Genomic DNA, 72,089 nt, shown 5'->3' on the forward strand with positions numbered 1-72,089 from the left:
CCCTAGGCTCATCTTTTGTCAGTCTCAGTACGATCAAGGTATGAACCCTGTCATTAACTCTGTAGATTGCAAATCAATTTCATCATCATCAGCTTCAGTTTCATCAAAATTGAAAGTTGGATTACCCATTTGGAAACAGGGAAACGGAAGCCATCGTAACAATGGGTTCTTGTAATGGTTTGATTTGCTTAGGTATTTCTGGTGGTGAAATAGGAATTGGTGTGAGATATTTTATTTGTATTCATTGGTCAGTGTCAGTTTGAAATGAATGGGTTTGACATACATGGGTCTGGTTAAGTAGAGGTGATTCGGAAAACGAAGGTTTGTCTGTATGACTTGATAATTGTTTCGTTTACTGAAGTCTTAACTAATAGTTTTTCGTGCTATTTAATACACTTCTATGCATCTTCCAATTTCTGGGAAGAAACTAGTTATCAAGCTTTAACTGTCGTGGGTTGTGCAAATTTGAAAATACATTCATGGCTTTCAGTGATCACCATTTTGTTAGGCCACCAAATGAGCGACATATTCCTGCCACACTTTTAATGTTCTGTGGAGTTAATGTTGTCCCCGAGTTCTGATGCAATCACTGTGTGGCCCAAAACAAAAGCCCCATCAACGTTGGTTTTTGTTTCATCTTCTTCTAGAGAGCATCACCTACTGACAGATCTGGTATAAAGATTGTTTTCAACTATAGCAATAGAGTCTTCAGAATTCAAACAATCTTCAACTTTTGATTCTATTATTAATGCCAATTAGCAGTATTACTAATAATTTTCCTCACATCAGGCTTCACGTTATTGAAATTAGCATCATTTCTTGCACTTCAGATGGCTCAGAGTCAGAATAAACTAGCCGTCTACTTGAAAGTATTAAACACATTCCCTTCATCCAACCAATCAGCAACACATCTTTTATTGGAGAAATTTGGGTTAAGATAAGAGCTGTAGTTCATAGGAGAAGCAAACTGAATAGTTTTTGCCAGAGGACAATAAATGAATCGCTGCTCCAAGTTTTCTAAGGCATTGTTGCACGACCTGCAGTCTTGATTGAAACCTGGGATGAATAGTTTTTTGTTGTTTCTAAATGTTTCAGAAAGTATTTCATCTATAATCTATTCTGCACATCCACTGACATATGTCGTGTTAATAATATCGAATTATGAACTGAACATTGCAGCTAATTCTGAAGATTCAAGTTTTCCATGTTGATTCATAAATCATAAGATGGTTTTCTTTCTCGGGCACACGTTAGACATGATGAATAAATGTACTTTTGTTTATTCATCCAAGTTCATTGTATGCTCGTGGTATTGCTGCATTAGATGCTGAGGACGAGGCGAGCAGTAAACCCCCTAAAGGAGGAATTACCGAAGATTTTAGTGGAGGAAATAAGTGACCTGAATGATGAGACCGAACCGAAGGTGATCGATAAAGATGATGGTTTTAGAGTGGAGGAAGTTAAAGTTGGTAGTGCCGAACAGACTGGTAAGTGTTCTTAGCTTCTTGCCTTCTAGTCTTCTACTGTTTTTTTTTTTTTTTTAATTTGAATGAGTTGTCATAGGAGTTTTTCTTTTTAAATGGTTTGCATTATCATCCATTCTTTTTTGTTTACTACATGGCCTGGCCAAAATTTTGGCTCTCCCGTTGATGCTTTTCTTGAATTGGGTGATTGTTAGTGTCTGTTCCAATTTCATTAGGGTGGATTATAATGCTTTCTTTGTCTCTCAAGTGGCAACATTTCGTCATCACCTGGTTACTTGCTCCTATTCCTTGTAATTCTTGATACCCAGGACTAGGGTTTTCCGTTTCCAGATCTTGGGTTCTATAAATATAAATATCTGAGACATCGATCACTATCACCATCTTTAACTTAATCACCACTGTCACCAATTGGGTTTTCCTGTAAAAGAAAAAAAGTTATCCCAATTTCACAGTATTTGCCTAGTGTGGACTATGATCATGCGTTATTCTTGCATAACCTGCGGATACCCGTATGGGCAATTACAACCCTATAATTGTTTGGCCATGATATATTTCTTTCACATGAGAAATTATGCTTTCTTTGCAGCTTTAGTGGTTCACAAAACATTACATCTGTTCTACACGTCATCATTATGAATGGACCACTGTCTGTTAATTCCGAGAATTTTAAGTTTTCCATTGTTTTGTGATTAATGAATAGAGGCTCTTTTATTTATTTATTCAATTCCTTCTCATTGGTTCCTTGTGATGATAAAACCAGCATTTTACGCTCGCAGGAAATCCCTGAAATAGGAACTACTGAAGATTGTAGAGGAGGATAAGGGTAAGCAGAATGTTGAAACAAAGCTAAGGTGATTGGCGAAAATAATGGCTTGAGAGTGGATAAGGTTAAAGTTGATAGAAGCAAAGAGACTGGTGAGTAGTAAGCACAGTTGCTTTCAGTTGAAGTTTCTTTTGTTCTTTCATTTGAATGAATTGTTATGGGAGTTGTTGTTTCTGAATGCTAATTAGACGCCCAGTATTAGGGTTTGTAGCCAAGCCTAAGCTTCTGGCCTCTTTTCTTTAGTGGCCTTTGCGGAGTTTGATCTGTCAAGGTCAATAGATATTGATCTGATTGCCGTTTCACAAGGGAAGTGATATGCTTTCTTTGTTTCTCATGTGATTCCGAAAGTATTACTTCTATTTTACACATTGTCATTTACATATCCTGGTCAGTGAGCCCAGTTTTATGACCTGAAATTTCTTTGACAATTCTGGGGATTTAAAGTTTTCCATGTGGGTTCATAAATCTTAATCAGATGACACTAATTTGGTGGAATAAATAGAGACTTTTTGTTTTTTATTTTATCCAGCTCATCTATGTATAGTTTTACTTTTCATTCTTGTCCAGATAATGTTCTATTTTGGGGTTTGCAGAATTAGTTGATCGCCGTGGGAAAGAGTTTTAAGGCTAAGCAGGAGGCCAGCAGAAACCCCCGACAAGAGTCACCACCAAAGAAGAAGAAGTCAGAGAATAGAAATGGTAATCAGAATGATCAGACCAGGGAAGGATTCAGAGTAAATAACCTGTTTGGTGGTTTGAGAGAGTTTACCAAGTGCTCTTGAGTACTGCATTTCATTTCTTGATAGGAGTCAGGTTTTTTCATGTGATTGATTTGTTGAGAACAGCAAAATTAAGCACTTTTGTCGACTGTCCACTCTTGTTAAAGATAAAATAGAAATTCTTCTGGTAACTCCCTGCTTCAGGTCTTCTTTCTCATCATACTAGTTCTTGCTCTATCATGTCGTGAAATTCGCAGGGGCCAAACAATATGGGCAGGATATTGGAGGAGTACAGTCAGAATTAGAAGAACCAGGAAAACTTCGTAAACCTTTTGCATACTTTTTAATGTGATTATAAATACAGCGTGCGGGATTTGAACCCACGACATAGCCATACCTGTCACAATTGACACAAGACATCTCGTGCTACATGTTCTCTGACAATGGCCTTTAGCTAGCTAGGGCCTGTGGTCTTTTTCTTTTTTTGGGAAAACACTAGGGCCTGTGGACAGCTAGCTCAATTTTGGCCCTCGGCTAAACGCCTTTCTCGAATTCCTTCTTTGTTTTACGCATTGTCATATCCATGTCGTGTTTTGAATACCAGTTTATGAACTTAAATTTCTCGCGATTTATAAGAGCTGATACCATCTCAAGATCTTAAGCAATCCTGGTCGTTGGATCGGCTAAATGATATCAGCCCACAGTAATACTGGTATCAATCTTTATAAATCATGAAATTTCTTTGCTAATTCTGGGGATTTATAGTTTTCCATGTGGGTTCTTAAATCCTAATATGGCACTATTATCAGTTTATTTAATCAATCAGATGACACTAATTTGGTAGAATAAATAGACAAACTTTTTTGTGTTTATTATTTCGGTGGTTCTGGACATGCCGTCTTTTTGGACCGGTAATTATATAAATATTTAATATTTTGATGGGCTTTACAAATATCCTTATCATACAATAAAAATACACTTCTCCATTTTGTAAGCCCATTTGAGTCCACTAATGTTTTCTCTTTTTTCCATATCTACCCTTCCGATATTAACTGTTTCTTACTTCCGCTTCTTTATTTCTAATCAATCGAACATACCACCACCATCTCCATCGCTTCCACCACCTCCACCATCATCTCTGTAGCCGCCTCCACGACCAGCACCAACACCTTCGTCATGTCCGCCAATATTATCAGCAGGGTTCTTCTTTGGAGAAGCTATAGATGCAAGTTTATTTCCAAGACCAGAGTTGGAGATGCAAATTTTAGTGCATGAAATGCTACCTTATAGCGAAGCCTCTAAAGATCATAGGGAATTTCAGCTTCAGGAAGTTGCCTTGCAATTATGTGTCAATGCAGTGACGATACATCTCGAAAATCAGTTTATAACATTCTTTTTGAAAAGATCGATATCCGAAATATCCGAAAATTCACTTTTATCACCCCAAATCAAAATTGACCTTCAAAATGGGTATAACCAATGAAGCCTTAAGAATTATTGCAAGAATAAATGCATCAACAATTTGATATCCCTGTTGCTTCAATCCAAAAAAAGCGGTAATAAACCCAACAAACACAAATTCCTTGAAATACACCAAAAAATCGAATTCCACCACAAGTAGTGCATTTTATGACTTGAAACCTATTTGAGTAGTCCAAGCATTCATTCATAAGATCATTCTTGTAAACAGTTCAAACTGTAATCAAATCCCACTTTTCAAGCTAAACTGTATTGAAAAATACCAGTAAGAACAAAATCTGGAAGATTAATGGAAAATGAATATAAAATTTCTGATTTCAGATCAAGAAAACAAAATTGGGGAAATTTAGTATAACCAGAAACAAACTAAGGAACCCCAAGTTCTTGAGTCAATCCATCATTTCATTCTATGATGAAATCCTGAGAAAGTAATAATCAAGAACTGATCTTGTTTGTAACTAGAGCTGAAAAATTACCTCTACCGAATAAGAAATCAACAAAGTCCTCAAACTTCTTTGTTTAAAAAGAAGTATCAAAAGAACTACGACAAGTATTAACGAGTGGATACAATTTGAAGAAAGATATAATAACAAGACTGAGAATGATGTTGAAGAAGGATCTTGAAACTTGATGGTGAAAACTAGAGAGTTGAAGAAGAAGAAGAAGAAGTAATTTGTGTTTCCAGGGCTACATTTTGGTGTTACGGGATCGATTGAAGAATTATTTTATTTTTTTGTTTAGGATTTATTGTCTTTCCCAAGTGGATACAATTTGAAGAAGATATTGTTTATGAGCTAATGTTTCGGATAAAGCATAAGAAACTTTGTTAGTTCCATAAAACTGACAGAACACTTGTTAACCAGTGGCGCGTTTGGATACCAGAAGTAGAAGTCAAAAGCAAAACTATTTTGCTTCACAAAACTAGCTTCAAGAGACGTACACGAAGAATGGACTTTAGTATTACCTTTGAATTTGCAATCTCTTATTACACCAAGTAGAACATTGACATGGTGCTTCAACCGATTGAATCTATCATCTTGGATTCTAAAAAGATTTAGAATCAATCCACTCTCTTCAGCCGAATCCCGTTCATTAATGGAGAGGCTCACATTTGAAGGGTAATCGGAAGTACACATGCCAGTGTTAGTCTGTCTCGTCAGTACAAAAGGTTCATCTATATTCGAGATTGTAGAACCCTTCTCTTTAGTAGAGTTAGACGAGATAGAACTTTTATTTCTGGTAAAGCGTTTATCAGAGATAGTACTCTTTCCATAGAGTCAGATTGCTACAAACACAAACTTTTGAGGTCTTGAACGTGTTTGCCTGCTCTGATACCAATTGAAAAGGCGGGGGTCTAACAACACCACCCAATATTTCGCTTAGCAATCTGTATGGACAAACTCGAACATACTTTTAGGAGAATCAACAAGACTCAATCAATTAAAAGTACATCAACGAGTTTATATCTCTTTCTCTTGATTTGATTTCCTCAAACAGAAACTGCGAATACTAATCAAATACAAGGAATAACTTGGATGGTACCAAAGACCAATATCCAAGGATCAATCAATGACAATCAACAACTAAAGGTTGGATTACTCTAATTGATGATCTAACACACAACCTGTATTATTTCAATTATAAAGATAAAACAATATAATGCGGAAACTGAAATAACACAGACACCAGAAATTTTGTTAACGAGGAAACCGCAAATGCAGAAAAACCCCGGGACCTAGTCCAGATTGAATACACACTGTATTAAGCCGCTACAGACACTAGCCTACGCCTCTGATCCCAACAGGATACTGCGCACTTGATTCCCTTAGCTGATCTCACCCACAACTAAGAGTTGGTACGACCCAAAATCGCAGGCTTTGACAATACAAAAATCTGTCTCACACAGACAAGTCTATCAAAGGATCAATCTGTCTCCCACAGAAAAACCCTAAAGTTTTTGTTCCGTCTTTTGATAATAATCAAGGTGAACAGGAACCAATTGATAATCTGGTCTTATATTCCCAAAGAACATCCTAGATAAATCAATCACCTCACAACAATCTTAATCGTATGGTAGCGAAAGAAGATGTTGTGGAATCACAAACAATGAGACGAAGATGTTTGTGACTACTTTTTATATCTTGCCTATCGGAGATATTAATATCAAGCCAATCGATATGATTTTACTCGTACGATAGAAAATGCAAGATCAGATCACACAACTACGATAAAAGTAGTATCGGTCTGGCTTCACAATCCCAATGAAGTCTTTAAGTCGTTAACCTGGTTTTAGAAGAAGAAAACCAAAGGTTAAAGGAGAATCGACTCTAGCACGCAAACTAGTATCACACGTGAAGTGTGGGGATTAGTTTTACACAATACTAGATGTCTCCTTTATATAGTCTTTCAAATCAGGGTTTCGCCTTGGTCACAAAGAAAACAATATCCACCGTTAGATGAAAACCTGATTTAGATTCAAGCTAATATTTCTCAACCGTTAGATCGAAAACTTAGCTTGTTATACACAAATGAAATGCACGCTTCTAGGTTTGTTAACCGTACCCAAACGTGTACATTTGTTGGTTCAACAATAGTTAACCAAAAGGTTAGCCATGTGAGAATTTCATACCAACCATATTCTTCTTCACCATAACTAGTTCAAATGACTTCAAATGAACTAGTTAGAGAGTTTTTCAATTGCAAGGAAATCTTATGTACTACACAAGACACAATTGAAGCAAAGATGATTTGATTCACTTGAATCGGTTCATGAACTTTTATAGCCACGGTTTGCAAACTGCATTCCTTAGTCTTTATAAGTTTAAGTTCAGAAATCATATTCAGATATATAACATTCTTAAGTTCGCACACTAGTTTCGCGGACTTAAGCAACCGGGCAGAGTTTACAAACTCCAGCAGAAAATCTCGGCAAAGACTTCTCGTCGGTTCGCGGAATGGGTTCGCGGACTGGTACTCACGCAACAAGTTTGTCAACTCCAGCAGAATCTCCCCGGATGAGAAGTTCGGTAGTTCGCGGACTTGGCAAGAAGCCATTCTTCTGGTTTCTCTTGATCAACAAAGTTCGCAAACTTTGGTTCAAAGGATAGGAATTATGCACATATGTGTTTTTTCACAACAATACTTATGTCCATCATTGGTTATGTAATCTAAACTTTCATTCCAACCATTGAAACATTCTTAGAGGACGTTATACAGTTGTTACACCATTTCTCGTCAAAGCAATTTTCAAAGTGATTGAAACATATCATGACTTTCGTCACTAGGTAAAGATAAACATGGTTGAAGCGAAACGCTTACGAACACATATTTCGAGATATAGATAGGCGAGGTATACTCAGCTCGAAATACCAAATGTGTATAATCTAAGTCTATATATAGCATACGACTTTTTGTCTCAAGAAGTAGGAGATAGATTAGATAGATGATGAGCGATTAATTCTTATATATTTACTACCCAAAATATATATTGTTGGTACTTATTTTGGTATTTATTGTGTTTCTGTAGTTAAATGGATAAAATGGGCTCTTCCAAGAAAATCGGCTAAACCTAGGATTCCAAGAAGAAAATATGGACTACGGAGTACATGGGTCGTGGATACTTTTGGATCTAAATGGGATAGGCCCAATTTAAGTTAGTGAATGAGATGATGGGATGAAGTTGGTTTAAGAAATTAACATGCTCGGGCATTTTGGTCTCGTGGATTTTAGGATGAAGGACTTGGTGATTAGTTCTCGAAGGATTTAGGAGGTATCACGTAAAATGAAAAATCTTACTCAATAATTAATGTACGAGGTATGCCGACATGGTGGAGGAAGAAAGGAAACTAAATATCTTTTGCAACTAAAGAAGATTGATTTTGAGCATAATATATACTTCACCACATTAATACATGACATCTGTTTTGGAATTGAGATAATGACAAAATGAGCACTTACCTCGTACATAAGATCAGTATGTGCTCATATAATATTTTCTTTCCCATGAAAAGAAAAGCAAGTGGTCGGACATGTGGCGAGTCTTTATTAGGTGATATTGTGTATTCTTAGACAAGTGGCACACTCCCATTGGACATGACATGTGGAAGAGAATTAAAAGAGGAAGGTTAGATTTTGTTGAAATCTATATATTGATGTCGAGAACAGGAAACCGGGGCTAGTTTCACAATTTTCTTTTATTTCTTCTATTTAGTTTTCTTTATAATAATGCGGAGCTAGAACCCATTACTAGGACAATGGAGGAAGCAACTTTTCATGATTGTGGTAAATGAATTAATTCTTTATATGACTTTTTGCATAGATTTAATTGCGTTATGATTTCTACTAATTATTTGTAATTTTGTAATTTTTTTTGATGTCGCATGCTTAGTTTTAATTACTTGTAATTTTGTTTGATGTCGCATGCTTAGTTTTAATTACTTTTGATGCGTCATGCTCACAACTTACAACTAATATTTTATGAAATCTATTTTTGTCAAAGAATTAGAGACACAACTTCTTTTGTTTGAACTATATTGTTTAGATTTAATGATTGAACCACAAGAATATGAAAAGTAGTGAAATCCTGCGTCCTAGTATTTCTTCATCCTGTGACCTTATTTTGTATATTTTCCTTTGTTTTTAGTATTTTGTATATTCAAGCCTAAATCAATCTCAACAAAGTCCGAGTGAACGACAACTCTATTTACCACTATCTAAAATTCGATCAATAGACTTTTGAACAGATAAGTTCAAGTCTTCACATACCTTTTTTTCGAGAAGTTCCACCGGTTCCTCGAGTAGTTCTTCTTCTCGTATGATGAATCGCCATGAAGTCCTTGAGCTCAAGTACACTTTCGATCCTAGTCCGAGACTTAGCTATAGTAGACTAGAAATCAAGACTTATAGTTTTGATCACTAACATTGACAAACATGCTTGAGATACGCATGCGAGTTCGACCGAGCAATGCTCTAACAAAATTTAAAATCAACAACATTGACAGATGTAGAACCTGGTATGTAAGATGATATTGTTGGAGGTGAACGACTATAGACTGCTTGATATGGTGTCATCTGAATTGCTGAATGAAAACTTATGTTATACCACCATTCTGCCCGTGGTAACCATCTTGACCATTCACTAGGTTTTGTTTCAACAAAACATCGTAAATAACATTCTAAAGTTCTATTAGTAACTTCAGTTTTTCCATCAGATTGTGGATGATATGCTGAACTTCTACATAACTTGGTATCTTGTAAAGAAAAATAGGCTTCCCAAAAATTGCTCATGAAAATGGGATCACAATCACTGACAATAGTTCTTGGCATTCCATGCAAACGTACTATTTCTCGTACAAAAATGTCAACAATAGAGCTGGCAGAATAAGGATGAGAGAGTGCAATAAAATGAGCATATTTAGATAATCTATCTACGACCACGAGAATAGAGTTTTTGCGATGTGAAAGTGGAAAACCATCAATGAAATCCATCGATATGTCTAGCCAAATATCACCAGTTATAGGTAGAGGACTCAACAATTCTGGAGGGGCTACCGCTTCAGCTTTATTACACTGAAAAATATCACAATGAGAAATAAAATGCTTAACTGATTGTTACATACCTTTCCAATAAAAACCATGTTTTGGACGCTTGTATGTACGTGAAAATCCAGAATGCCCACCAACAGGATTTGAATGAAACTCGTCCAATAAAGTAGTGCACCAAGCAGAAGATGATGGTACGACTACTCTACCTTTGTAGCGCAATATTCCATTCTCATATGAAAAATGTGGCTTACAAGACTCATTGTTACGTATCTGTTGAATAATAGCACTCAGTTTTGTGTCAGCATGACACTCCTTAATTATTTTCATTATTTTTATAGTACATTCTAATTATCAAACAATTCCTATTTTAAACTATTCATGTGCCTTCAAACAACAATGCGCAGACATTCTGAGTTTCTTACCACCAATTTTACAATAACGACATTCCAATAATTTTAGGCATTCCTTTTCCACAATACCAAATCATCAATTCAAATATGACAATCTATACACCAAAACCAAAACACGATCAAAATCAAAAATCAAAAATCAAAAACCTAAAACCAATCACAAAAACGCAAAGACACCATCAAATCAAAATATTACGTTTTTGAAATCGTAGAAAATATTCTGAATCGATAAATTAATAGTTGGATCAAATTAAATGAAAAGAATAGATTACATTTAACTTTTCAATCGCTTTCAACGATGAACTCTTCAATGTTGACATTGAATCTCATCAAATTTTCTTCTGACATGATTAATCTTCAAAAAAAAGGTACCAATGACAACGATTTAGGCTTTCAAATTGAACCGATTGCTTATTTCATTCTCAGATTTATGTTTGGAGATACTTTTACGGAAAAAATTAGATCTTGGATTTCTTTTTTACTGGGGAATAATTTCAGACATGGAAATAAAAACGTGAAACTTGGATTACGAAGAAGTAATATCAGTGATGGGTATTTTCGGCAGTGAAAATAATTAATTTGGATTGAACCCTTAGAAAAAGGATTAACCCGTTTTAAATTTGATATACTTAGACTCGAGGATTCTAGGCTTTGAAAGGATGGGCTAGAGCGTACAAAGCCCACTAAAAATGGGATTAGACGTCAATTTCTACATCTTCCATCTTGCTGCGGACCCTCCACCGAAACGCCCAAAATACAAACCGGTGGAACAAAAAACTATTCACATAATTTTCTGGAATTTTATTCTTACTAGGGTTCTCAGTTCAGGATGAGAAATTATGTCAACATCATCATCTGGTTAGTATCTCTTGTTCCTTCAGTTGTGTTGTATTTTTTGATACTTGTTGATTGAATTGCTTGATTTAAGAAGAATAATTGATCTCACTCGCCTTTTATCGATTTCGGTGATGGGATGATGACTACAGTTATATCAGACGCCTTTGTCGAATTGTTGTATAATTGTTGCCCTAGTTTAGTTAATAGCAACCGCTTGCATATGTTAGGCTTGGTAAATGAAGAACTTAACCAAAATTACACAAAACCGATGCCGAATCATAGCTATGCCCACCTTGGTTTTGGTTCTGGTTTTGCCCCTGCTTTTGGTTAATATCACTAGAGCAATTTATGTTTTTTGTTTTTTGGTTTCGAAATGGTTCACAAAATATTACATCTATTGATCTACCCTATGTGGTGTTTATTCGGATTGTGAACCGAACCTTGTCAGCTAATTCTGGAGATTTCAAAATTTCTATGTTGATTCATAAACCTTAAAATGGTTTTCTGTCTTGGACACACATTAGATGTGGCGAATAAAGGCACTTTTTATTTATTTGTTACTGATCAGTTTGTTGTATGCTCGTGTTGTTGAAGTGTTAGATGCAGGGGACGAGGCCAGAAGAAAATCCCTAAAAGAGGAACAACCTGAAGAACTTAGTGGGAGGAATTACTAGCCAGAATGATGAGACCGAAGCTGAGGTGATTGGCGAGAGAGTGGAGGAAGCTAAAGTTGATAGTACCTAACAGACTAGTAAGAGCTTTTTTCTCCTTTTGATTTTTTATTTGAATGATTGTTATAGCTAGGAGTGTTTCTTTTTAAATTATGAGGGTTGACGAAACTAGTTGACAATTTGCATCATCAATTTTGTTTTTACTACATGGACATATTGTAAGCCAAATTGTATAGTATATCCAGCGTTAGAGTTGTAATTTATAATTCTACTCTTGCATGCTCGTGTTATTGAAGTGTTTAACGCTGGGGATGCATCTAGCAGAAAGCCACTTCAGAAGGAATTGTGGAAGATTTTAGTGGAGGATAATAGTAACCAGAATAATGAGACTAAAACAAAGGTGACTGACAAAGATGATGGTTTAAGAGTGGATGGAGCTAAAGTTGATAGTACCGAACAGATTGGTAAGCAATCTTGTCTTCTATTATTTTGTTTTATTTTTATTTGAATGCAAGAAGTCTCTTTAAGTGAGGGTGGACACTGGACATATCTAGTTGATGGGTTTGCGTCATCCATTCTTTTGTTTTACTGCATGGACCTATTGTATTGTATGCCTAACCCGGCCTTGAATTTGGCTTCTTACCTACCCTTCCTTTTTCTGAATTTGATGTGTTAAGATCAATAGACATTTGGATTAGATTACACCACTATGATTTTAGCTCTCTTTTTTTTTTGATCGGTCTATGAATTGTGGCGCTCGGCTAGACACATTTCTTGAATTTGGTGATTCTCAAGGTCTGGTTGCCGTTTCACTAGGGCAGTTACTATGTTCTTTTTGTTTCTCAAGTGGTTCTATTTTACACATTATCATTTAGATATGATGTTTTAGTATGCCAGACAGCCCAGTTTATGAACTGAAATTTCTTTGCTAATTCAGGGGTTTAAAGTTTTTCATGTGGTTTCATAAATCTTAATATGGTATAGTTTATTAGTATATTTGATGATGATACTAATTTGGTGGAATAAGCAGAGATACTTTTGTTATTTGTTTCATCCAATTGACTTATCCAGCTCACCTGTATATAGTTTTTTTCGTGTTTAACAATCAAGCATGATGAGGGTATGGTTTGCATCATCACCCCTTCTTTTTGCTTACTACGTGGACGCAGTTGCTTTTTCTGAATTTAACCTGTTAAGATCGGTAGATATCTGTATTGAATTACACCCCCTATAAATTTTGGCTCTCCGTTAGACGCCTTTCTTAAATTTGGTGATTGTAAGGCTGTGGGCTGACTTCCATTTCACTGTCTAGGACGGATTATTATGCTTTATTTGTTTCTCAAGTGGCAACATCAATATCATTGCCATCTGGTTAGTTGCTCCTATTCCTTGTTATTCTTGATAGCCAGGACTGGGAGTCCCCTTTATATAGTAATCGTGGGTTCCATAAATATAAAATATCTGAGGCATCTATCACTGTCACCATCTTAAACTTTAGACACCACTATCACCAATGGGGTTTTGCTGTAAAAATGACTTACATGATCGTGATTGATTCTTGCATAACCGAAGGATACCCGTATGGGCAATTACAACCCTAGAGTTGTTAAGACAGTTTTATTGATTCTAGTGATGGTATTAGGATCTGATTATCATTTAGTGGTTCACAAATTATTACATCTGTTCTACACATCGTCATTATGAATGGACCACTGTCTGTTAATTTCAAGTTTTCCATTTTGTTTATTCGTTCGTTGTTCAGCTGTCCTATATTCAGTTTTCTTCTCAATCTTAATTTGTTTCCTTGTGATGATAAAACCAGCATTGCATGCTCGTTCTATTCAAGTGTTAGATACTGGGGATGAGACCAGCAGGAAATCCCTGAAAGAGGAACTACTGAAGACTATAGAATAGGAAAGTAGTAAGCAGAATGGTGAGACTAAAGAGAAGGTGATTAATGAAAATGGTGGCTTGAGAGTGGATGAGGATAAAGTTGGTAGTAGCAAAGAGACTGGTAAGCGCACTTGCCTTCAATTGAGATATTTTTTCATTTGAATGGTTGTTATGGGAGTTTTTGTTTCTGAATGTGGAGGGGTTGATGAAGCTAGTTGATTGTTTGTACTCTTCATTTTTTTTAATCTCAGCAAATGGGTGCCCAACATTAGGGTTTGCAGCCATGCCTAACTTCTGACTTCTGTTCTTTAGCCTATAATGGCGTTCGCTGAATTTGATCTGTTAAGGTAAATAGATGAACAGATTTATCTACACCCACGTGGATTTTTTCTCTCCTTTATACACCTTTCTTGAATTTGTTGATTGCTAGGGTCTGATTGCCATTTCACGAGGGAAATGATATGCTTTCTTTGTTTCTCAAGTGGTTCTGGAAGTATTACATCTATTTTACACATCGTCACTTACAGATCTTGTTTAGTTTGCCATGTGGGTTCATAAATCTTAATATGGTATTGTTATTAGTTTATTTAATCAGATGACACTAATTTTTTTTATTTTATCCAATTCACTTATCCAGCTCACCTATATATGGATTTTTTTTTTCTCTAGCAGCACCATGGCCAAGCATGTGGCATTTAGTGATGTTATCTAACCCAAGCTTAGACCCTAGTTATATCTAATTTTCAGAAGCCAAATACATTGGCGGCAACTGGTGAAGGTTTCTCTACATTCGTGGGAAACCTAAAACCAACTAATAGTGATTTTTTCGTGGACTATTGCATCTTTACTTTAGGTAAAAATCATATTAAAAAGTAATATTCATCTTTACTTTAGGTAAAAATCATATTAAAAAGTAATATTCAATATTACCCACGAACATATGTCCTGCAGGTAGTTTTCTCGTTAAAGCTTTTGATTTGGTTTGATCAAAATTTTATTTTATCAATTCCTCATGACTTTATACCCTTTAGAGTGTTGTTATTAAAACAAAAATCTTATCGTGTTCTCTTATTTTTAGTACTCAATGGGATATGAAATTTCCATTAACAGTAAGTGTCAATTGTATGTTAGCTTTAAATCTTTGTTTATGGATTGGTCTGCTCATATTGTCTTTACAATAGTTCTGATACCGTATGTCGATACCCCGAACAACATTCGATCATGTTCCCTTTAATTCACAAGTCCGAGTACAGTACCATTAAAGTTCACACGAATTCGCAATACGAAACTGCTATGATACTTTTTTTGTATAAGAATTAGATACACTGTCTAACAATTTTACAATCTATTAATTAGTACTCATGTCCGATGTTGTATCCATGAAACAGGTCATGGTGATTCTTCAAACTCACTACCTGTCAAAAGATAATGATAACTTGCTTATGGAAAAGATGTTCCAATGAGTGAAGGCCTAAAGGGAATTAATGAAGATGTGCCGAAAATTGGTTTACAGGACTGAAGTATTAGAAGTGGTCCCTCTTCATACGTACGTAAAAGAAGTATCTCCTCTTGATTAAGATGATACTATTTGGTGCCACCCTACCACCAAATGCTTTGGAGATTAATAACTATGGCATTTAAAGTGCCTCATTATTGGGTGGAGTATCAGTACCATCTTCAACAAGGTCGACAGTCTCTCAAGTAGCTCAACTCTACAGCAAGATTTCATGTATCAAGGTAGATGTTTTACCTTGTTCTCGATCCCTTGCAGATGCAGTCCAAAATTGAGGTACATGGCCAAACCTTTTTCCTCGAAATAAACTTGCTGTTAATATTCTCTCAGTGTTGTCCAAAGTTGAATCATATTATCATTTCCAGCAGCTTTGCTGATCTTCGTAAAGTTAGACCATGTATGGTTAAAATAAATGAAGCAAACGTTGTTTGAACATTGGGAGTGATGTTAGTCATATCAGATAAAAACAGGATACAGTATATACAACAGTTTAAATTTTCCAGGAGTTTCCTTTAAAGTACGGCTAGTATTTTGGCTGCTAAAAAAGGTTATAACTAGGGTTGAAGCTTGGTTTAGATGACATCACAAATTGCCACATGCTTGGCCATGGTGCTGCTAGATTTTTTTTTTTTTTTTGCCCTATATATATAGTTTTGCTTTTCATTCTTGTCCTTCTAATATTCTGTTTTTGGGCTTAAAGATTTAGGTGATCGCTGTGTGAAATGGTTAAAGGCGAAGCAGGAGGCCAGCAGAAACTCCCGAGAAGAGCCACCACTAAAGAAGAAGAAGTTGGAGGAGAAAAATGGTAATCAGAATGATGAGGCCTGGCAGTTTGAGAGAGTTTTGTAAGTGCTCTCGACTACTGCATTTCTTTTTCGTTTTGAATGTCCTTTTTCATTTGATTGCTATGTTGAGAGTAGCAAAATATTAAGCATTTTTGCCGTCTCTCAACTCTTGTTAAAGATAAAATAGAAGTTCTGTAGGTAACTTCCTTCTTCAGATCGTCTTTCTCATTATTCTTTCTGGTCGTTGCTCTATTATTTGATTATAGAAAAACGTGCTAGGTTTGAAGATGGAAAAGAAGTCCATCAGTTTGATTATATGTCGCCTAAGCCTTGGTATCCTGAGAGAATTCTGGTATGTTTCACTTGTTCGTTTGAAATTGATGTCCCTCTGGAAAATATATCTAAGCCGGATAAACTGATCAATTTGTGATGTTTGGTTTGCAGAATCCTTACATTATATGGTTGTGTGGCAACTGAAGAAGACAGTTAGGTAATAATGTATGTTTAAACTGTTCCTCCTTGAATGTTTCAAGAAAAATTTAAAAGAAACTTAATTTGTAGGACTTATAAAAAATTACCTTTGTATGTATTAATTTTTTAGAAAACAAAAGCAAGAAGATTACTATAGGTGTTATTAAAGATGTTTTAAGAATTTCCAGTAATTTTCGCTTGTCCAACTGATAAATATACTTTTATCTTAGCTCGGTATTTCTTTTTTTTGATAAAAATAAGATAAATTTTCCGTAGTCCGAATTGCCCATGTCAAAGATACTAGAACCTGTGACCAGGGGCCTGGGAGTTAGGCTCTGTAACTGTCCCTCTTGGCTGGTCCCTTCAACAACCTGCCCAAAATATAAACGGATATTCACATGATCACCAAACCGTTGACAAGTATAAAGTTGGGAGTCTTGGGACATGTACGTATTTATTCTCCTCAGTTTCCCAAAGTGAGAGTTTTGGCCCGAAATCGGCAATTTTCATTTTCATTTTCATCTTTTCGGTAGTTGCGAATTTCAGTATGCATTGTTTTGAGATTAGGCCTTCTTCATCTTGATTTTGTATGGATGGTTGAATGCATGATTTCTAATTTAGGGTTTTCTTTGTGTGTAATTTTCTTGAATTTTATTCTTAACAGGGGTTCTCAGTTCAGTATACACAGCAGATTATGCCAATGTTAACACCAACATTATCAGCATTACCTGGTTGGTATCTCTTGTTCCTGTAGTTGTAATTTTTGTTTAGATACTTGTTGATTGAATATGCTTTGATTCAATCAAAGAGGTCTGTTAAAGATCAATAGATAGCCGAATTGAATATAATTGTTGTTTGAGGTTAGACGCTTTTATCAATTTTGGTGATGGTATCTGGATTGGCTAGACAACTTTATAGTTGGTGCCCTAGTTAAATAGCAATAGTTCTGTATACTTGTGAAAATTTATTAGCAAATTTAGCAAGAGTATGGTTATTCTTAGCAAATTTAGCAAGATTATGCACCACAGAGTTGACACTCTTTTCCACAAACTTGAATTCCACATTAGGAATTATCTTCATTAGTTCTCTATAATATGCTGGAACCCTTTCTCTATTCCCAACTGCATTGCCATGACAAATGCTCTACTCTCAGCTTGGTAGATGACTAATAAAAATATCAGTGCAGCACCCCTCAACACTAGCCTGGTGGTCTCTTGCAACAGCTGCACAAGCTGAGTGGCCCTAGACAAAAGCCTCAGCAACATTCATTTTTATTTTATCTTCTTCTGGAGAGCACCACCTACTGACAGAGCTGGTACAAAGGTTGTTTTCAGCTATAGCCATAGTCTTTAGAATTCAAAGAATCTTCAACATTTTGATTGTAGTATTAATGTCCATAAACAGCATTAAATTATTGAATATAGCATCGTTTCTTGCATTCCAGATGGCCCAAAATAAACTAGCCCCCCACTTGAAAGTATTAAACTCATTCCCTGTATCCAACCAATCACCAACACATCTTTTAATAGAGAGATTTATAGGGTCAGACCTGTAGTTCATAGGAGAAGCAAACAGAATAGTCTTTGCCAGAGGACAATGAATGAATAGGTGCTCCAAGGTTTCTAAGGCATTGTTGCAGAACCTGCAGTCTTGATTGAAACCTGGAATGAATCTGCCAATGTTTGTAGCAATAGGTAGCACTTTTTAAGTAAAGATTTAGATTTTAGGAGGGATGTCTTTAATACCACAAAATCTTTTCCAGTCGATCTCCTCATTTTGGGAGTTTGAGGAAGTGGCGTGTTCAGTCCTTAGCATTTTCTGGAAAGATTTGGCGGAGTATTTCCCAGTAGGGTGCTTATTCCATATCAGCTTGTCATGTTGGACTTCTTCATCATCAGGCAGACAGGCACATAGCTTGTCATGTTGGACTTCTTCATCATCAGGCAGACAGGCACATAGATGTTCAGAATCTGTTCTGCAGTTTGAGAAGTGAATAGCTCGTGTATGAGCTCTGAATTCCACCTCTTAGAAATTTGCATAAACAGCTCACTCACAATATTGAAAACTAAAGAACTTAACCAAGAAAAACAAGACTAAATATATTATATATCAATTAATTAATTTATTTTTATTTTTTGGTACTAATAGCCATGCCCACCTTAATTCTGGTTTCACCCCTGCTGATGGTTATATCACTAGAGAAATTTATGCTCTCTTTTTTTTCTTCTTCTAAATGCTTCAGAAAATATTACGTCTATTCTACGCATTGCCATTGACTTATGTCGTGTTAATTATATCGGATTATGAATTGTATGCTAATTCTGAAGATTCAAGTTTTCCATGTTGATTCATTAACCTTGAGATGGTTTTCTTTCTCGGACACACGTTGAACATGATGAACAAAAGCCACTTTTATTTTTTTATACAATTTGGTAAATGTTCTTGGCTTCTTGCCTTCTACTCTTTTTTTTTAAAAATTTATTTTGAATGAATTGTTATAGGAATGTTTATTTTTAAATGGTTTGCATTATTATCCATTCGTCTTTGTTCACTACATTGACGCATCATATGCCAAATTGTATTGTGTACCCAGTGTTAGGGTTTGTAGCCAGGCCTAAATGAATGTGGTGATTGTTAGGGTCTCGCTTCCAATTTCACTAGGGTGTATTATTATGCTTTCTTTGTTTCTCAAGTGGCAACAAAACGTCATCACCTGGTTAGTTGCTCTTATTTCTTGTTATTCTTGATACACAGGATTAGGGTTTTCTGTTTCCAGAGCTTTACAAAAGCCCCCTTTATACCATACTCTTGGTTCTGTAAATATAATCTATTAAATATCTATCACTACCTTTAACTTAAGCACCACCATCACCAATTGGGTTTTCCTGTAAAAAAACCTATTTCAATTTCATATTATTTGCTTAGCATGGATTGTAATCATGCATGATTCTTGCATAACCCGCGGATACCCGTATGGGGAATTACAACCCTATAATTGTTAAGGCGGTTTTATTGTTTGGCGATGGTATTAGGATCTGATTATCATTTCACTTGAGAAATTATGCTTTCTTTGTTGCTTAATTTGGTGGTTCGTAAAAAATTACATCTGTTCTACACATCGTCACGGACCACTGTCTGGTAATTCTGGGAATTTTAAGTTTTCCATATTCTTTTGTGATTAATGAATAGAGGCTCTATTATTTATTTATTTGTTCAATTCATTGTTCACCTCGCATATATTCAGATTTCTTCTCAAGCTTTATTTGTTTCCTGTGATGATAAAACTAGCATTGTACACTCGCATTATTCGAGTGCTAGACACGGGGATGAGGCCAACAGGAAATCCCTGAAAGAGGAACTACTGAAGATTGTAGAGAAGGATAATGGTAAGCAGAATGTTGAAACCAAAGCTAAGGTGATTGACGAAAATGATGGCTTGATAGTGGATAAGCAAAACGACTGGTAAGTGCACTTGCCTTCAATTGAAGTTTCCTTTCTTCTTTCATTTGAATGAACTGTTGTGGAAGTTTTTCTTTCTGAATGTGGAGGGTGGATGAAGCTAGTTGATGGATTGTACTCTCCATTAATTTTCATCACAACATGGACGTAGTGTATGCTAAGTAGATGCCCAATATTATAGCAGCTAGGCCTAACTTCTGACTTCTTTTCTATAGTGGTCTCGAATTTGATCAATACTAGACCCCAATAACAATTGCTAACAATTAGGACTACATCAGTACTAGTCATTCTAAGAAAAGAATCTACCCTATGTAATCTTCCAAAAATAGCATTCTTGAGAAATCTGTTTCCAGAATTACTTGGAGAGTAATTCTCATGAATGTTAACCTGGGTATAGGGAATATTGATGGCCTATACCTAAAAACGGATCAGATATCTTGATTGATCCGTACCTCTCTAAAACTCTCAGTCAGACACCTTTCTTGAATTTCGTGATTTTTTTAGGGTCTGATTGTCGTTTCACAAGGGAAACAATATGCTTTTTCTTTGTTTCTCAAGTGATTCTGAAAGTATTACTTCTATTTTACACATCGTCATTTACATATCATGGTCAGTGTGCCTAGTTTTATGAACTGAAATTTCTTTTCTGGGGATTTAAAGTTTTCCATGTGGGTTGATAATCTTGACATGGTATTTTATTAGCTTATTTAATCAGATGACACTAATTTGGTGGATTACATAGAGACAAACTTTTTTTTTTCTTTCTTTCTAATCCAATTCACTTCTCCAGCTCACCTGTATTTAGTTTTACTTGTCCTTATAATGTTCTATTTTGGGGTTTGCATAATTAGCTGATGGCTGCAGGGAAGAGTTTAAGGCTAGGCAGGAGGCAATCAGAAAGTCCCTAGAAGAGCCTCCTCTAAAGAAGAAGAAGTCAGAGGAGAAAAATGGTAATCAGAATGATGAGGCCAAGGAAGGATTCAGAGGATAAACCTTTGTCAGGTGGTTTGATAGATTTAGTATGAGTCGTTCTTTTTCATTTGACAAAATTAGGCACTTCTGCCGACTCTTAACTCTTGTTAAAGAATAAAGAAGAAGTTCTTTAGGTAACTCCCTTCCTCAGGAAAACTTCATAAACCTTGGTATTTTGAGATTCACGCGGAACAGTTTGATTTGATGTCATCTAAACCTTGGTATCCTGAGAGATGGTAGTGTGGCTGCTAAATAAGACAGTGTTTGGTTATTTCCTAACTTGAAAATGAAGAATATGTATGCTAGAATGCTTTAATCATGATGGAGACAGAAATGGTGGAGGATTCCAAAGTAAACTGCAAGTGGTAATTGCGATTTGTTGCACGCATGTTCAGTGTTTCAGATCTGAATTCAAAAAGGCACCTGGAACCTGGATTGCATACTTTTTGCTAAAATATTAAAGTCATCGAAACAGTTTAATTTTTTAATTAGCAGTGGCTTATTCTTGATCGAAGGCAAAAGCCTTTATGCTAATAGGGATACCAAATTACTAGCTAGGGTGAGTATCCGAAGGATGGTCTATGACGGGGGAGTACTAAAAAAGATACAATTCAAAAATGGTGGTTCAGGTACCCAAGAAGAGAAAACAGACTTCTAGCTTCTACCAGAAACTCACAAAACCTTCTGATATATAGAGGGAAAACAACCATGACGTGGACGTACCTATGTCAATAGACAAAAGACATCATTTTATCTGACATTTTTTTTTGGCAGAACCAAAATGCGCGGCACGAACCAGCCAAAAGACACTACCTTTTATAGTTGCTTTTGCCTGAGTTTGATTATCAGCAGCGATCAATAGATATCTGTACTGAATTACACCCCTGCAAATTCTGGCCCTCGGTTAAATGCCTTTCTCGAATTTGGTGATTGTTAGGGACTTTACGTTCAGCTGGTCCAACACCACTCAACATTAACCATTGTACCTGCTGAGATTATGATCTCACTCAATGATGCTTTGCAAGTAGGCCTTGTGTTTTACGCCTGACGAGCTCGTGAATAAACTCCGTGCGCTACTGGTCTCACTTTGGTCCCAAACACGATCTTGTGACTAGCATGTGACCGTCACGGTCAAAGATTGAGCCACCAACTTTAATCATAAGATAAATCCATTATTAGGCAAAATACCAGCTTCAAGTAACCCCTCATATTAACATCGGTGGTTCGAACACCACTGTCTGTTCTGTTCAACCCATTGATAATTTCATATGATTCATTAACAAGTCTTGCATGTCGAAACACATTTCTTATACTAACAATAATGAATTAAACGGGTAATTTTAAAAATATCCCCTTATGTGGTGATATAAAACATTTATTAATATGATAAAATTTAAACATGAATAAGTCATCTATTTAGGGACGGAGCGAGAATATTATAGTGCGTATCTTTAGAGATGAGACCAATTGATATATTTTTGTTACACCTATAATCATCATACATGTAGTATCAAGGTACAATACAAGTATTAAATTTCAGATTGTAAATTCTGAATCATTTGATGAAACACACTGAAAAGTGAAAAGGACTAAGCCGATAAGATCAATTACACTAAAAGTTCTTGAGGCTATCTCTAGATTGCCAAAACTTAAATACTACTCCCCCGTCCCAATTTAGCTGAAGATTCAGGGGTTTTCTTAAGTACCAAATTAGACAAAGGTTTTCATATTTTTATCACCTTTTTTCTTATTTGGCCATGCAATGAAATCAATCATTAGAGCTTCTCCAATAAAAGGTGTAAAAAATATTACGGGGCTTTTTAATTTAGTTCTTTTATTTATGGGCCTACACATAGAGTAAATAGAGGACCTCACATCTAAAATACCATCTCCAACGGTAAAGAATTTTTTAAGAAATATAGTGGAAAATATGACGTGGAGGTGGAGCCGGAGGTGTAGATAACACTTTCTTGAACACCTTTCTATATAGTAATTGGTCCCTCCTAGTTTGTAGGATCCTACTGTTGGAAATGGATTTATGCTAAACGGAGGTCTAAAATCCTATGTGTTACTTAAAAAAACAAGACTCACCCTCTGTTGGAGATGCTCTTAGAAATAAAGAACAAAAAAACTAGGAGATTTAAATATTTTAATAATTATTATTAAGGGATATATATGGATAAAAAATTAATCTTTCTTCTATTTCTTAACATATTAAGCTGTAAAAAACCAAGGTGATACTATTTGAGTTACTAAAACTCTAGCCATATGTTGAGAGTTATAGAGACTCCATTTCCCCCAAAAGTGATACAAAAACCCCAAATTCAAAATAATAATCTAAATGAGATCTTTCCCTGTTTCAGAAATACCAGTCTTACCCTTTCTTTGTACGAGATATTAATTCCCCAATCTCTCTTGAACTCTCAAACTCCGACCGAAACCAGTACCACATCTAGATCTGCCATTAACACCGTCGCCTCCTCCTTCACTAGCAGCAATACCTCATCCTCCTACTCCCGCACCACAACGAAACCTACTACAATATCATGATCCTCCACTAAATACCTAGACCACCCTCCCATTCTTCTTCTCGATTTACCGTCCCTCTCTAGATCTATATCGTTCTCACACACCAGCACCAACATCGCCTCCTCCTCCTGCTTACGAACCACCATCACCAAAACCACGACCATCTCCTGATCTTCAACCATCAAAGTTTCTTTCTCTTCTTCGTCGTCGTCGCCGCCACCACCACCGCCTCCTCAAATTCATTTTAGTTGAGACTGTAATTTTGAAGATGATGTTAAAATATTGTTCATTACCGGTCTTGGTGGATTAAATTCGTCTTCTAATCCTCCATCACCAAGGAATACAATAGTGGTGGTGAATGGATCTCATGGGGGAAATGAACCAGTGATGGAGATTTAATTTGATCTGCTTGTGTTAGGGGAAATGTCGAATTTTAGAGTGGTAATTCAAAGTGGGTAAATAATTATAATCTTATTTTCATTGATTTTTCAATTGAATTGGGTACTGGATTTTGTTTGTTGTAAATTTTATTGGAACTGAGAATTTTATTGGTTTGATTCTTGGTAATTTTGATGTGTTTAGGTTACAAGTTACCGACAAGGACTTAAATATGAAAATTTTGGTGCATATGCTTAATCCATTTCAACACCAACAAAACCGAATATCAAGTGTTTGGAAAATGTCCCAAATAGAGGTAAAAGTTGTTCTTGATTTCTTAACTCATTTTAAAAGTGATTGGAGTTTCATTATAGCTCATGTCGTTTCCATAAATTGATGAATTGTGTATTTAGTAAACATTTAGGATTCATGATGCAACATCTTTGATTGTAAAATCCGGATATTTTGTCATGCCGATGATGTAAATCACTCATTTCTTGAAAACTACATAGCCAACCGTTTTGAGACTTAAATCAAGGTCATCATGGATTTCAAAAGAAAAGTAGCAAAGTAATGAACTCATTAGAATTTTTTGAACATTGTGGGAACGCATTATGGAAATTCCAGTGGTGTCGCTTAGGCTAGCAGTAGACAGTTGTGGTGTTAACAAAGGATGTAAAACCTCATTGGTAATATCTTCTTCTATACCCTTACGATACTAGATGAGATGGGAATGTTGATTTTGTGTTTGATATTCAATGATCTTGCAAAATGTTGATTCTAAAGATTAACTTTCAGTTGGAACTCCTCCTCCTAGCTCAATAAACATAGTTATTTGATCACCTAGTTTTTGCGATTTTGAGTTTATGATATCTGCGTGTCTCGACAGTGGAATACATATGCATAATGGATCAGGAACTTATTGATCTAGTTTGGAAATGAATAGAGAAAATATGGTGACAAAAGATGAACAAATTTAAGAGAAAAATAAATTGCAAAAGGGAATGCACGGTAGGTGACATTTATCTAACCCCTCATTGTATTTGTCGTTTTTCATCCGAAAGTAGAAAGTAATATGGTGCGGGACACTTTACATATATAACAACAGTACAATCTTCTCCATATTTTTATCTTCTTTTTGTGTGGTTATTTGAAAATGACGATAAGTTGCAGAACATGTATGTTGAATTATCTGACGGATAACTCAAGTAATTATTTTATGTACTTAACCACTCCTTACATATTCATAAAAATATTGCTAGTTGCACCGCACCACATAATCGATCTTAATCTAACATTTTTCTTGTCACTGTGCTTGGCGAAAATGTTAGATTATCGACCTTCGGAACAAACTACTATGCTTATTATTTACCATGGTCGTTGTTTGTAATAGCAGTCTGTTATAATCATGCTAAAGGTCGTGTGAGGATTTATTAATGGACATGTATACTATATCCTGTAATTTTTCTTGCAGTTGAATAGAAATTTGCACGAAACCAATTATAGTTTCATATTATTTATGATGAAACCAGTTTTGGTTTCATCGTATTTATGATGAAACCGAAATTGGTTTCATCTAATTTTTGCTAATTTTTGTCGACGTAACCAATTTGTTGGTGATATAATTTTTTTATTTTGTTCAAACCAGTTTTGGTTTCATCTAATATGTGATTTTTTTCCAGATTTTATGTTGACGAAACCAATCTTGTTGGTGATACGGTAATTTATGTTGACACGAGCTTTAGTTTCATCCTCACCTCAGAGGATCCGTAAACAAGTTCAATATTTCCAAGGCTCATTGGAAAATGAGAATTTTGACAGTGATGATGTCACGAAGAAGATAAGGAAGGTTCTCACCGGTACCATTGTTGCAGGAGAATCTGAAACTTCTGATTTTGATTTCTTCAAAAAAGTTGACGGTGGTGGTATATTTCATCTTATTGTGTTTCTTTTATGATGAAACCAAAATTTGGTTTCAACTGATTTTTTTTAGTTTATTCGACCTGACTTGGAAGTCGACGTGTTTGGTTTCATCATTGAAGTTTGTGTTGGTGAAATGACAATATGTGGAAAAATGATAAAACCAATTTCGGTTTCATCTAGTTTTGGTGAAACCAATTTTGGTTTCATCATTTTTCTCTTTGGTTTCATCAATTTTTGTGGCACTGGTAGCTGGTTGGTGGTGGTGGTCGGCGATAATGGTGGTGTTGCTCGGCGACGGTGGTGGTTGTTATCGGCGGTGGTTTATGGTGGTGGTTGGCGGCGGCGGTGCGGTGGTGGTTGGCGGCGGCGCGGTGGAGGTTAGCGGCGGGGCGGCGTGGTGGTGTTTGGCGACGGAGGTGGTGGTGGTGCAGTGGTGGTTGGAGGCGGCGGCGGCAATGGTGGTTGGCGGTGGCAGACAGTGGTGGTGGTTGGCGGCGGTGGCGGTGGTGCGCGGTGGTGGTTGGTGGCGGAGTCGGTGGTACGCGGTGGTGGTTGGCACCGACTGTGGTGGTTGGAGGCGGTGCTGGTTGGCGGTGGTGGTGGTTGGAGGCGTTGCTGGGTGGCGGTGGTGGTGGGTGGCGGCGACGGTGGTGGTGCTCGATGGCGATCGGAGATAGTGGTCGGAGGCAAGTGGTGGACGGTGATATTGCTAGTTTGCTGATGGTGATAATATAATAAAAACTAAAGGTGGGGTTGATTTTCGTTTTTATTGGGATGGTTTAAAGTAGAATGGTAAGATAGACCGTTTATGTTAAATGGGGTTTTTGTGAACAGTTTGTTTTGTTGGAGTTTTTGTGCATGGATAGTGACACCTTTGGTGTTGTAACTCGCGGACTAATTTCTTAATCTACGTGAAAACATCTAAGGGTCCTCTTAACCTATAACAATATGATTTTTTTAAAACTCTTCATTAATTATAGAAAAATTTCCCTAAATATCCTTATTATAATTTCTTAGCTCACTGAGAACATTGTGTTCTGCCATTCCGCCATTGATGGATCACGGAAGAAACTCAAAAGCCCAAATAACAACACCATTGTTTGTTCTTCTTTTTTCTATTTTCAATAGCTCCTCTAATCGTTATGCAAAATGAATAAATAAGATTAGACTCACAACCATCGTCGCAAAACAATTAATTTTCATGATTTTATCCCAAGATTATGGGTTTAATTTTTCACATTGGAGGCAATCGATTATGCTGATAATCAAGGTGAGTGAGCAAATCGAGAGACATTGGTGGAAGATTAAAAAGGATTGCTGTTAGTAATTGTTTGAGATGTTTTTTTTGGGTCATATCAAGATAAATTTATGTCTTTGAACAAACTTGATTTGGATTGATGTAGATTTGAGATCGGTTATACACTGTGTTTTGATCTTGGGGTCTGGGTTAAAGAAAATTTTTCTTCAAATAAATTGATTTTTATTATCTTTCGTTATCTAAATTTAACAGAGTTTCATAAAAACTGTAAGTTTGTGAAAAAGGAAAAAGAAAGAAGAAGCTTAAGTTTCATTAAAATAATTACTCTAATAAAGATAGATTATTTCCGCTAAAATCCTTGGATGCTAGAGATTCTTTGTTCGACGCTTCTTCTTCCTCTCTCCTTTTTCACAAACTTACAGTTTTTATGAAACTCTGTTAAATTTAGATAATGAAAGATAATAAAAATCAATTTACTTGAAAGAAAATCCGTCGTAACCCAGACCCTAAGATCAAAACACAGCGTATAACCGATCTCGAATGTACACCAATCAAAATAAAGTTTGTTCAAAGCCATAGATTTATCTTGATAGGACCCTAAAAAACATCTCAAACAATTACTAACAACAATCCTTTTTAATCTTCCAGCAATCCTTTTGATTTTCCATCAGTGTCTTTCGATTTGCTCACTCACCATGATTATCAGCATAATCGATCGCCTCCATTGAGAAAATTCAACCCCTAATCTTGGGATAAAGTCATGGCAGTTAACTGTTTTGCAACGATGGTTGTGAGTCTAATCTTATTTATTCATTTTGCATAACGATTAGAGGAGCCATTTAAAATAGAAAAAAGAAATAAAAGAACAAAAAATGGTGTTGTTATTTGGGTTTTTGAGTTTCTTCCATGATCTATCAATGGCGGAATAGCATAACAGAATGTTCTCAGTGAGCTAAGAGATTATAATAAGGATATTTATGGAAATTTTTCAGTAATTAACGAAGAGTTTTCAAAAAAATCACATTGTTATAGTTCCGAGAAGAAATTTATGAAAATAATAGAAAATAAGGACAACTAATAAATGCTTATCCTATATAAGGATATATAGGTTAAGAGGACCCATGAAGTAAAAGCAACACTAAATAATGAAGTAGAAACACTAGCATCACTAGAATTATCAGCAACAACAACAACAACATCCACAACAAAAGTTCCCAACAAAGTAGACCAAACGGTATTGATAATATATATTTAAAAACTAGTTTCCAGGACTAGTTTTGTAAAGATATCTAATTTTTTTTAGAAACTGGTTTTTATGAATGCTTTTAGTACCAGAAGAGAGATCTCTTTGAAATTAATGCTAACTAAGATGTGGTTTATTTGGAAAGAAAGGTATAACAGAGTGTTTGAAAACGAATCAACACCAACTAAGTCATTGGCTTTAGAAATTCAAGGACACATTGCTTTCTAGTAAAAAAAAAGGAGTTTGCAGGGTACAAATACCAAACAACATAAGAATAATATAGCTGCAGTCTGCCAGGCACCTCTAAAGAACACTCTCAAAATCAATGTTGATACTGCTTGGATTTCTAACATCTTACCTTCCAGTTATGCTATAATTCTGAGAGATGATGCAGGTAATTCAGGAAGAGGACCAGCTGGACAGTCAACATCTCCAGACCCACAAGAAGCGGAAGCTATAGGAGTGCTTCAAGCAGCTACTTGGGCACATGAGAAAGGTCTGGAAAACTTTAGCATAGAAGGAGATTGTGAAATCCTCTTCAAATACATACATGGAAAGAACTCAGACATCTCTTGGCGTTCAAAAGCATATTTAGATGAAGCGAAAAGACAGGCTAAATTATGTAACAACTTTTTAGGTTTTTATATTATCCCAAGACAAGTAACTAGAGTGGCAGACTTTCTAGCGAAGTTATTGTTAGACCCTTAAACTCACTTATTTTGTGAGGAACCACCCCCCGGCTTGTATCAAAAATCAGTTATTAGTAGATAAATCTAATATCAATACATCCTCATGTGGATCGATATTAGATATCTCTACTCTTGTTGTAACACAAGTCCCACGGGATACTTAGTTTTTTAGTGAATTTCCTTATTCACACACACAAAAAAAAGAATACTTTTAATACCAGGTTTCAATCATATTTGTGATTTTAGGTTTTTTGAATTTTTTTATTTTATTTTAATGTTCATATCTCATGGTTGTCATGTAGTTGTATTCATATGCGCCATAAGTGCGATTTCTTATAGTCTTCGGGCGTTTCAGTTGGAGTATGATGATATATTCAAGTATATTTTCAAAGACAATCAATTTTAGTGTGACATTGATCAAGATTCATTCAAACAAGATTAATGGCTAGAAGAATTGATAATGATGTTTAGTGCAAATTATACTTTTCATGAAAGATTTTCTCTTAATGAAGAATAAGAATTTTCCCAATGGTGGATGCAGAATCAGAACACCATCCCTCCAAGAATTAGCATGTCCATGGTTTTTAGTTCATATAATCTAACAGGTGTTTCATAATTTTCTTCATATAAATAAATAATAATAATTAAGATGCATGACAACATAAACACTTTTAGAACTTCACTAATCTCCGCTTTTAAAATGATTTTTATAGTTTTTGTCCAAATGAAGTAGACTTGTATTCATGTACTTTGCATTTATATATTTTTGTCTCTAATTTTGTTGTTTATTCGTACGAAAACACTTCTTGTCCCCAAGACCTCCACGAAAATGAATTAAATCCCAGTCGAGATGTCCACATTTCACATCTTCTCAAGCATGTCTTCAGTTATGGACAATTGTATGTTGGGCTTTCAAGGGGTGTTTCCAGCAACAACACTAAGGTGTTAATTAAGAAAAGAGGCATATTGCTGATAAAGTTGGAATGTTCACCAAAAACGTTGTGTATAAGGAAGTTCTTATGTCGTCCTAGCTTAGATAAAGAAAAATTAATATTGCAATATCTTACGGATTGATGTTATCTGCAAAGTTCTTAGTTGTTGTATATTTTTTTTTCTTTTTCTCTATTGTTTTAGTTCCGTTTCATCTTACACTTTACTGTTTATTGTATATGAGTTTTTCACTCACTGAAATGTAAGTCACATCTATTCTAATTGATTACACGAGATAGAATTGTGAAACAGTAATTTGTATTTTGAACGAAATTTTTTCGCCTTATTATTTTAGTTTCTTACTCCTTATGTTTTGTAACGGGACAACAAGTCGGCAGGTGCATCGCACGTATGTCTTTGCTAGTTGGAATAGAGAGAAGAGGTAGCTGATATCTTTTGTAATTTAATGAGATTTTTTTGTCTTAACCGACCCCTCTGATAATAATTTAATGTTGGATTTGATAAATTGGGTATTTGCATGAATGAATAGTCGAACAAGACAACAAATGTACGATAATTAGGTATTATTAGTTGTTAATTAGTACTACGTATATATTTGTATGGAACATGAATTATTTGGGTTTCTTTTTCTTTTCTGTAAAACCGTAGAAGTAGCGTCATCTCTTTTAAATAAAAGAATATCATCTCGTTTTTTCAATGCCTTAGAATGAAATTTAGACTGAAAAAGTAGAATTCCATATTGAAATACTTTTTACACATGTAAGAAGATGTAACAAAATATCCCTGGAAGAAAGGAACATCATGTAGTAGTGGTGCACTGTTGATGAATTGACCCATCCACCAACTACGACTTTTTGCCCAAAATCAAGTGAATCTTTGGATTGGACATTGATCGACTACTCTGGGAGTTTTATTGATGTGTAAATGCTACTTGGAAATTCTAGTTTTATTATACTGAGACAAAATGTGATGAAATCATGAAAAAGTTATTGATGCATTGTGTGTGTGTTTTTTTAACAAAGGAAATGCACTGTGTTTGTTGTATTCTTTACTGTACTTTCTTTAGTGATTGAGTGCATTCTTGTCGACTTTCTTTCTAGCTGGTGAAAATTGTTTTGGATATTCTTGCCCAATTTCTAGATTCTTAATGCTACTTTGGCTGGCCTTAGTTTTTGTTGTTATAATATACAAGGCAAAATCTTGTTTAATGCTACTTTTGATCCACCACCTACAACTCTTTGCCCAAAATCTAGGGCCTGTAGTGAATCTTTGGAATAGGCAATTGATCGAGTGCTCTAGGAGACTTATCGAAGTATCAATGCTACATGGAATTCCTAATGGTACCGGTTCCTCGTTATCCCTATATTTGGTTTTAGGGAAAGAATCATTTTAGATTTAAGGCTCAATGTCATGATGATATAGACAAGATGTGACGAAATCATGAAATTTGGCAGTGACTGAATGCATTGTGTTTGTTTGATTGTTTACTGTAGTTTTGTAGTGCTTGAGTGCATTCTTGTGGACTTTCTAGTTGATGAAAAATATTTTGAGTACTCTTGTACACTTTCTTGATTTTTAATGTTATTTTGACTCGAGCGTCCCCTGTTTTTGTTGTTTTTATTTTGATTATATATTTTTTTCCATAAATTCTTATCACTCTATAAAGTATAAAGTAATACTAATCCATATACAAGACAAGATTTTGTCTTTTTAATAGGATATTGCGTTTTTAGTGGTACTTGAAAATGGTGACATATAAAGTCATGTTTTATCCCATCACAGTTTCTTTTATTATTCTATTGTTTTTTTCACTATTAATCTACATCAAGGTACAAGATATTTTGTTTCTCAATATTCTTTGGTTTTAATGAAAAATTCAAAAATATCTATTTGTGAAAATAAAAGATTACGCAGGAAAATACGAATTTGATTGACTCTTGTGATAGTAATAAAATTAAAATAAATTTTGTAGGTGAGAAACGATGAATGTGACTGTGGGACACGACGTTGTCACGATGCATTATCCATATATAATTCCTTGTTTTTTTTGATAACGTACTAACTAATAGATTTCGTATTTTTATTTTGCTTTCTAGATTTTTCTTAATTAACTTATTTGATTTCAGGTACTTATGGCACTCAAATGGGGATTAGTTTTACAAAAATTTGAGAAACACAAAGTTTCTTACCTCGACACATTCGATTATAAATATAGTCATGCTCTTTTGAGGTCACAAGATGTTATCGATGTATAATATTCTACCTAGCTACCACTTGAATTTTTAATCAGAAATTAAACTTGACATCATATTGAAAATTGAGTTTATATTTTTGGGTGTTCGCCAACTTCCGATACTTGTTTTTAATCTCATAAATTACTTTCATAATTTCAGTGTACACATTTCATCTTCGGAGGACTCCAGTCCTGAAATTCTTGAACTATTATCAGTTGAGGTAAAAGTATCAGAACATACTAAAAACATTTGCCGACATCCCAAGTCACGGTGTCTTTGTGGGTACCTTTTACTCACTTATCTTCTTTGTCATATTCCGCTTTGTGGGACTGACAATTACATCTTCTATGTGTGCGGTATGTTGCTTCATTTTTTTTTCCTTATCCAGGTATCATGTTTTTTCGATAGTGTATTGTTGTATATAATTCTATGTATTGTTGTATAAAATTCTATGAATGAAGTAAACAACTAATATTCATTAGATAGATTACGAAGCGCAATATACATATTGATTCCAACTGTGTATCTAATATACCACGAGATATATCACAAATGGTCATTTCGTATATCTTAGAAGTACACTAGTTTCTATAGTACATTATTCTAGCTATGATTTATATTATTTTAATAATTCTTTTATAAGTTGATGACATATTTTTATTAAAATATATATATTCTTAGCTTCAGAGGCGGTTGGACTCCTCAAAAGAGTCCAGAAAGTCATGACCCCCGGTTCGAGAGAGTTTGTTTTTAAAAGGATAGGCTTTGTAATTCAAAAAGGGCTTGCGGCGCAGCTTGTTGCTCGCTTGCATACTATATAAGAACTCATTTATCCATATTTTAATAAATCTATTATTTATTTAATATATATATATATATATATATATATATATATATATATATTCTTTTAATACAGGTTCCCCCATTTTCGAGATCTATTTTTAGCGGATATTATTACTTATTTGTCCAAGGTATTTTTAATATTGAATGTCATTAGCTTTCTTCTACTATCATCAATGTTGGGTAGTAAAACACAAAAGTGAAGAGCATTTTGAATAATATGATCAATGTATACTTTTTCTTTAAGGAATTAACGACGTATTGTACTTGGTTGTAGGTGTTAGCGGATGCATCGTCGGCCCTCTTGCTTGTGCTTCACCTTTTTGGTGTTCCACTTGTCCCCAAATTCATAGTCTCTCACTGCTTTAGTTGTTACATATATACCATTTGCACCGTGTATACTCTAGTGCGTCAAATCTGTAGGAAATCAATCTTAATGGTATAGTTATTCACTTTGACTCTACTTGTCTCAGAATTTTTAGATTCTTTCCTAGCTCTAATTGTTATATTATACCTAGTAACACCGTAATAACTGAAATATTTCTAAATTGTTGCAGAACTTAAGCATTTCACAAAAATTTTGGTTAACAGTCATCTCTTCATTAAAACTTCTATTTAAAGATGATAACACATGGGCATCAAAGTTCGCCTTATGCTGGATAATACTCATGGTGATGAACACATTGATCAACTTTTTATGGGATGTCACTGTTGGTTGGGGATGAGGTATGATTGATATAGTTATAGAAAACAAAGATGTTCAAAACTTCAAAAGTTTTCTTGTGTTGAATTCTATTTTGTTAATGTTTTTCATCTTTTTTCTGAGTTTCCTGGTATGCCCGATAAGCCATCAAAAATCATGACCGGCGAATGGCAATGGGTAAGATTTTCGTTTTATTTATTCAAGCAAAGTAGATTAAGCATCTGATACCTTATATCTAGTCGACACATAGTAAAATTACGAGGAAATAAATTCAATAAAAAATATCTTAAAATCATAAGTAAATGATGTAATATCCCAAAGATAAGACTTCTCCCTTTTGTAACCGCATCCATATATAAGTGTATGTTTCTTAACCAGTTCACGTTTTGGATGTTTCACAATTGGGTAGCAGTATTTTGATTGACACCTTTTACTCATTTTAATTTTTTTTGTTGACATATTTCACATTAGTTAGAGGACATATACATAACTGTTAATCGCAGGGTAAACAACCTTAGATTAATTTTCACCTAACAAGTGTCACACTAATTTTGATAGTGTCTTGCTTTCTAACTTTTCAATATTTATAAACGAATATTAATATATATTCGATAAATTGCAAATTGTATTGTATACATGATTCTAGTAACATTTATGATATATTATGAGAAATATTATAATTTGTCACTCGGATGCTTTGGGAAGGAACTATTGCTATAATGTACCATATAAGGTACGTTGCATTTAATAACTTTTACATCATGCTAAAAAAATTTATAATACGTTTTTATCTTTAGTTCTAAAGTGTGTTTCGTTATTATGATGGTCGTTATTTGGAAAACTTTTCTTAGCCGATCATTACGTTTTTGGTAAAAGTGATCTACAAATTGTTGATGAGAATAATCATAAGTCAACTCACATATGACTATGAAGGTGGTGAATCTGCTGATGTGTTATGACTATAATACTAATAAGCAACGTTGTTCAATATATCATGGGCTTTATGATCAGATGCTCTTTCTTTCCTATGAGAGTTTGATTTTCTTATCTAAATGATTGGAATGATTTCCTCTCCTACATTCTTTTTCGCCATTTAATAATACTTAATGATTATTCAATTTTATGTCCTTTTTTTAACTAATCATTCATGAATTTCTCAAAATCATAATCTTTAAATGTTGTAGCTACACAATTAATTAATCATTTACCAATCTTATGATCTCTTATCCCTTTTCTTCATCCTTCGTAACCTCTATTACTAGTAACCTCTATCACATAAACCTCTTTGAGTATTCTCCTATGAAAAAGTGAAATAATTAAAAAAAAAAAGTGAAAAGAATATAAATTTGTAGCTGTTTTTGTGCTAATAAAATACCAAAGCATACTTTGGGTGAAAGAAAACGAAAGACCAATGTTGATGATGTATTGATAAAGGTATACATATATCATTCTTCATTTCTTCCAAGGTAATCTTGTTTGGATAGACTATGCTTGTAAGAAACTGCTAATTAATTTAATTTATTTCAGGAATTAATGGTATTCAGATAAAGCTTAGTTTTGCAAAAGTTCAGGAAGTGCGATGTTAACTAACTCAGGATTTTCACTTATGCTAGTCATTCATCTCTTTTATCTATTTTTTTCTCGCTCATCTCTCTTTAATAATGGTTTTCTGCAATAGATGTTCTTGATTGGTATTCCATGTGGTTGATGTAGAGTTTTGATTTTAGCATTGAGGAATTTCTTTTTTCTTTTCTTTTCTTCTTCTTATGATTTTTTGTTTTTTGTTTTTCAGTACAGAGAGTAATGATGTTGATAAATCCAAAGTGATTAAAGCTGGTTAAGATGGTGTTATATTTAGAGTTTCAGTTTTGTTAGTAACTTGGAGAACTTGATTTTGTTGTGATGTTGTTAGTGTTATTTAGCGTACCACTTTTAACTCTAATTGTTGTTATTATATTGAAATGTTGCATTTGTTATTTTTAAAGTTTATTTATTTGTTAGGTTTGTACTTGTTAGGCTTACGTGACTCCTCAAATAAGTTATGTAGAATGGTGTAATAGCATCAAAATAATCGTAGATGATAAAATTATTTCTTCTTAGGTTAAAGACAAAAATGATAGATTGAACTGAAAATCATACTGATAGTTCTGTGAATCTTTTAGAATGTTCAAATATTCAGTACTAGATATTTTATATGTTGTTCTTCAGCTCAATTACTTAATGTTTCATTGATCTTACATTCTAATTCCATGAATAAATGAACTGATATTTCTTATATATGGCCTATTCCGCTTCAAACTCTATGGGAGTTATAAGATATGTAATTCAAATATTTACTCATTGTTTGCTAAATTGAATATTTTAAAGGTGCATATAAAGTATTCCATTTTCTTTGGCTTCAATAGTTTCCAATTCCTCTGATGTAGGTCAAGGTAATATGATATAATCTCAGTCAAATACTTTTATTTAGTTGCTCAAAGAAGCAATCACTAGTCCAGAAGGGGCCATAAATCACGTTTTTAAATGACAGATTAATTGGGTGATTAGGTTATGACAAACAATTATGTCATATAATATTAAAATAGTGGGACCCATTATTTAAGGTTTTACATATTTCCTATCCATATTTTTCCTAAATCCCATCCAAACCACAGAATTATTATTTCTTTAACTCCTTTTATGTTGGGTGAACAAAACTTCCGCTAATTTATTTTGTCGGTAACATAATGCACCATTACCGTCGTCTTCTTCTTCCCATCTCTCTGGTAGCATACAACTACTACTAACCTCTGTAACATAGGGATATTGTTGGGATACCAATCAGGAACCTATCACATAAGCACCGCCGTGATACCTTATCTATTACCATTAGTGCATCATGGCTAGGGCATTGTATTATTCTAAGGATCTAAGTATTGTTCTAATGATCTCACATAACACAAACGAGTTCCGGTGGTGGTGTCGAGAAGAAAGTCCAGATTCAATAAACTTTACTGCTATTACTAATACCGAATCTCTATTTTCATATGCTTGTGGTAGTGTTGATCGTTGCTCATTAGCTTCTGAACATGTTTTTGATTATGAAACCCTAATTTCCGAGCTCTCCAAGATGTTGTAGTCAATTTCTCTCCAATTCATTTTTTTCTTGAGTAAAAAAAAAATCCGACTTTGTTAAGAAATTAGGTGTCTCATAAATGCCATGATGTCATTAGAAATAGTTGCAATATTTTGCCTCTAATAGCTTATCAATTGTTCATCAAATCAATTTCCTTATTGTCAATGATTACAAAAATAACGAAGAAGATGAAGTGTTGGAAGAATTTAGCATAAAGAGGAAGAGCGAGAACTTATCAGATTCCTAATCAATCGTAAATAGGAAATTCACTTTTTTTTTCCTATATTGGATTTTTCTATTATGCAATAAGATGGTGAGTTTTGTTTACCCAATTTTAATAGAGTTATACAAAATATTGTTTATGATATGGGGATAGGAATTAGGAAAAATGGGGATGGGAAATAGGTAAAACCTTATTTAACACAAAAAAACCGTTATTTTCAAATGTGATAAATCTGTAGGTGCGTGATTTTTGAAGAACCATTAAATCACGGATTAAAATTGTTGGGTATTCTAAGTTTTAATACGCCCCACTAATATTTTGTTGCGCACCATAAAAATGGCTAACCACCGGCTGAGCAAAGACACCGGCTTACTTGACATAGATCTATAGAGCCGTGTCGGTTCCGGGTTCCATTCTAGCAAACCCCAACACCAAAAGAGGAATTTCCTGTTTAGTCCAGAAAACCCGACCCGGTTTAATCTGTAGTCCAGCGGGATAAAACATTTGCTGGCTGGTCCAACAAAGTTTCAAAAAACGTAAAATTACAAAGCTACCCATGAGAAGAGTCCGTGTAAAATTTTAATCATCTTCTACAGTCCAGCGGCAGAAATCAGTTTTATCTTCTTTTGTATTCACTCAAATCTGAAGATCTATAGTATGATTTTGAGTTCCAGTTTCTTTATTTTTCCTGATTTCAATTTCATCTTCTTTATTTTAGTAAAAACTTAAAATCTAGGGCACGATTTTGAGTTTTATCTGAAAATCTAGGTCACAAAACCCAAATAATTCATCATCAAAGCAGAAGAAAATCAATGGGAAAACCCTAGATTCGGTGAAATCAAACAAGATTTTCCTATTTTTTTTGATGGAAATTCGTTTTGGATCTGATTTTGTTATTCATTTTCTTGTTACTCCTTCACCAACAACAAAAAGGAAGAGAAACATTGTTACTCCTCCACCATCAACAACAAATACAGAGAAAACATTGTTACTCCTTCATCAACAAAATAGAGGAAAGCATTTTTACCAAAAGAAGGTACAAATCTAAAATTCACTTCTAATTTCGCTTCTAAAAGGAACAATACATATCAAGATGTAATGTTCGATAGTTAGATTAGTGTTATGTGCATGATCTAATAGTACATATTACATATTGGTAGTACTTATTAATATGTAATGTTGAATAATTGGATTATTGTTGCGTGTACGATGCAGTACATATGAATATATATTTTTGTATTATGTAAACCCTCTTTACGCTCTCTATAAGCATCAATACATATCAATATGTATTGTTGTACTGTGTTACTTTGTACATATGAATATGTGTTGTTGTATTATGTGAAACCCTCTTTATGCTCTCTATAAGCATTATAAGCATCAGTGCATATCAATATGCTTTGTTGTACTAAAATCTCTTTTATGCTCCCCACAAGCATCATTATATATCAATATGTACTTTATCCAAAAGTGATTCGTTGATGCAATACATATAATTATATATCGCATAGACCCTTAACCCTAGTTTATGCTTGAATATGATACTACAGTACATATTGACATGTACTAGGTTATTAATTGATATACCATATTAATATGTACTGTAATAGATACGGATATGTACTGTGTAAAAGCATTAGTTACTGATATGTATCATGTGAAACCAGTGAACCTTATTTATTTTGTACTGCAGAACTAGCCTTATTTCTTTTCTCCTTATCTTGACTAGTACTGTAGAAAACTTGCACTTGTATTAGGTCATATCAACATGTGCTACCTTGCAAGAGGAAAATAACATGTAAAACCAGCATGTTTCTGATAAGAAATATTGATGTGTAATGCTTGAAAAACGGGGTAGTTTTTGACAATGTCAACTGTCGCCAGTACATATTCGATTATACTGGTAAAAACTGCAGTACATATCTGGTTGTACTGTGATAAACTTGGTGGTTTTTGACATTGTCAACTGCCAGTACATATTTTCTTATATCGTGAAAAACTAGGTGATTTTATTTCCCTTTCAATAAATATTTGTTGCAAAAATTGGTTTTAACATTAAGCTTTTATGGAAAAACTTATTAGTTGCAGCGATGTGCACATGTTGCGGTGTATAAATATCTAGAATTTATCAAGTCAGCAGAAGCTTGAGATTATGAATGTGTTGCATAGAAAACGGGTGCTAAAAAGACTGTAAAGTTCGGAATTGAAGGTGTTGATCGTCACTTATTGTATTACAGCAAGGCATAACTCCGCTTGTTTCAACTTCTCCTTTTGTTTCAGTATACAAAGTTTAGTTAATGCAAGTTCCCCTCCTGAGTACATTGTTTTATATACTGTAGTTTCTCCGGATACATCATTTATATACTGTAGTTTTTCCATAGCATATCATTTGTATACTGTGAGTTCAACTCATATTTCCCAATAAAATATTTTTATTTTGATAAACAAAGTATATACAATAATCTTCCAAAGTACAGGACTCATAAATCCTACTACAAAGGCAGGGCTAGGAAAAGGTTAACAAAAAAATATTGGAAACCTTGAATACAGGCAGTACATCATCTACTGTAAAACCTGATGCACAAACTCAATTTTTTTTTGTAATGTATAGTGGCATTGAAAAGTAAAGTGGCGTTAAAAAGTATGAAGCCTTAAATAGTGGCATTACATATCTTGTTGTAATGTAAAACCTGGCGGCAAAGAAAATTCTGCCAAAAAAACATAGCTCAACAACTCATCAAGTTGATGAGATATTTCCTCCAATCTCTCTCTCATACTTGATGTCTACAACCTCAATGACTTGTAGCTGCATCTCCAGCGGCCATAACTGTTGTTGTTGTTTTTTGAATTTAAGCTTCTTCTCAAACATCACCATAGCTTGTTATATTTCATACATCCCCTTCCGCAAAACTGTCATCTGTCAAAGACGTAATAAAAACTATCAAGAGTCAATGACTTAACCATTAAGGACTAGAGAACGCTAAAAATACAGAACACACAAAGAATCTAGCACACTCCTGCAAACAACATCAAGATTAGAATAAAAACACATTAAGAAATAGACATAAATGAATTAGTACATTTTGATATGTACTGAGTAAAAACCTAGTACATATTGATATGTATTAAGTGAAAACCTAGTACATATTGAGATGTTCTAGACTGTTTGCGGCAATTGGAAGTTGTTGACTCTTAGGATTATTTTGAACTATAATACTTACAACCTTGGCAGCCTTTGCTCGGATGCCTGCACTCGAATTCTTCAGGTGTTCAAAAAGGGGGACTAAACCACCAATTGTATGCAAATCTGTGACACACATACATGCTCTTGCAACATGCTCTTTCAAAAAGGGGGACTAATCCCAAATTAATAAGGTATCAACTTACCATTTTCCATGTCAATGAATTCAACATGCTCTTGCAATTCATCCAACATAGCTTCCAATTATTAAAACAGAAACAAAAAGTAACAAATTAAAATCCAAGCCGACTCAAAAAATTACAAATTAAAATCCAAAGTGATATACATCTCATCATGTAAACAAATGTTTGCTTATTAATCTAGCAAATAAACATCAGGATTCGAAAAAAATGCATTAAGAATTCACATAGACAGACACAAATGAATTAGTACATGTTAATATGTAATCTCCCCACAATGTTCCTGGTCCTTCACCACATTGTAAACAACTTCTGGCACAATTTCTCAGTCAAACACCGGTTCCAGGGGAACACTGCAGGGGGCATATAAATTTCCTGTCCATATTTATATTATATTCCCTTAATATTACTGCATCAAAGTACATAGTTCATCTTCGTTTAGATGTTTTACATTCTCACACAGAATCCAGAATTATGTCAAATGAAAAAAAGAGCACAAAATAATTGAATGCTGAGAAGGTACCAACATCAACACTGTTTTTCTTTTCCCGAGTTTGCAAATTCAGGGCAACAACAATCACATATCCCTGTTACCTGCTCAGCATATGTATAATCACAACAACCATTGAATGATAAATGAAGTAAAAAGAATTTCAAACTCTAGCACAAGTCTACATGTTAGAGCTAGTACATATAAATATGTACTGAGTGAAAACCTAGGACATATTTATATGTACCAAGTTAGATCATTTCCATGCATCGTCAAATGTAAATGTTACCCATGGCCTCCAAATAGGAAAAGTGAATCCAACCTCAATACCATTTTTCATCAGATTGGTGAATTATAAATTTACTATGGAGTGTTTTATATAAGATAAATCATGAAAGAAAAATGTGTTGAATTCCTATTCATATTTATATACGCGTCATATTCCTGCCTCAAAGTACATAGTGTAACTTCATTTAGATGTTTTACTTTCTCACACAGAATCCAGAATTACGTCAAATAAAAAAAACACCACATAATAATAGATCGCTTCGAAGGTACCTGCAGCAACAATGCTTTTCCTTTCCTGAGGTTGCAAAGTTAGGACAATGTATGTATCCATGTTACTTTCTCGACAAACAGTTAAATCTTATAACCACAACAACCATTGAATGATAAATGAAGTACAAAAAATTGCAATACAAATCTACATGTTAGAGCTAGTGAAAACCTAGGACATATTAATATGTACTGAATCAAAGCCTAGTACATAACGATATATCTTACTTAAGCATTGGTCTCAACTAGCATAATTAGCAAAAAATCACTTCACACACACATTAGGTTCAACATACAAATAAAGAAAAAAAATAATTCAATAACATCATATAGTATATACCTTGAGAAACTTCTGCATTTTACACATGCATGGTGTAACAACTTGATTTCACACGTATTGACACTAAAAATGTTACTTACATCTAAGAATACAAAAACAACATAAACATCTATAAAACTTAAAGATCTTAAACCAAAATCAGTTCAACCCAATTTATAACGAACTAAATTCTGAATATTCAATCAAATCAACAATTAATAATAGTACCTGAACAATTTTACCCAATTCTACATCCCTTACTAATTCATGGCTAATTAGTTGTCTACGGACTCATATTCTTCACATTTCATATGTTTGATACTATCAGATTATAAAAATGATGAAAAACCTAGTTCTCGCGTCATGAAAAGAAAAATCAATCAATAAGAAATCGACGAGGAGCCGCCAATTAAACCCTAAAAATATAAAATTAAAGATTAGGAAAACAAACATTAATAATTATCATCGTCACTGATTTTGGTTTGCAGAGAATTAGATTTCCTTGGCTTTTCTCCATCAATCGCCATGGCAAAGCTCTTCGTTGGAGAAGAAACTGAAAGAAGGAACTAGATCCAGAATGTTATCATCGTACGAGGGCACTTTAGGCATTTAGGAAAAAACGCTTCATAACTCTCACACGTGTTTGGACTGGGGGTTAATTCTTTTGGTCCAAAAACATAAAACCGGACTACCGCTTAAAAGATATCTAATGATGGACTACACATTAAGCGGGTTCTAGTAAACAGGATTAACCAGTAATTCCTAGACACCAAAAAGGAAAAAACTTCAGAGAACCAAAAGAGAAGTTCTAAGTTCTTAGTTCATCTCTTCACGCCGCCGTCCGTTTTTCTCCCTCCAGAAACCTAACTAGCTGAGGAGATTCTAACTAAGAAGAAGAAGACACGACAATATTAAGTAAGTTTCAATTCATTTGTATCTGGATTTTTCTCCAGTTTCTCTGTTCTTAAAAAATTGATTTTTGAGACCAAACTTGTTTATACAAAGATTTTGAATTGATACATTGGTTAAATTAGAAATTGGAAAGGAATAATTTTGATTAGTTTGATTGCATGAAAGTGGTTTCTGAATTCACTTTGTCAAACCATTATCTCTGGTATTTTGCTAGACAAACCTAAGAGGAGATCGAAGAAGAAGAAGATATCAAATTAAAATAAATTTCAAATCCCTCTTCATCTTTCATTCTGTTTTTTTCTTAAGCTTCTGTCTGGTTAATCAAAAGTTGATTTTTGGAGACCAAATTATTATCTAATAAGATCCATAGATTTTGGTTAATTTAAAAACTTCTGTCTAGTTAATTGGTTAATGTAGAAATTGGAAAGGAATGAATTTGTTTAGTTTTATTGCATGAATGGGAAGGGAATGAATTTGGTTTTTAAATCTCTATTAAGAATCGATAATTGCAGAGATTTTGGTTTGATAAATTGGTTTGATTTTTACGGGAGAATTGGGTTTCATGACTGAGTACTCACAATAGGATGTACTGAATCTTTACTTCTTGCTTGATTTTTAGTGGGATTGTAAAGATTCCCTTTAACCCATTATGTCATTTCGTTAACTCAGCCAATTTCCTTCCCATGAATCCCATCCTACCTATGCTTATCAGAATTTTCACATGATATCACATGAGAAATCAGGGATTCTCAGTGGATATTACTATATTAGGCTTGATGTTTTTGATGTGTTTAGGATTTTGTAAGGCTTTCTACCAAATGATTATGAACTACCACATGTAGCATAGTTAATTTTTTTGGCTGTTTCCTGGGAAGTTAATGTCATCCGGCAGCAAAGGAAACCTAGCGCCTACAAGGACTAGTCGAGGACTAGGAAGATATCATTCTTACAGAGATAAAATCTTAAAATAGTTAATAGTTACAAGTGCAAGAGTACTCTTCCAAAAGAGAACAAAACTCCATGAAGATGGCAATTTGGAGATTAAGGGGAAGTTCCAATCAATTGTGTGTAGTCATAGTCAATAATGGGAATGTTAATTGGCTTGTGATACTCTGTGGTCTATTTTGTAATGTTGAGTGCCTTATTCTAACTTACCTCCATACTCTCTTCTTCTCCTATATAAACTATGACGCAGTCTCTTGGGACTAACGGTTCCTCTTCTTTAATCATCAATTATTGTTTTGGGCGCTGTGTTTTTATGACCCTTTGATGCATAGTAAAATTCTAAATTTGAATCTTATACTGAATGTGCACTCTCTGTCCATCGGTTATATTTTAGCGCTTTTGCTTTTCGCAGCAGCGACGGTCCTGATAGGATCTTTGTGTATCTGGTTTGAGTTGATATATATGTTAAATTTGCATCAAATGCAAACTTCTAGTGATAATTGTTGTATTATTCTAATTTCTTCTTTGGTCTTTCAGTAACTAAGTTTCACTATTTACTATTCGCTGGTCCTTTAGTTTTATCACTTCTATTTTTAACATATGTTGCGTTGTAAGAGAAGCTGGCTGTGTTGCGTTGTCTGGCTCCTGTGGTACATAATTTTTGTAGTATTTGTAGTCTCCTTTTGTAGGATGCTCTTGATAATAAGCTTGCTGCATCTTGTTTGCCAGGCAATCATTGGCGTAAGTTTGTGTGCTTGTACTCTGTATCCTTGTGTTCTAAGTCAGAATCCTTGCATTACGTTGAGTCAGACATCATTGGTTTTTATTGAGGCTGGTTTATGACTGTGTCTGAGAGTTTTATTTGATTTGATCCTTCACAGTCTTACATATTATCTAAATCGATGTAGTTGTGTCCAGTAATTCACTATTGTCTGCTCCTTTAGTTTTATCAATTCATTCAGAAGCAAAATTTATCTGATTTGATCATACGCAGACTTACAGATTATTGAGTAGTATCATTTTGTTTTTTTATGTGTGTCATTTAGGTTTACTTGAAGTGATGTCTATTCCAAGCAAAAAATGGATGGGTGCAGAACGGCAGTCAGCTGAATTTCGGGAAGGAGTTCAATCATTTATCAGGTTCACAAAAGATACTGTAGGAGCAGATAAATTATTTCTCTGTCCATGCTCGAAATGTAAGATTTTTGCAGCAAGAAAACAGTATCCTCTAGAGGAAATACATTTGCATTTGATCAAAAATGGTTTCCTTAAGACATACAGAACTTGGATACATCATGGAGAACAACCTCGTACAAATGTTGTCAATGTTAATCAAGCTCCTAATTTACCTGGTAATAGAGTTCATTGTGAAGATTCTGGTCGGGGAATGGTCAACATGTTCAGTGACCTACAACGACGTATTGACCTCGATAACCACATGGAAGACTGTTTCAATGATCCTAATCAAGAGAGTGGTGATAATGTTGAAGGTGATCAAGGTGCTGATATAAATTACAAGAAGAGGATTGAAGATTCAATACAACCCCTGTATCCTTCTTGTGATGGGCATCATACGAAATTGTCTACAACAATTGAGTTGCTAAGTTACTAAGTATGAAAGCAAGACATAATTGTTCCGATGCTTTCTTAACTGAGTTATTGCAATTTATGAAGCCTATTTTACCTGCTAGGAATACATTACCGGCAACAGCCAATAAAGCCAAGTTTATGATTGAACCTTTTCGATTGAAGTGTGAAATTATACATGCTTGCCCGAATGATTGCGTTCTTTACCAGAAGGATTATGCTGACATGGATGAATGTCCTAATTGTAAAGCAAGTAGATGGAAACCAGTTGATAAGAAGAAACCACATGCCAAAACAGTGCCAATGAAAAAATTAAGATATTTCTTAGTTACTGAAAGGTTGCAGCGCATGTTTATATACCATGGATAGCAGAGCTGTTGAATTGCAGTGGGAAAGCAGCACATACATGCGGCATCATGTGGACTCTCCTTGTCGGAAGTTTATAGATAGCAAGTGGCCTGAGTTTTCTGCAGAGAAGAGAAATGTGCGTTTAGGACTGTCAACCGATGGATTTAACCCTTTCGGAATGAATTATCCCCATAGTTGTTGGCCCGTTATGCTTGTATCGTTGAACCTGCCCCCATCACACTGCATACCTAAATAATTTACAATGTTGACACTACTGATTCCTGGTCCAACTGAACCAGGCCATAACATCGATTTGTATTTGCAGCCGTTAGTCGACGAGTTGAAAGAATTATGGTCTGTTGGAAAGTTGACATATGATGCTCATACAAAGAGTAACTTTACGCTGAAAGCAATCTTAATGTGGTGTGTGCATGACTTTCCGGCCTATGGACATGTTTCTGGTTGTAGAACATCAGGAAGATTTGGTTGTTCTGTGTGTGGTGAAAAGACGGATGCAATCTGGGTAAAGAATGAACGTAAATTCATCTACAAGGGTCATAGAAGATTCTTACCAGCTGACCACCCCTTCAGAAATGCAAAAGAAAAATTTGATGGAACCGAAGAACATGGAGATGCTCCATGCCGTTTGACCGGAGCGCAATTGCTGGCGAAGATGAATAGTGTGCGAACAGAATTTGGGAAGTTCACAAGTAGGAAGGAAAAAACATCAAATTCTACTGGGAAAAGGTGTTTGACGGGTGTCCAACTGTTGAATACTATGAATCGTGTACGCACTGAATCTTGTCGGGAAACATGTAAGAGGAAACAGACGGTTGATACAAGGATTCCGCCAAATATGAAGAAGCGATCATTTGATACAAGCACTCCGTGGTCAAAAAGATCAATTTTATTTGATTTGCCTTACTGGGAGGTAACTAATTTAACAGTCTTATTATTTGATTTTCCTACTTTGTATATTATTGCGGCACAATACACATGCTTCTTGAACTGGCATACGAACCATTCACCTTTGATATTTTTTAAGTTACTTCTTTTGTTGTTTTGGTATCATTTTTTTTGCTTCCAACTATTGATGTATGGATGTTGTTACCAACTGTCCTAGTTTACTCTAGGATCTGCTGGTTCGACACAATTTGGATGTAATGCACATTGAGAAAAAATTTTGCTGAGATTTTTTTTGGAACTATAATGGACAATAAGGATAAGACTAAGGATGGGATTCCGACGCGCAAGGATCTGCAAATCCTTAAGATAAATAGGAATTTGTGGTTGAAGGAGAGAGGACCTGGCAAGTCTCTAGAAATGCCGCCAGCACCTTATCGTTTGTCTATAGAAGAGAGAAAGCTAGTGTGCACGTCTCTTAGTAACCTGAAGGTTCCTATTGGTTACTGCGGGAACTGGAAAGGCAAAGTATGTTTATGTGACTTTCAGTTAAAAAGCATGAAGTCACATGACTACCACATCCTAATGAAGGGTTTGCTACCCGTTTTTTTGATGTACTGTTTCAAAGGGCATCGTCTATTGATTGAGGCCATTCGACAGGTGTCATTGTTATTTAAAGTTCTTTGTTCTAAGGTTCTTGATATTGCTGAGCTTCGTATCATGCACCAACGTCTCGTGGAGTCTATATGTGTTTTTGAAATGTATTTCCCGCCGCATTTTTTTGTTTCAATAATACATGTCGTCGTACATTTGGCAGAAGAGGCAGAAACATTGGGTCCTGTTACAACTCGATGGATGTATCCTATTGAAAGGTAATTTAGTTAATTGAGTAAATTTTTTGGTTTAGTTTTTCATGGAGGTAAATTGTCTTATTATTGTTGTTATGATTACACTACAGGATGATGAGAACATTCAAAGTTTTTGGTCGCAACGAAAACTATATAGAGGGATCTATTACAGAAAAATATGTATTAGATGACGCATTGAGACATTGTATGGAGTATATTATGAATGGTAGGGAGAAGTGTTACAAGAAAAAGGGAAGGATATCTACTGACGATGACATTCAGGAAGGTCCATACGCACCAAATATGTCTAAAGGAAAAAGATATCATATACCTAATTCACAGTACGAACAAGCACGCAGATGGGTTTTGATGCATTCTGAAGAAAATACTGAATGGGAAAAGTAAGTAGTACTTTCATACTTTCTTATCATTTCCTAGGACAGTAACTTACTTCCTTGTTGAGACTTGCATCTTGTTTGTTTGCAGCTGACTCGGCGTCTGGATCTGAGTCAACCTCTGACTCGGGCCGAGTCAGCAGTCAGACCGTTTGTTTTGCATTTTGAGTCAGATCTGACTCGACCTATGACTCAGACATAATCCCTGACTCGGATCCATTTGAGTCAGGTAACAAAATACCCCTGACTCACGGGACCAAACCACTGACTCACATTTTTTGAGCCAGATGAGTCAGATCTGACTCAAAACAAACATATTGAGTCAGATCCAGATGAGTCAGGTGATTTCTCTCAGATCCAGATGACTCAGATCCAGACGACTCAGATGAGTCAAGAGTAAACAAACATAGTGTTGAACTAGTTAGGGTTGAATGAACAAACAAATTTGTAGAGTATGGTGGTAATCGTATATGTTGATTACAGGAAGTATGACATATTACATGTTAGAGGAAGAAGGAAATCAAGGAATCTTGATGAATACATGAAATGCCTAAGGCAACAATTTCAGGGAAAAGACGTGACATATTTTAAGCGGCTCGTTGATGGTCCATCTAGATATGCAGAATCACATAATGCATATGCAGCAAATGGATATATCTTTTATACAGCTGATGCAGAAAAAGGTATGTCCACCCAAACGAGTGGAGTGTCCATGAATGCCACAACCACATTCAGAGAAAGTGCCAGAGATCAGAACACGATGGATGATGAAGTTCTGTATTTCAGAATTGTTAAACAAATTCTAGAACTGGATTACACCACCTTCAAGCAAACTTTATTTTATTGTGATTGGGTTCCTGTCGAAGACAAGGTGAATGGATGGTATGTGGATTCGGTTACAAAACAGATTTATATAAACTTCGAACGGTTTATGGGTAACAAAAAAGACACCGATGAGCCATTTATCCATTCTTCTCAAGCTACTTCAGTTTTTTATTGCAAGGATGAGAGTAGGCCTGATAGGAAGTGGCACATTGTTTTAGAATCTCCAAAACGACGAAGTCCTTATGTGAATACTTTTGAGGATCCTTTTGTCTTTACCGGCATAGCTAAAGAATCTTCCCTAACGGCAGTGAACTTGGATGATAACAGTAACTCGGAAGAAGATGCATTTGTAAGTTTTAAGTTTTTTGAATTGAACTGTTGCTTCATTTTATCGAAGTGTTGTACTGAATTGTCATTAATTATGATGTTATAGAAAAATTAGGGGAGGCGGAAGTTTAACACCAGTAAGTGTCCCAACAATGGTCCGCGATAAAATTTATCAGTACTAGATTTTGAGTGGAATCTTTCATTATGATAAAATTGTTACTTTAAAATTTGAAATTAATTCTTTAGATATTTTATTCAAAAAAAAGTATATATTTGTTACTCAGTACTGAATTTTGAGTGGAATCTTTCATTATGATAAAATTGTTACTTTGAAATTTAAAATTAATTCTTTAGATATTTTTTTCAAAAATAAAAATAAATATCTGTTACAATTGAGAAATGGATTTTTTATCATAATTACACAATTCTGATGCAAATCGCGTTAATCCGAAAGTTGACAAAATTTTAACTGAAGTGTGGATTGCATAAATTTAGATATAAATCTTCTCAATTCGAATTGAGGAAGTTCCGGTTTCTTCATTTTGACCAAATCTTCTCAATTCGAAAGAATGAAGTTTCAGTTTCTCGGGATCGTTCAACTCGATCAAATTCTCAACTGAATTATCGAGTCTTGATTATGCAACTATATTTCAACTCGGTAAAATTCTCAAATCCTCCCAATTCGAAAGGATGAAGTTTCGTTTTTCTTCATTTTTACTCGAACTCGTTTCAACTCAATCCAATTTTCGACTGAATTGTCCAGTCTTGATTATGTAATCATATTTTGACCAAATCGTCTCAATTCGAAAGAATGAAGTTTCAGTTTCTTCTATTTTGCTCGAGATTGTTCAACTCGATCAAATTATCAACTGATTTATCGAGTCTTGATTATGCAACTATATTTCAACTCGGTCAAATCCTCAAATCATCCCAATTCGAAAGGATGAAGTTTCGGTTTTCTTCATTTTTGCTCGAATTCGTTTCAACTCGATCTAATTTTCGACTGAATTCCAGTCTTGATTATGTAACTATATTTTGACCAAATCGTCTCAGTTCGAAAGAATGAAGTTTCAGTTTCTTCTGTTTTGCTCGAACTAGTTCAACTCGGTCAGATTCTCAACTGAATTATAGAGTCTTGATTATGCAACTTATTTCAACTCGGTCAAATTCTCAAATCGTCCCAATTCGAAAGGATGAAGTTTCGGTTTCCTTCATTTTTGCTCGAACTCGTTTCGACTCGATCCAATTTTCGAGTGACTTGTCCAGTCTTGATTATGTAACTATATTTTGACCAAATCATCTCAATTCGAAAGAATGAAGTTTCATTTTCTTCTATTTTGCTCGAGATCGTTCAACTCGATCAAATTCTCAACTGAATTATCGAGTCTTCATTATGCAACTATATTTCAACTCGGTCAAATTCTCAAGTCATCCCAATTCGAAAGGATGAAGTTTTGGTTTTCTTCATTTTTGCTCGAACTCGTTCAACTCAGTCAAGCATTCAACGATTTATGAAATTGAAGTATCGATTTTTAATTATAATCATGTAATACGAGACAAATTTTAATGATAATATGTGCGAAACTCAACAATTATTCTACGATTGAATAATATCATGTAATTAAAAGTCAACATGATTACGATCGAGACCGGAAATTATCCCAACAACTGAATTTTTTATGTAACTTTAATGAAAATTTGAGAAGAACATTAATTTATAATTTTAATCAATTTTTTGTGGTATTATAATTTTGGTATGCCTCACAAATTAGTTTAGCAATTTGTTTTTTTTTCTTATTGGTAGGAGTCAACCCTAGTGGAGGATCACTAATTAATAACAAAAAGCCAAAGTCTTTATATGTGCCGTGGACGCCCAACAAAAAAAAACAAAAAAAAAAAGGGAAAGAAAAAAAAGACACGTGTTTAGTTGTGAAGAATATAAACATAGTTTTCTCCTCCAGAGGAAAGTCCAGATCTAACATATTTCATCACTTCATCCCGTCTCTATCTTAGGCAGAGAAGATTTCTTCTCATCTGAAATTTTGGCTGAAAGTTAGGGATTATTCATTGCAGTTTTGTTCTATAATTTTGGAAACATTTCTTCACCGCCGTAGGATGATGGTGTTGAGTATATTGAGAAGGAATGGAAGAAAATATCAAGCGGTAATAATCTCTGTCAAAAAAATTTCGATCCCTAACAATTTTTGGGCGGGATGAAAATGAAAACAAAATTCTTTTGGATGGGGATTATTCCCGCTTGGTGTTATTTTGGAATAGCTATAAATCTCAACCCTAAAATCAGTTAAGAGATGTTCAGAGATATATCTTTTTGGGGAATTATCAGAGATCAAAAACAGAAAGGTATATATTTTCTATGCTTATTTGTAGCTAAATAGTTTTTGATTTTTGATTTGGAAGATGCACGAGTTCATATTAGACTCTTTGATTGAATCTGAAATTGGGGTTACATAGGATTGATCTAGTTTTGTAACAATGCAATCTTATTAAACCATCTTTGATTGAAAAGACTCATGGGTTACATATTAGATGGATTATCATACAATATAATCTTATGCTTGTATCTATCTTAATAACTTTTGACTTTTGATTGAATCTGAATATGGATGTATACTGGGTGTTGGTGTGTTTAAAACCTTTGGGTCTAAACATTTCTATCACTGTAACCCTAATTAGACTGGATTTTTTATGAGAAAATTGGTTTAGAGGGAGTCTATTCATGTTGATTTGATCGAATTTAATATGAGTTTGGTTTTTAGAACCAATTAAACATGATATAATGGGTTTAATTAAGCTGATCTTGTGTAATTTTTACTGAATTGGAATGTATTGTTTGGTTTTTTCTGCTTGATATATCAATAAGTTCATAAATTGTCAAATTTAATGATCTGATCTCACTTTCAGTGATAATATGCACTTTTTTGGGGTTACTTTTACTAATTTATCCTGCTTACTTTTAAGGACTACAGTGTTAATGTATGCTTCATTTTGGTTTATAGATACATATATCAAATAATTTGTGTGAGCATAAGTGTATAACTAGTGTTTAAATGCTACTGATAACATTCTGACCCGATTCTATCTGAGTAATCTAGTGTGTTTTGCATTTTTCATATAGACACTAATGTTTACCTCAATTAAATTCACCAAATAAGAGACAATAGTGCCGAAATAAGAAGCAGAAAATGATAGTACCGAAGAGAACATGCTTTATCTTTTGAGCTAAAGGCTACACAATAGGTGAAAGTGAAAGAAATTTCTGATAAGCTATTTGTTTGGTAGTTGTGAAGTATTGTCTCTATATAATATAAGAAAGTTTGGCTGCATTTAGAAGCAGCAGTACAAAATTGACTTTAGGGTCAATTTTTACATGTAGTAGTATATGTTATATTGGTGGCTTGATGCAGCTGGATTTTGGAAAGATTCAGAATGATGACATAGATTCATTATTTTCTTATACTAACTAGAGAATAAAGTAATTGGAATTTGAAACGGTGAAGAATAAGCTCAGTGAAGCAACTTCTTGTTTAATTTTTCCCTTTTATCATATTGTTCATCTCTTCATCATAAGCATTATCACCATTACCAATGGCCACCAACTCTTTTATCCGAGCTCAAGCATTGTGTTTGTCTATGTTTCAGATGTCCACTTCTTTTTCAAGAGAAGGAAGCCCCACATTCTACTGGATTTCCTCGCCTCCGAGACATAGACCCATAGTATCTGGATCAAGTCATGGTGCACATAGTTCAGGGGGCCAATCTGATGAGATTGTGTTAACCCATGAATCAGATTATGCTCTCACTTCTCAATAAAGTGAAATTGAGAACACTGGTAATGTTAAATATCTTTTCATTGATTTCCCTAGTTTTTAAGTTATATAAACTACAATTTATTTTCTTATAGTAAGTTTTGTTCCTTCAAATACATTCTTTTCTAAATCACAGATGGTTCATTACGTATTCTACTTTTGGTTTTTCAAACCTAGATGACCATTTGCCAATATTATTTAATGAGCATGGGCAATGGAACGGGCCACCAAATTTTGCAACCTTGATCGGAGAGATTACAAGGTCGAAAATAGGGTTGGGGTATGCAAAATGGAAAGAGGTTCCTCCAGAAGACAAAGAAGATGTTTGGAACTCTGTTCAAGTGAGTCCAATTGTCTTTTTTCCGCTTATGCTTATGTTCATATACATTTTCTTGGCTTTCTATAACCTTACCAAGTGCTGAAATTAAATGCTTACCCTGCATTATTACAGAATATGTACCAGGTAACAGCTATCCATAAGAAGTATGTTTTAGCAAAAGCAAATAGTGCTTGGAGAACTGAAAAAGTCAAATAAAAAACGATCATTCAATGATGTTACATCTGTGGAAGAAAAGAAAAGGAAGTTGCCAGCATACAATAAGAAAGAAGACTGGGAGAAATTTATCAATAACATCAGTGACCCAAAGTGGCTGAAAAATCTGAACAAGCTGCGGAAGCACGGTCAAATGTTAAGGCTCAATATACAGGTGGTAAGAAAGGTGTCCCTACAAGGTGGAATGAATTGGTAAATTCTTAACAATATATTGCATTTTAAGCTATTATTCTTATGTTATTTCATTTGTTTCCCTAATTGGATAGCATATGATGTTTTTGGTATGGCTAGAGTCCTTGTTTATACTAGTTCCGTTGGTTCTTGTTCATTCCTTGCATTGTTGCTTTCGACTGAAAGTTGTTAGTTTCAATGCATTTGGTTTTTAAAGTGCAATAATAGATGAAGACACCCAGCTGGTTAGATTTCAAGGCTTGTTGTTGTAGGATAATTACTTACCTTAGCAGCTAATTAAATTTTGATGCACTTATCTTGTCAGTAAACCTCTTCTTTATTATGGCTCACAGATGTTGTCTTGTGATGCAAAATTTTGCAAGTATTTATTTAATGCATTGTTTTGTCACAGGAAAAGAAAAGCCCTACTGGTCAGATGTATAGGCCAGATGTGTTTCTGAAAACACATAGAGCCTCCCCAGATGATGATCCCTCGTCTTCTAAATCACAGGAAGCTGCAAAACTTGTAAGTTCTTCTATTTTTATATTGTTTATTAATATTGATGATGTTAGTTAGTCTTTGAATCTGGTTGGCTTCTGTTGATGTGTAGGCACTAGTGAAGGAGGCATATGATAAAGATCCTTCAGCACAAAAGTGTTTGGGCACTGACGCTGTCACCGAGGCTAGTGGTGAATTTGTTGTTACATGAATCTTATTACTTATTGAATTTTCATATTGGATGGTGGTAGTGATTACGTTGCTTTCTTATAGTACTGCTTGCTGATTTGGTTTGAAATTTATTTTCTCTCTTATAATCGTATTACTACACTGTAATACTGTTGCATCTATATTCAAGTAGTCAACACCGCTATGTAGGTTTCACTAGTTTTTCAAGTAATATCCTTGAACTCGTGATAAGATGTAACATATGCTTGAAGACATAAGTGCTAGACTGTATTGGCCGAAGTTTCCCTTTATGGGTATACTGTAATTGCCGCCTTGTGACCATCTGCATAGTAGTATTCTAGGAAATTCCCTTATGTTACATTAATTGTTTGACCGAATTTCAATAAATTTGAATTTGATTCATGTATATGGCTAGATATATGGCGCTGATCAAAAGGGATACATACGCAAAATGGGTGTTGGTATTTCTAAATCTCAGTTTCTTGCTGCTGAGTTTATGAAGGCCAAGTTGCAGGAAGTGAGGAACGAATTGCGGAAAGTGAGGCAGAAAGCCGAAGCTTTGAAAGCACAGTTGGATGTTGAAAGACAGAAAAACAGCACTGGAGTACATGGTCAGATCTGTGATAGCTCTTATCAACAGGTGACCTCGAATATCTCTTAGTAATGTATAGTCAGATGTATACGATGCTGCTATTATGGTATTTTAAAGTTTGTCCTGTTACATATACAGGGTATTGGGATCCCTTCGTCCTTTCCTTCGTCGTTTGGTATTTGCTGTTTGAGGAACTTCAGAAAAAAGGTTGTTGCAATTGCATATGTTGACACTAAGCTACTGATTGATGACCACTACGACTGCATGATTGAGGAAATTATTGATCCAACTGCGATGTTGTGCGATAGATATGATGATGTTGTACTTGGGAATGTTAAAATAAGTGAGTTTTTTAAGTGGCCCAAGGCCTATGTGACTACTGTAGGAGAGCCATCAAGTTAGAATGGTAGTGAGAGTAGATTGATTAGTTTTTTAATTTTTAGGATGTAACTTGGAGTAGATTGATCAGTTTTTTAATTTTCAGGATGTAACTTGGAGTTGCTAGGATATGTCTGTCAATCTATGTTTGAATATTATATTCTCTTTTAATAAATAATTAATAGTAATTCTTTAACGTCTATTTTATTTTCGCAATTCGTTCCTCACTAAATATAATTCTGAACTGATTTCATTCAGATTCCAAAATCTGAATCCGTAGCTAGAAAATGACGAAACAGTCTCGTTAGAATTGGTAAATTTTTTCTTAATGAAAATACCTCCAATTATAACGGTTATAAACCATTATTTTATTTCACACCTAATAACTGTGTTTTTTTTTAATGGCATGCATCAACCGTTATTATGTTTCACATATATTAACCGTGATTCTTATATGACATAAATCAACCGTTATTTAATGTTACATACAATAACTGTGATATTTAATAACAGATTAAGGATTTTAGTCAGATTAAGGATTTTAGTATCTGACATTGTATTACGATGCCACATTCTACACGGGGACAAGTATTACTACATCAATAGTGGTGGAGGTTCTCCTCAATATTAACAGTTACCCTGTTGAAGTTGTGCAAGGAAAATACACTCACCTAGATTTTCCAAAGTATCTCACAGAATTTTGGACCGCTAAAACTACATAAAAGTATTACACATACGATTACTCATGTGTGCCGAAATACTGTTAACAGAGATTTAGATTTCCAGTAGAAATTTATGTTCATGCTTATTCTAAATTGGATTATGAGGTATGAACTCTCTTTTAAGTTTTCACAATTAACAACCGAAGGAATAAGAGATTGTATATGTGACATATATATGCATGTCTCATGGAAATTCTATGTGGGACAAAACTATGTATGGATAGGTGCAAAAAACATTGAGGAATTGTACTATGTTAAGTACTCTGTGAGCTTTATATTTATTAGAAATTGCGGCTGGTTACCAAGTTACCAAGTATTGTTTCGGAAGTGTCAAACTTTCATTCGTGAGGAGCGTATAAAGCAAATGGAAATGATAGGAGAGATCTTGATGTGATCATTGGTTGTCGGATGGAGGGTCGAATTTTACAGGTTTTATATTTCTATTTATTCGAAAAAAATTAACTTAGTGGAAAAATTAAGCCACTTATTAGGGTAGTTGAGCCTACTACTTGTCATTCACTAACCACATGTGTATATGGAGACTGCGTGACACCATTGGCGAAGATACACACATTTTTGCATGAATCCAATCCTGATCTCATTTATTCCGGTGATAATATGTCTCTGATTCTAAAACTTACTTTTTCTCTGCTTTCTGGAATTTCATTTCCCGCATCAAGGGACAATTGTTTGGTTTTGCAGAAGGTCTATGTTACATGGTATGCCACTATTTATTTCATATATACATATAAATTAGGTTTCATGGAAGCAATATTCCTCCAATCTTATATTTTAGAGGTGAATGATTTTATTTCTTTTCCTCATTAAAATTTTACTTCTAAGTTTGAAGCTTATCATAATTTCATATATTTATTCTATTGTTGTGATTGCTACAAATAGAATACAATTTGCTTGGACATAAATAAAGTGATAGTAACATTATTGTAGAAAAAGAGGTTTAACGTTATTTTAAGCTAGTAATCTCCCTCAAATATTAGCACCAAGAAGGTGATACATCCCCATTGTACCCTTGAAAAGAAGTTGGTCAACTGTGTTTAAATATAAAAAACAATTGGTGGCGGTCAAGATAAGAGGCAAGTGGTTAAATTCTTTGTCGATGCTTCATTTGATTAGTTAACTAATGAATGTGGCACCGGTATGGTGCTTTGTAATTGTACAGGTGCAGCCTCACGTGTCAAAGGATCCTATGCAATTGGAATAAAAGATTCAGAAACAGGGGAATGCATGGCTATAATGGAAGCTTTAAGTTGGGTCAAAGAGAAGGGTTTTCAGAAGGTTCACATTGTAGCTGATACAGAATCTGTTGTGAAATCCATCACAATGGAAGAACTATTTGTTAGCTGGGAAAACAGGAAAATAATTAGAGACATTAAGTCTATTTTATCTTCTTTTAATGTTTGCACCGTCACTCATATTAAAAGAGATGGTAATGGTTTGGCTGATTCCATCTCTAAGAAATCAAGAAGAGACAAACAGTTTTTTTGAAGAGTTTTATAACTCTGCTCTTTCTATTGAAACCTTTCTAGAGAGGCATATTGAGCCTTCTCATATTTAAATAAAATTTTAGTTATCTAAAAAAAACACATTGGCTAATGTCAATATAACAGGGTAAGCCCTGATGGGGCGGGGCAACGGACTTATGGGGAAACTAAGCCCAACTTGTATTCAGGGATGCTTTATTAAACCTAAAAGATCTATTTGGAGATAACAAATAAATTTAGGACGACATACTAAATAATATAGTCTCTACTTTTTATAAGATAAAAGTGATATTTTCACTCTTCACGTTAGTCTTTTTTAGGTAAAAATGAGAAAATAATATTTTTTTTAATAAGACAGAGGTATTTTATCATACCGTTATCGAATGTAGGTTGTAGATCTTAATTATAAAAAAAAATCTCCTCTACTAATTTAACCGTTATTTTAAATAAAGTTAAAATAAGAATGAAAAATCCATTTTTTTTTGATCGAAAGAGAAATTTTATTTAGAGAAGAAGAATGTACATGTAAATCTACCAGAGGTAGAACAGAAAATGACAAATAAGCAAATTACAAAAAGATAGAGTTCCAATTTTGAATCTGTGAAGCCACAAAATCTTGTGTACCTGTTGCTGCTGCCCAAACTAAAATAGAGGATTTGACAGACAAAAACAGATCATCATCTGTTTTGTAAATATATTGTTCCTCAAAACGTCTGCAATTCCTTTCATTCCAAATTGTATTAACAACCGCTGCTGGTATTAGATCCCAAATATAATTCCCTGTAGTGGAAAAATGATTATGGTGCCAACTTTCTGCCAAAATTCTCATGGAACCCGGTAAAATCCAACTCCAACCTGTATTAAGCAGAATGCTCGACCAAATCTTATAAGCAATCTTACAATGTAAGAACAAATGATCCTGAGATTCTACACCAATTCCACACAGAACACAAGAATTATGGAGATCCATACCTTTGTGTTACAAGATATCAATTGTATTCAGTTTACCGTGAATCAAACACCACATTAAGATATTAATCTTTGGTGGTATTGTCGTCTTCCAAATGAACGAATAAGGAAAGTGATTAACTCCATCTTCTGCCACTAATTTAGCATATAGTGATTTCACAGTAAAAACTCCCGTGTGGTTAAGTTTCCATCTGCGAGTATCCGTCAGATCATCTTGAGTAGGTGGATTGTCCCCTATAGTGGTAAGTAGTGTAGCAAATTCCACCACCTTTGTATTTGAAAGAACACGCCTAAAATCAAACTTCCAACCACCTTCTAAAGATATCATTGCAGCAACTGTTATATGTTTATCCCGGGTAAGCTTATAAAGATTAGGATGTGCTTTTGCTAATGACAAATCTCCACACCAAATGTCATTCCAAAAAGAAATTAAACTACTTGAATGTAAGTATAAGGTAGAATTGGCACTCACAAGATTAGCAGTTTCCGCAATGGCTCGCCAACAAGAGATACCATATGTTGTAGCAATTTTACCGGGATTCCAATAAGAAAACTCTGAGCCATATTTCTCCTCTATTATCTTGTACCATAGCTTTCTCTTTTCGACACCAAACCTCCAACACCATTTTGCAAGCAAAGATAAATTCATTAATCTCAGGTTACACACACCTAGGCCGCCTTTTTCTTTAGTAGCGCATACTAAATTCCAGTTAACCAAATGAGAAGTCTTTACTCCATCTTTATATTCCCATAAGAAATTGCGCATCTTCTTTTCGAGTATTTTAATAACAGAAATTGGTGCTTTGAACAATGAAAAATAATATGTTGGAAGAGATGACAAGATGCATTTGATAAGAACGAGCTTACCTCCCTTTGATAAAGAAATACGTCTCCAGACGGATAATCTGGCGTCGAATTTCTCTATAATTAGGTCCCAAATTCTCTTCGAACTGGACTTAGCACCTAACGACATTCCCAAATACTGGAAAGGTAAACAGTCTATTGCACAACCGAATTCCTCAGCCCACAAGGCTAAGTTTGGGACTTCTCCAACAGAAATAAGCCTTGTCTTGGCAGCGTTTACCTTTAAACCTGCAATGTACTCAAAACACTGTAAAGATGAAAACAGATTATGTAATTGCTCCTTGTTATTTTAAACAAAGAAAATCGTATCATCTGCATAATGAAGGTGATTCACTATGGTACTTGTAGGTGTGACTGAGAAACCGCTGAAAAGACCCTGATTCATAACTCTATCTATATATCTGGAAAAACCCTCCATCGCAATGTTGAACAAAAGAGGAGAAACAGGGATCCCTGTCGAACTTCCCTTGTACTTGTGAAGTAACCAAAAGAAGATCCATTAATTAAAACTGAAAATGATGAAGTAGCATAACAGAACCTCAACCAGTTGCGCCATTTTGAGGTAAACCCCATTTGAATAAGCACAAATTCAAGATAATTCCAATTTATTCTATCAAACGCCTTCTCCAGATCAATTTTGCATAAAATTCCAGCATTTCCAGACCTTAGTCTAGAATCTACCAACTCGTTGGCTATTAGGGTACCATCGATAATTTGTCTGCCTTCGATATACGCGCATTGCACCGGGGATATGAGTTTATCCGTGAAAAGTTTGAGTCTCGTGGATAACACCTTGGCAATGATCTTGTAAACACTAGTAAGGAGACATATAGGTCTACAATCCTTGATTGTTTCGATGTGATCCTTTTTCGGTATAAGAGTAATAAAAGTAGAATTATGCTTAGAATTAATATTACCTGTGGTACAAAATTCATTCACCGTAGCCATAAAATCTCCTTTGATGAAATGCCAACACTTCTGAAAGAAAATAATTGGAAATCCGTCTGGGCCCGGAGCTTTGTCATTTCCTAAGTCCCTGATGGCACGTACGACCTCATCTTCATTAAAATCAGAATCTAAGATAATAGCTTTTGTAGCAGTGATGGAATCAAAATCAATCCCTTCTAAATCAGGCCTAATAATTTCTTCTTCAGTGAAAAGTGTCTTGTAAAAACCCACAATATGTTCTTGTAACCTCTTCCTATCAGACACAAGTTCATTGCCGACGTATAATTACTTTATTCTATTGTATCTACGTCTCGCAGAGGCATTGCTGATGAAGAATGAAGTGTTTCGGAATTATGTTTTCTTATCTTGTTTACTAAATTGTTTTATTTGCATTTTTTTACCGTTTCCCAAGCTCCAAATTTGCAGTCTTGGCATCAGCAGTCTTTAAACAAAAAAACATACCGAAATTGAGCTTCTCACATCTCTCTGGAGAAGCAAGGGCTACGAGGATAAAACTGCAATCTTGTTTTACCATGAAACCTTGAAAATGCATACTGGTGATTATGTTTAAGAGTTTCATATTTAAAATTGAACTAAGTAGCCAAGTAACAGTGACACTAGTTCAACGATAGGTTGTGGATACAGTACTCAATATGAAAAAGCCGCGAATTCAGTAAAATTAAAGAAGAGTTAAGTTGGAAATCCTCCTATACGATTATTTTATTTAGTGCCCGTACTGGATACTTCTCACGGCAACTTCTTGATTATTGGGCAAGATAATTTTTTGAGTCGCTTTGGAACAAAAAAAAAAAAAAAGAAAAAAAAACCTAAGGTCCGGCCTGAATCATAAAGGCCGTAAGCTGTGTACAGTTTTGCTTTGTAACGTACACCAAAGTCGATAAAAAATATAATGCTGACGAGTTTCGAATTATTATTTTTTTGATAAAAAAAAAGATTATTAAGCCTATTCCTATCCACATGACAAAAAAAAGCTTTTTGGTGTATCAGGTGGCATGGCAAATTATTTGTGCAATTCTGGGAAAACCACGGAGTGACCGAGTTTCTAGCGACATTGACTCAAGCGCTGGCGTTATAATCAATATCGCCAACGTTCGACTTTCTAACGTCTATAAATACCGCACCTTGTTCTCTTCTCTTCTCAACTCTTCTTCTCAATTATCTTTTGATTTTCTTAAACTTCTGTTCTTAAACTTAAACAATTATCTTTTGATTTTCTTAAACAAATATGGAGAGAAGAAAAAGAAATAGAAAAACCAAAGGATGTACTAGTACCCCAGCTAGTGGAATAAGTTTTGTTGTGGATACAAATTATGAGTTTGGTAATATCAGACAAGTAGCCGGTGAAGGTATATTCTCTAATCACCTATCTGACTATAAGGGAAGGTCATCATTGGCAAGAAGCTGATGATTTGATCTAGGAGCCAATGGACAGAAATGAATACGTAGTTTGGTTTAACACTATTTTCAAGACCAATATTTCTATGCAACCGCAAAGTTTTGGTCGGATGGATTTCCCAGCTTTAGGTAGGATGCCACTTGCAGATGAATTTCTTCATTTCCAACCTCTACCATAGATGGGTGACGCATTTGCATATCCTTCTCAAAGTTCATCTTCAACCATGCCACCATTTTCTTGGGAGGTACAGACTATATCCAGCACATCCGGAGAGGTTGTTACTTATCCAATTGCTTCTAGTGCACTTGATCAGACTTATCCATACTTGGGGATCAATTTTATAGAGTTGCAGTATCAGACCCAGTTGAACGATTATCATGCTCTAGTTCAGGGATTTCACAAATTTAACTTGGATGAGTTGAAAAAACTGAGGGACAACATGATGTTTGACATGAGTCAAGGATTTGAGGGTAGTGACGGTTCAGGTAGTAGTAGGGGAATGAGTCCCAATATTAGAGGAATGAGTCCCACTGGTAGAGCTGTTAGAGGAATGAGTATCAGTGGTAGAGATGGTAGAGGAATGACTCAAATGAATCCCATTGGTGGAGGAATGAGTCCAACTGGAAGTCAGCAAAGTCGTGGAAGTGAAAGAAGATTGAGATGTCGTTCTATGCAGGAGTTACCAGAAATTTCTACTCCAAATATAGTGTTAGATAGTCAAGTAGTACGTAGTGGTGAAGAAAACATTGGCTTGTCTACAACTCTTGCACGTATGTTTAGTCATATGCCAACTTACATAATGACTCCATATGGTGGTGTGAACATGGAAGTAGTTAGGCAATCGACTCTATATACCCCAATTGCCTCCACCCCCCAATTGCCTCAAGCTCATCAGCATTTCAAACATTCCAGCAGCCATTGCAGCAAACTCCTCAAGAATATCAACAACACGTATATTTCAAGATTTGTATCGTGTTCCCATGCTCCCTGAACCCATTGCTTATCAAGGTTATGGTGATTTTGATGAGACTCAAGAACCAAGTGAGTTTCAAACCGGCTCGCTAACTGATATGTTGAACAATACTCTTGATCCAGAAAATGCGGGCAATTGGATCTTTGGTCAGGCAGGAAATGGACAAGGTAATGAGTAGTTTAAATATAAGCAATTTAGTTGAAATGTATTTTTTTTTAATTAATGGGAACTTTTTTTAGTTTAATATTCAAATACAAACTAGTTTTACATTTCATTAAAAATTAAGATTGCAAATACAAACTTATAATTTGAATCCATGTACATGAACATTGTAGGGTTCATAACATTCTTCGTGACTAAACCATCTTCTGTTATCTTCGGAGAATTTGGTACGAGCTCTAATTTTTAGTTCTTCATTTGACAACCTAGGATTATCCCCTTTTATCAACCACATAATTTGCTGATATTTTCTAACATTGTTATTGATGAAACAATAACGATTTTGAAGACACTCATTTGTTCTTCTTGGATTTACATGACTTAACGTCATGAACCTTTGAAACATAGTGTCCCATAAGTTAAAAGTCTCTAATTGAAATCTATTGCTTGCAACTGAAACCCAACATCGAATTAGAGAAACATCTTCCTCTGGAGTAAAATCCACTTCGGTTATGCGAGCACTAGGCATGTTGAAATGAATTTAAAGTTGAGTTGGAATGGGTAGAAGTTAGGTATTTATAGAGGGGGAAAATGGTAGCCGTTGGATGAAGATATGATAAGCGTTGATCAGATCAGCGAGCGACAACTTGACTAACGCTAGCGCTGGAATGACCAGCGAGCACTGACTTGATCATCGAGCGATGGACACTCTATCGCTCGCTGGAAATTCCGTCGTGTATGCCTATATGTTATTCCTAGCATATAGACATATGAGTTTAGTAATTTGACATACCCATAATGGGTGCATATATGCCAAAAATCGGTGTTTGGTGTATACATGGCAATAGGCCTTAGAGGAAAAAAGAATGTACAAGGAGCAACTTACAAGTAGTAAGAGGCTAAAAGAAAAAAGAATACAGAACAAGCTAAATAAAGACTAAATCCCAATTAAAAATCAGATTACTAGAATTTCCTCTTAAACTGAGTGTGAAAGTACTGGTAAAACTTACGAATTCGATAACCACTGGACTGGTATCATTAACCGATAACTTTACCTACTACAACGGCATCAGCAAATTTCCCAAATCCATCGCATACAATGAATAACAAGGCAAAACTTACGCACTTGTTGACACACAATATCTTCTATTTTTATTTAACAAGCTTGTTTTCTTTAGACACATAAGAGTAGGTTTTACGAGATCCCCAAACTCTAGAGTGGATATCCGATTTGCTGACCTCAAGTCAGGCTTCGGAGCAACTACTAAACTCATATGTCTACAATATACGTTGCGTCATAAGAAAGAACTAGACGATAACTGCATGCATGAAATCAAGGACCCGATTAAGTGAGAAGTAAATGAAACGACTATAATAACATGGGATGACTATCACTTCGTTAAACTGTCAGCTATTAAAGTCCACTGGTTCCAATCAACTTAGTCAATCCATATGTTATAGCCATGGCGATCCATCCTCCAACCAACACCCTAAGAGAAGACTTCAACAAAGGTGCTTTCCCTAAAACAGCCCCTAACCCTCCAAACACCAACAGCGCCAAACTCGTCGCTCCTGTCACCACTCCCAATCTCACCTTATGATCTTTTATAAATGCCGCTGCTAATAACGGTACCATAGCTCCAAGGGAGAATGCAATTGCTGATGCACCAGCAGCTTGAAATGGGTTTGGCAAATTTTCCTTCTCGTCATCACTTTGTGTTTCCTCATCTTTTCTTGCCATACTTTCTCTCTTTATTTGTGCCAACTCAATATCAAGTTGTGAATAAACTGAGACAAATTCTCCGATAGCCATACTACAAGCCCCGGCTATCAAACCGGCAAAGCCAGTCAGAATCATAAACTTGACATCTTCTTTTACAGCTCCTACTCCCATCATCAGTGATACTGTCGACACTAAGCCATCGTTGGCTCCAAGGACAGCAGCACGAAGCCACTGTGCCCTTTGGGAGTAATCAAAGTAGTCTTTGTTATCTTCGATTATCTGTGGTCGTTCTATATCGATATTGGACACCGATATTGGTCTAATAAGATTAACAGGTAGAGTTGATGTTTGGTATGTTTGATTAGCTTGATTATGGATATCCATGGAAGAAAATGAAAAGAAAATGGGCAAGTTTGTAGAAGGAATTTAGTAAAGAAGAAACGTACTATTGCTGATGAGAATTGCAGAAGAGTTTATGAAGGAGCGTGGTAGCCACACTCATCTAATAAAAGGGTATTTTATAGAAATGCGATGGCTTTGTCTTTTCTCGATTGGTGATGGTGATGTGCACGTATAGTATTGCATGCCCATAGTATGTTTTTTCTTATTGAAGTGGTACATGATATTGCTAAGATTTTTTGTACTAGCTATTTATCAATGAAGTAACGAGTGCACACATGATTTGCAAGAATAAGACTTGACTACATTTGACAAAAAAATAAATAAAAGTTTCTTGTAGCACAAAAATTGAGTCAGCTATGTTATAGAAGCTGGGTCTGTTAACAAAATTAGAAATCCAAAAAGTTTATACTCAATACTTAAACAAGAAAAATGAGAACAAAAAAAAAGTTATTTTTCCTTCTTTTTTTTTCTCAGTTTTTTTGTTCTTTTTTGGTTTTTGCATCAATCCGTATGAAGCCGTGTGGAAGCACATTACTGCTAGCTAATAAGATAGCCGATGAATTTCTGTTATGCAAAACGCCTAAAGTTCCTTGGTGCTATCTTGAATAAGATGCATGGGATGGGAAAGGGAACTGATAAATTGCAACCAACTTCACAAGCTAGTTGTTCCAAGCATCCATTACAAACTTACTACGAGTAGTCTAGCAAATCCGGTTAAAGCCAAAGGAAAAGGCCTTGTAAGGTCTTGGCTTCTCTTTGTTTTTAATGTTTCTTTTACCAAAAGAAGGCAAACAAGATTAAGGACATACAAGACGTTTACCACCAAGAAACATTACAAGGAGGGTAAGCCACCCTGAACTTCTTTCATTTTAGTGATAGGTTGATTACCACTTGGATCTACATGCACTATATTTCAAACTTTCAACCTTTTTGAACTGTTACATACACTCTATGGATCCATAAAGAGGATTTGTTTTGTTTTATTACATGAAACTTTGAATAGAAATGATAGAAATATTAAATCATACGCACCTTGACAAGGGATTGTTTCTTTTTATTCTAACAGGTTAGTGAAAGTAAATTATTAATATGAACACGCTAATGGATTGCTGAATCGTATATGCACTGGTAGAGCACTTTTAGAGTAGATAATGTTAATAAAACGCTAAGGAGTGTGCATTCCACACACGATAGCCACCACATATTTATGTTATTTTGATGGACATCGCATTTGTATGTATCAATGCAATCATGAAACATGCATTCTCTCTTGACCATTCATGGTTTTTCATATTTATTATTTTTCAACATTTTATTATCTTAATACTCCCTTTGGACAGTTCCAAAAAGATTTCTCACATATATATGGCTATCCAAAATGGATTAATGTCCTAAAGTTGCATATACTACCTTCGGTTCAAAAAGGTTGGTTTGTTTCGTGTAAAAAATTATACGCGTGAACCCAACTTTCATTATCCTATTTATGCTCTTTCTTGATGGTAACCTTGTTTGTTTAGACAAGGGACACACAATACAAGAGTGAGTATTTTTAGAATCAATGCAATCAAAAGTACGAGATAAGAAACGAAAACAATCCTCGCTGGGATGGCCTAATCGGCAATGCCATATATCCATTGGCTTCTTATTTGCAATAAAAGAGAAAACAGAAGGACGTAAGCTAAAATGGTATAGGCCCGCAATGCGCCTACTCCATCCAATCTCTTGTTCGTTTGAAGGTCCTGGAAGACACATGAGTCATGAGAAAATTTAATACAACACTTGGTTGTTTTGGTTAGTTGACTAACCGATATGAGATTGAATTTAAAACTGGGAACATGAAGAACATCAATTAATTTGATTGCTGGGGATAAATCAATATTTCCAATATGGTTCACAGAGGTAAACGATCCATCTGGCAATTGTACTTCAATTGGTTTATCAACCATAAGTTAAGATGTGTGAAAGATGATATAGAAGAGCATATATGGTGCGTAGCACCACTGTCGACAATCCAGGTAGACAAAGAACAAGTAAATACATGTGGGAAGGAAGGCAACAGGGCAGTAGAGACCGTACCTGCACAGGTTGCTGCTGGAGAAGACACAACACTGTTGCTGTTCGGGTTCAGTAGGTGAAGCAGCTGAGCGTACTGCTCAGGAGTGATCGATGGGGCCATTGGAGCAGCAGGTACAGCAATGGAGGCTAGAGCATTGGGAGCAGCAGTGTGGACAGCATCAGCAACCTGAGAGTTGTGGGCAGCAGCGTTGGAAGAGCCATTGGGATAGCCGTGAAGCTTCCAACAGACCTGGCGTGTGTGACCATGTCGATTACAGTGATCACAAAAGGGTCGAGGTCGTTTGTTGCCATAGGATGGATTCCCAGGGACTGGACGGAAGTGCGAGGAATGACGCTGTGGTCTTGCATCTGTGTGAGAAGCATTCAAAGCAGCTGATTCAATTAGTGGAACAGCAGCGGAATTTATTCCTTGTTTCTCTTCTTCTTGGCGTACGAGGTTGTACAACTTAGAAGCCGATGGCAATGGTTCAGTGACTAGGAGTTGTCTTCGCAAGGAAGATAATCGATCTTGAAGCCCCTGTAAAAACTCCATAGCACGATCTTGATTATGGTGTTCAATAATAGACTTACCAGCATGGCAAATACATGGTGTTGGAGGCCGAAAAGAATCCAATTGATCCCAAAGAGTTTTGAGCTGGGTGTAGTATTGAGCAACCGAATGATGCTCCTGTTTCAAGGTGGAAATCGATTGCTTGATTGTATATAATTTTGTGGCATTGGACTGAGCAAAACGACTCTTCAAGTCCATCCACATCTCATGAGCAGTGTCGAAAGACATTACACTACGACCAATTTCTGGTTCACAGGAATTACAAACCCAACTGCCAACAAGATCATCACAGCGTTGCCAGTACGGTATATCAGCTGGAATGTATGGCTTAACAATTGTGCCATCGATGTAGCCTAGTTTGGCCTTGGCACTCAAAGCCTTACGGAAACCACGAACCCAAGTGGCATAGTTTTCACTTGTGAGAACTGGTTGATAGAGAATAGTAGTAGGATTGTCTGCCGGATGAACATCGTAAGGACTAGAAGGATGAAGGTGAGGGTTAGAATCAAAAATACCAGTGTTTGTGCTGTTGGTGTTTACAGTTGGATCAGAGATATCACCCATTGGAAGCGATGAAGAGAGAAAATCAATTGTTGTTGTTGAAGCAAGATTGGCTTGGATGACAGCTGATGCCGGGAGAGTCTTAGCCCTGGAGAAGAAATTTCACGGCAGTTGTGAAGAGAACTTGTTTGGAAAGAAAAAAAAACTCGTTTTTTTTTTTTTTTTTTTTTGTTTGGAGAGAAATACCTAGCACGAAGATACCATAATAGATTTTAGGAGACAGAGTTTAATGAATTCACAACTGTGAATATTTTGTTTATTCTTATTGATATATATAGTGAATTAGATTACATAGGAATTAACTAAGAAGTTACAACAAATAGAGATATTCTAGGAATATGACTATATTTACGTAAGACTAAAACTAGGAAAGAACTAGTAAACTGGGAAACCTAGTAAACCTAGTAGACTACAGATATATCGCTAACAGGACGGTCGAGATCTAATGTGTAATACTAAAACTCTAGGAACTTGGGCCTTTCTCTACCTATGAAAGGGAAACAATAACTTATACTATTGTATCCAAGGAATTACTCATTACAGATAAGGTCAAGAGAGAGCAACCATGACCTCCACAAAGATATTACCGCTGCTCCAAAGATGCTTGATGTACGATGGATTTGCGATACAAGGTATTTCTCTTAAACTAGTCTTGCATATTTTATTGTGTGATTATCATGAAGTTCAACGATTCTGAATTAACGTTATGTAAAATTAAAACTTATACTTGGCATCTAGAGCTAGTGTTTAAAACTCATGATCATCCGTTGATAAAATGCAATAACGTGTTATTTTTTGTCTGCTGCTATGGTTTCAAATTTTACATCAAGTTATATACATTTCATCCTGACAATGTTTTCATGATTGATCAATCCGTAAAACTTAAATCAAAATTGAAAATACAGAGAAAATATGCGCATTAATGCTTAGGATTTGCCTCTTCCCTAAATTTGGAAGGGAAAAGATATCATCACCTAGTGGATCTGTGGATTTAGGTTACGCAATTTTTATTCATAATGAGTGTGCGCTAATAATGATAATATGCTGGAAATTAAATTAAAATACGAATTTAATTGTTAATGGATATAAAAATCTTCCCACAAAACTATTAATGGTAATAAGTCAAAATGGTCATAAATGTCCGTTTCATAACTAACGAGGGTGTCCAAAAACGTTTTGTTTCCATTCATGAACCAACCATTCGTCTTTTCATTTTTAATCTATATTTTTGTGGTGTGGTGTTAATGTGACCGCATACCATATTTAGAAAGAATTAATTAAAGTTACAGGTGAAAATGCTAGGTTATTTAATTGACCATATATATTACTGATTAAGTTTAAGATAATCGGGTTTAAAGGTCTAATTACAGTAGCCTAATAATGCTCTAGGCCCATTAACTAATTAACTAAGACCGATTCAGTCCGACCAATTTTTATATTCATTCCGTTTTCATTTGTTTTTGCTCAATTGAATTAACCTTGGACCAGGTTATTATAAAAATGCATTGTCAAAAGTGAAACTAATTATTAATATGCTTCCGCTTTATTGAAAATTAATGTACATATAATCTGAGGCGATTTCTTACCGAATTCATTATAAGATTTTAATTTGAACCATGTTTGACACTGTAAAGTTTGTGTGTACGTTATGATATGGTTTGTGTGCTTTTGCATTAGGGAATAGTTTCTCTCAGATTATTATTTTTCTTTTTGGATTTTATAAGATTATACTTGAAATTATTATGGGACTCTATAGTTATCACCACAGTGATGCTAGGGTGTTATATCTAAATATAATCATAATGTTATTATAAGCATGAATTTGCAAACCGTAAAATGTAGGTTTTGCAGTTATCGATATCATGTGATAATGACATTATTTTAGTTGATTGGCTATCACCACTGTGATGTCAAATCACTTTTGGCCATGATCACAGATTTTCTAATGCTTGTAATATTGTTTTTTCTTAAATATATTAGAACAGAATTTACCCACAGGAAATTTGAGTTCATGTATTTAAGAAACATTGACTGATATGATTGTTGATCATACATTATGGATATGAACTGATTTGAATCTTGAGGGTGTCTTGTGTCATTATGTTTCACTTTTCTCCCAATGTTGATGATAATTTCAATTGTACGTATAAAATTATTGTGCTTAAGATTCTTAGGTCATAATTCTTTAGCTATCACCACAGTGATACTAGAGTGTTTTATCTTGGCAATAATAATAATTTTATTGTAAGCACGAATACACCAAGCCGTAAAGGCAAGGTTTAGTAGTTATTATAACATTATTTTTGAGTTGTGTGGCTATCGCCACAGTGATGTCAAATAATTTTTTCAGTCATAATCGTTAACATGTCAAGTGCTTATAATATTGTTTTTCTTGAATGTATTTGAATAACAATTACCCACAGGTAATTTGAGTTCACATGTTTAAGATAACTTTGAAGTGTACAATATTTGTGTTGGAAAAACGATTAATAAAAATACTTTTTAAAGATTTTAATTTAGTGTTTCTTTTGTGAATGAAAACTTATTAGTCCCACATAGTGGAGTTTCCACTCTTTAGTTGTTTTTGAGAGACTATATAAGATTTTTAGTCCCACATAGGGGAGGAGCTCTTCTTAACTTGAGTTTGTCAATTATATAAACAAATTCACTTCTTTGTAAAAGCATGGAAAAAAAAGGGGTTGCTCTATATTCTAGAGGGATCCCTACACGGTAAAGGGGTTGATCTATATTTTAGAGGGACCCCTAAGGGAAAACATGTGAAAGGGGTTTTTCTATATTTTAGAGAGACCCCCAAGGGAAATATTTTGTATTGCTTTCTTTAGCATTCGCGAATTTCCTTATTGTTTTTTCGGAGTTGCCAAGCTCAAGTTGAGCATCTACTACATATGCTAGTAATAGGTGTATTAGGGTGTTTAATCCTGGAGATATCCGTCCTGTGAGGGATATAGCATCACTCTTGAGTGTAGCCGGGCGCTAATGTCTTAAGGACAGGGTGTTGAACACGCGACTCACTCTGTTTTCCAAAGTTTTGCCCTGTTGTTGTTGCGGAGATATGGGGAGCTTGTTCATTTCGTCAAAGCAATCACTTTCACTATCAAGGAGCTAAGTATCAATAACTTTTTGTTTATTTGATTTTTCTTTGTTTTTGATTATTGCACCCAACAATCTTAAGACATTAGATATTTGTAATAATCGAAAATGGTTGGTCTTGTGAATCATGGATGCTAATTATGGAGTGAAAAACAAAAAACGAATTTTTGGTCAGCTGTAGAGTTTCGAATTTATCTCTCAACTGGATAGTTGACTCAGAGGAGTCTAAGTCTACCAGTGGATATGTTTTCACTCTAGCAAGAGGGTTTGTTTCTGGAAGTTTTTCAGATAAACATATATTGCTCAATTCATTATGGAATCTGAGAGTATTGCGTTAGATTAAGCACGAGAGAGGGCCGAGTGCCTAAGATGCTTTTTAGAAGACATTCCTCTCTGGCATATATTGTTGGGTGCAATAATCAAAAACAAAGAAAAATCAAATAAGCAAAAAGTTATTGATACTTAGCTCCTTTATAGTGAAAGTGATTGCTTTGATGAAATGAACAAGCTCCCCATATCTCCGCAACAGCAACAGGGCACGAGAGAGGGCCGAGTCCTTAAGACATTAGCTCCCGGCTACACTCAAGAGTGATGTTATAGCCCTCACAAGACGGGTATCTCCAGGATAAAACACCCACCTACTACTAGCATATGTAGTAGATGCTCAACTTGAGCTTGGCAACTCCGAAAAAACATTAAGGAAATTCGCGAATGCTAAAGAAAGCAATACAAAATATTTCCCTTGGGGGTCTCTATAAAATATAGAGAAACCCCTTTCACATGTTTTCTCTTAGGGGTCCCTCTAAAATATAGAGCAACCCCTTTACCATATAGGGGTCCCTCTAGAATATAGAGCAACCCCTTTTTCCATGCTTTACAAAAGAAGTGAATTTGTTTATATAATTGACAAACTCAAGTTAAG

General features: G+C 34.9%; 4 protein-coding genes and 2 long non-coding RNA genes across 13 annotated transcripts in view; 4 read left to right on the forward strand and 2 right to left on the reverse strand.

Annotated features, from left to right (window-relative positions):
- Positions 1-3,315, forward strand: part of LOC113302015 — a 3,540-nt gene extending 225 nt beyond the window's left edge. Inside the window, exons 2-4 of the long non-coding RNA XR_003336608.1 lie at positions 1,180-1,487; positions 2,261-2,399; positions 2,901-3,315. This is a non-coding gene — a long non-coding RNA (uncharacterized LOC113302015). The remainder of the gene's footprint in view (positions 1-1,179; positions 1,488-2,260; positions 2,400-2,900) is intronic.
- Positions 3,316-11,194: 7,879 nt separating this feature from the next.
- Positions 11,195-21,448, forward strand: LOC113306586. 8 transcript variants are annotated; one of them, XR_003338706.1, is made up of 12 exons: positions 11,195-11,317; positions 11,891-12,047; positions 12,264-12,431; positions 13,790-13,981; positions 14,112-14,207; positions 15,249-15,649; positions 16,074-16,218; positions 16,425-16,510; positions 16,603-16,648; positions 17,294-17,360; positions 19,918-20,091; positions 20,953-21,448. It is a non-coding gene; the product is annotated as an uncharacterized LOC113306586 (long non-coding RNA). The 8 variants fall into 8 exon arrangements; XR_003338710.1 differs by lacking the exon at positions 14,112-14,207 and having other exon boundaries at positions 16,603-16,656; XR_003338705.1 differs by lacking the exon at positions 14,112-14,207 and having other exon boundaries at positions 20,940-21,448.
- A 23,914-nt stretch (positions 21,449-45,362) lies between these two features.
- Positions 45,363-49,096, forward strand: LOC113305076. Its single transcript, XM_026554184.1, has 8 exons — positions 45,363-45,632; positions 45,724-45,819; positions 46,009-46,614; positions 46,980-47,114; positions 47,247-47,458; positions 47,545-47,835; positions 48,313-49,003; positions 49,088-49,096. The coding sequence occupies exons 1-8, from the start codon at positions 45,363-45,365 to the stop codon at positions 49,094-49,096; spliced, it is 2,310 nt and encodes a 769-aa protein (XP_026409969.1).
- A 3,911-nt stretch (positions 49,097-53,007) lies between these two features.
- Positions 53,008-55,321, forward strand: LOC113302989. Its single transcript, XM_026551963.1, has 6 exons — positions 53,008-53,149; positions 53,260-53,553; positions 53,945-54,058; positions 54,144-54,222; positions 54,636-54,860; positions 54,951-55,321. The coding sequence occupies exons 4-6, from the start codon at positions 54,163-54,165 to the stop codon at positions 55,212-55,214; spliced, it is 549 nt and encodes a 182-aa protein (XP_026407748.1). The 5' UTR covers positions 53,008-53,149; positions 53,260-53,553; positions 53,945-54,058; positions 54,144-54,162; the 3' UTR covers positions 55,215-55,321.
- Positions 55,322-58,393: 3,072 nt separating this feature from the next.
- Positions 58,394-60,730, reverse strand: LOC113305077. The gene is made up of 3 exons (XM_026554185.1): positions 60,597-60,730; positions 59,721-60,448; positions 58,394-59,475 (listed from the first exon to the last, which is right to left on the reverse strand). Exons 1-3 carry the CDS (start codon positions 60,728-60,730, stop codon positions 58,394-58,396), a joined length of 1,944 nt encoding a protein of 647 aa, XP_026409970.1.
- Positions 60,731-63,671: 2,941 nt separating this feature from the next.
- On the reverse strand, positions 63,672-64,947 carry LOC113303039 (vacuolar iron transporter homolog 3-like). Its single transcript, XM_026552027.1, has one exon. It carries the CDS (start codon positions 64,849-64,851, stop codon positions 64,159-64,161), a length of 693 nt encoding a protein of 230 aa, XP_026407812.1. The 5' UTR covers positions 64,852-64,947; the 3' UTR covers positions 63,672-64,158.
- Between the last annotated feature and the right edge of the window lie 7,142 nt (positions 64,948-72,089).

This window comes from Papaver somniferum, chromosome 8 (genome assembly GCF_003573695.1).
Source record: "Papaver somniferum cultivar HN1 chromosome 8, ASM357369v1, whole genome shotgun sequence".
NCBI classification, from domain to species: domain Eukaryota; kingdom Viridiplantae; phylum Streptophyta; class Magnoliopsida; order Ranunculales; family Papaveraceae; genus Papaver; species Papaver somniferum.

Coding starts and splice junctions, on each gene's coding strand:
- LOC113305076 (XM_026554184.1), top strand. CDS start 45,363: ATGAAAGCAAGACATAATTGTTCCGATGCTTTCTTAACTGAGTTATTG. Junction 46,615..46,979: donor TTGATTTGCCTTACTGGGAG/GTAACTAATTTA, acceptor TTGTGGTTGAAG/GAGAGAGGACCTGGCAAGTC. Junction 47,115..47,246: donor GCGGGAACTGGAAAGGCAAA/GTATGTTTATGT, acceptor GCCATTCGACAG/GTGTCATTGTTATTTAAAGT.
- LOC113302989 (XM_026551963.1), top strand. CDS start 54,163: ATGATAAAGATCCTTCAGCACAAAAGTGTTTGGGCACTGACGCTGTCA. Junction 54,223..54,635: donor CGCTGTCACCGAGGCTAGTG/GTGAATTTGTTG, acceptor GTATATGGCTAG/ATATATGGCGCTGATCAAAA. Junction 54,861..54,950: donor GTGATAGCTCTTATCAACAG/GTGACCTCGAAT, acceptor TTACATATACAG/GGTATTGGGATCCCTTCGTC.
- LOC113305077 (XM_026554185.1), bottom strand. CDS start 60,730: ATGGTAAAACAAGATTGCAGTTTTATCCTCGTAGCCCTTGCTTCTCCA. Junction 60,449..60,596: donor AATTTGGAGCTTGGGAAACG/GTAAAAAAATGC, acceptor TGTGTCTGATAG/GAAGAGGTTACAAGAACATA. Junction 59,476..59,720: donor TTCTTTTGGTTACTTCACAA/GTACAAGGGAAG, acceptor AGTACATTGCAG/GTTTAAAGGTAAACGCTGCC.
- LOC113303039 (XM_026552027.1), bottom strand. CDS start 64,851: ATGGATATCCATAATCAAGCTAATCAAACATACCAAACATCAACTCTA.